The 69,082-nt window shown below is 38.8% G+C and overlaps 11 protein-coding genes across 12 annotated transcripts; 6 read left to right on the top strand and 5 right to left on the bottom strand.

Moving 5' to 3' along the window:
- Positions 1-16,697: 16,697 nt before the first annotated feature.
- LOC121746632 (pectinesterase-like) lies at positions 16,698-20,300 on the top strand. Its single transcript, XM_042140537.1, has 2 exons — positions 16,698-17,740; positions 19,489-20,300. The coding sequence occupies exons 1-2, from the start codon at positions 16,738-16,740 to the stop codon at positions 20,190-20,192; spliced, it is 1,707 nt and encodes a 568-aa protein (XP_041996471.1). The 5' UTR covers positions 16,698-16,737; the 3' UTR covers positions 20,193-20,300.
- Positions 20,301-20,718: 418 nt separating this feature from the next.
- LOC121748810 (sucrose synthase 4-like) lies at positions 20,719-26,275 on the bottom strand. The gene is made up of 15 exons (XM_042143342.1): positions 25,918-26,275; positions 25,216-25,345; positions 24,814-24,965; positions 24,525-24,717; positions 24,205-24,323; positions 23,901-24,117; positions 23,505-23,600; positions 23,245-23,418; positions 23,030-23,146; positions 22,781-22,947; positions 22,167-22,391; positions 21,660-21,981; positions 21,330-21,574; positions 21,108-21,246; positions 20,719-21,005 (listed from the first exon to the last, which is right to left on the bottom strand). The coding sequence occupies exons 1-15, from the start codon at positions 26,013-26,015 to the stop codon at positions 20,967-20,969; spliced, it is 2,433 nt and encodes an 810-aa protein (XP_041999276.1). The 5' UTR covers positions 26,016-26,275; the 3' UTR covers positions 20,719-20,966.
- Positions 26,276-28,738: 2,463 nt separating this feature from the next.
- LOC121747591 (exopolygalacturonase clone GBGE184-like) lies at positions 28,739-30,995 on the top strand. The gene is made up of 5 exons (XM_042141662.1): positions 28,739-28,896; positions 29,073-29,375; positions 29,675-29,964; positions 30,058-30,277; positions 30,658-30,995. Exons 1-5 carry the CDS (start codon positions 28,747-28,749, stop codon positions 30,898-30,900), a joined length of 1,206 nt encoding a protein of 401 aa, XP_041997596.1. The 5' UTR covers positions 28,739-28,746; the 3' UTR covers positions 30,901-30,995.
- Positions 30,996-32,893: 1,898 nt separating this feature from the next.
- LOC121749064 (exopolygalacturonase clone GBGE184-like) lies at positions 32,894-35,792 on the top strand. Its single transcript, XM_042143680.1, has 6 exons — positions 32,894-32,901; positions 34,292-34,418; positions 34,498-34,797; positions 34,920-35,209; positions 35,278-35,497; positions 35,562-35,792. The coding sequence occupies exons 1-6, from the start codon at positions 32,894-32,896 to the stop codon at positions 35,790-35,792; spliced, it is 1,176 nt and encodes a 391-aa protein (XP_041999614.1).
- Positions 35,793-36,118: 326 nt separating this feature from the next.
- On the bottom strand, positions 36,119-38,117 carry LOC121749537. Of its 2 annotated transcripts, none has more exons than XM_042144104.1 (3): positions 37,536-38,117; positions 37,417-37,450; positions 36,119-37,239 (listed from the first exon to the last, which is right to left on the bottom strand). In XM_042144104.1, exons 1-3 carry the CDS (start codon positions 37,769-37,771, stop codon positions 36,229-36,231), a joined length of 1,281 nt encoding a protein of 426 aa, XP_042000038.1. In that variant the 5' UTR covers positions 37,772-38,117; the 3' UTR covers positions 36,119-36,228. The 2 variants fall into 2 exon arrangements, with proteins under 2 accessions (XP_042000038.1, XP_042000037.1); XM_042144103.1 differs by having other exon boundaries at positions 37,393-37,450; positions 37,536-38,113.
- Positions 38,118-39,728: 1,611 nt separating this feature from the next.
- Positions 39,729-40,830, bottom strand: LOC121749063 (protein SEED AND ROOT HAIR PROTECTIVE PROTEIN-like). The gene is made up of 2 exons (XM_042143679.1): positions 40,629-40,830; positions 39,729-40,069 (listed from the first exon to the last, which is right to left on the bottom strand). The coding sequence occupies exons 1-2, from the start codon at positions 40,828-40,830 to the stop codon at positions 39,729-39,731; spliced, it is 543 nt and encodes a 180-aa protein (XP_041999613.1).
- A 5,218-nt stretch (positions 40,831-46,048) lies between these two features.
- Positions 46,049-47,190, top strand: LOC121746794 (ethylene-responsive transcription factor ERF071-like). Its single transcript, XM_042140726.1, has 2 exons — positions 46,049-46,322; positions 46,427-47,190. Exons 1-2 carry the CDS (start codon positions 46,166-46,168, stop codon positions 47,035-47,037), a joined length of 768 nt encoding a protein of 255 aa, XP_041996660.1. The 5' UTR covers positions 46,049-46,165; the 3' UTR covers positions 47,038-47,190.
- A 4,763-nt stretch (positions 47,191-51,953) lies between these two features.
- On the top strand, positions 51,954-54,335 carry LOC121749062 (subtilisin-like protease SBT1.5). The gene has a single exon (XM_042143678.1). It carries the CDS (start codon positions 51,954-51,956, stop codon positions 54,333-54,335), a length of 2,382 nt encoding a protein of 793 aa, XP_041999612.1.
- Positions 54,336-54,841: 506 nt separating this feature from the next.
- On the bottom strand, positions 54,842-56,565 carry LOC121747034 (60S ribosomal protein L44). Its single transcript, XM_042141014.1, has 4 exons — positions 56,424-56,565; positions 55,395-55,574; positions 55,196-55,270; positions 54,842-55,117 (listed from the first exon to the last, which is right to left on the bottom strand). Exons 1-4 carry the CDS (start codon positions 56,424-56,426, stop codon positions 55,058-55,060), a joined length of 318 nt encoding a protein of 105 aa, XP_041996948.1. The 5' UTR covers positions 56,427-56,565; the 3' UTR covers positions 54,842-55,057.
- A 1,630-nt stretch (positions 56,566-58,195) lies between these two features.
- LOC121748126 (60S ribosomal protein L19-1-like) lies at positions 58,196-59,957 on the top strand. Its single transcript, XM_042142344.1, has 5 exons — positions 58,196-58,386; positions 58,991-59,113; positions 59,208-59,521; positions 59,603-59,667; positions 59,750-59,957. The coding sequence occupies exons 1-5, from the start codon at positions 58,275-58,277 to the stop codon at positions 59,772-59,774; spliced, it is 639 nt and encodes a 212-aa protein (XP_041998278.1). The 5' UTR covers positions 58,196-58,274; the 3' UTR covers positions 59,775-59,957.
- A 3,140-nt stretch (positions 59,958-63,097) lies between these two features.
- On the bottom strand, positions 63,098-68,617 carry LOC121748125 (fumarate hydratase 1, mitochondrial-like). The gene is made up of 17 exons (XM_042142343.1): positions 68,378-68,617; positions 67,754-67,871; positions 67,385-67,534; positions 66,706-66,816; positions 66,538-66,621; positions 65,823-65,921; positions 65,653-65,703; positions 65,517-65,566; positions 65,297-65,378; positions 65,003-65,097; positions 64,844-64,910; positions 64,697-64,747; positions 64,522-64,617; positions 64,030-64,128; positions 63,904-63,933; positions 63,731-63,796; positions 63,098-63,557 (listed from the first exon to the last, which is right to left on the bottom strand). Exons 1-17 carry the CDS (start codon positions 68,506-68,508, stop codon positions 63,471-63,473), a joined length of 1,467 nt encoding a protein of 488 aa, XP_041998277.1. The 5' UTR covers positions 68,509-68,617; the 3' UTR covers positions 63,098-63,470.
- Positions 68,618-69,082: the final 465 nt, after the last annotated feature.

The following is a 69,082-nucleotide window of genomic DNA, read 5'->3' as shown; positions in this document are numbered from 1 at the left end:
GAAGAGAATTCACACCTCGGCGAAGTCCGTGGGCCATAAAAACGGCTCACAGATATGTTCCGAAGGAGGCTCCAAGACCACGTCTTTCTCTGGCGCTCTCTCGGGGGCTTCTGGGCTTCCCCCTCCCCTTTGCCGAAGTTGACCCGGCTTCTTCGGATCCGAAGAGGTTTTTTGCCTTTTCGGAGTCCTCTCGCATCAGACGCCGAGCTGGTGGTTTTCGGCCTCTCCGGCTCCTTGGACTCCGAAGATTTTCGGGTAGCCTTGTTCAGCATGTACACTGCCAAAAAGCAAGAAAGCAAGGTTAGTTTTCTTCGTTAAAGCAGTAGAACATAAAGGTAAACAGAAATCCTCACCCTCGGCCTCTTCGTCCGAAGACGAGATGTCGAACACGACGTCGCCCTTGACGAGCTCAGACTCCGTGTATTGTTTCCTAACTATGGGAATCTTGTTGAGCTCGCCATCGAGCTCGTCCAACGGTTCAGGCCGAGGGTGACGGATAACGGACCTCCGGCCCTCTCCAGGGAAAACTAGGAGCCGCGGTCCTATCATAGTAGAAGAAGCGATTTTGCCACTTCGGCCACTTCGTTTTACAAAAGGCTCTAAAGGGCTGTAAAGGGATCAAGTAAAACCAAGACCCCTTCCTCTTAAATTGAAAGAATTTAAGGATCGCCTTCAAAGACAAATCCCTTCCTAACCTACGGAGTTCGGCAGCGAAGGCCGACAAGTGCCTCCAAAGTTCGGAGTCACTTGGCCTAAAGGAAGCTGAAAAAAATCTAGTAAATCTATAAAGGCAGAAGGGAGGGGGAAACGAAGCCCGCATTCTAAGCAGGCCTCGTACACGGTGGCGTACCCCTCCGGCGGGGAGTCAGCCCTATGATCACCGTCAGGTACCACCGCCTTCCCCCCAGGAAAAGAGTATTTTTCGTAAAGGGATATCACAGTATCCTTACTCAAGATACTGTGAAAATACTCTACGGTCTTCTCCCGGATTCTTTCCGGCTAGAAGACCCCTTACCCCCTTTTCTACCGCTACCAGACTCAGACGAAGAAGAAGCAGACATGGTTCTTACTCTTTGAAAGTTTGAAGAAATCCTGAGGAAATTTTTGAAAGCGGAAGGAAATTTTTCACGCAAAAGATAGAGAGTGCAGAAGAAGCCAATAGCAAAGGTGTTCAAATGATGAAGAAAGGCGGTATTATCAGATTTGGAAAGATTTCAATCATCGCACCGTTTCATATTCCACCCTTTTCAGGATTCGACGGCCGGATTTTACTGTCGCATTTAATGCCGCATTTAATGCAGTCACGCGCAGGGCACGTCCCCTGACTTCAGCCTCCCCCGTACCCTTTTCCAGAATGCCGAAGTGACTCGCTTCGCCGAAGTGATTCACTTCGCTTTTCGGGGGGGGTAGTGATGGGGTGCGTACTAAACAAGCCCAACAGCAATGACGGCCCATCAGCCCAAAGCCCAAGGAAGAGTATGAGTTCGGCATTACCAAAGAGTTCGGCCTCAGCCTACAGCTCGGTAAAAGCCATCCAATCAAGCTCTGCTCTCAGGTCGGCATCAAGCTCTACTCTCAGATCGGCAACCAAAGCAGTTCGGTCTCAGTATTCGACCGAACAAGGAGTTAGTGGACCCATACAGGATGTCCAACACACCCACTACCACGTGGTGTCAACTCAGGCCACGATCGTAGGCCATGACCTACGCTACATCCACGATCTTAGGCCATGACCTACACGACATCCACGACTTAGGGTGGTGATGCAAGCCACGATCTTAGTTCAAGATATAAATAGAACTTAGATCAGATAGAAGAGGGTTAAGCTCTCTAGAGATAAAACACCATATAGCAAATAGCAAGTTTGTATTTGTAAGCTGTAGAAAACAGATCAAGCAATACAACTCTGCCCCCTTTTCTTCCCGTGGACGTAGATTTACCTCAGTAAATCGAACCACGTAAATTCTGTGTGTTGTAGTTTTCATTCTCTACCAGTTTTTACTAACATCAGAAATTCGCGGATCCATCAAATTGTATTATAATTTTCTTTATTAAATCTGTCCAATTGGTTTTCCAAAAGTGATTGGGATCTCTTTGTGATTTATAGGTTATTGTACATGTATTTGGAGCATGAATTTATCTATAGACATTTAATTGCGACCTGCACTATTAATAAATGAAAATGGTGGAAACTATAAAATATTATTTATAATGCGAAAATCCAAAAAAAGGTAGCACCAGTAGAAAAAATGTATTTTATCAAAGGTTCATTTTTTATTTGGAAATCGACCAATGGGCTGAAATGGTCTGTAAATTGGTCAATGTACCATTGTTCGAGGCCCATTTATTTTAACAAACATTTGTATTTTTTTTTTGTGATAAGGAGATAGTTTACATAAATCTCATAAATCATTTGAATTTATATTCCATAATTATGAATGTCAAAATACTGGATAATTTGGGTTTTGCATGAAAAATTCAAGAAAGTGTTCAGGCAGTATGGCAATATTTCATGTGAGGACGCGAAATATATTTCAAAACTTCCACAACCACTAACTAGCCTTTTTTACATAATTATTGATTTGATTTGAGCATATATATCTAGCACACCAACAATTATTTAAAAAAGGCACTTATATAATAAACTTAATATTTTGAGGCGAACCTGTTTTGAAGGAAAACAATCTGTTTAAGCAAATTCCTGCTTTTCATTTTCGTGGTTGAACGGTAGAAAAAGGGGGGGAAATATTATACAAAGAGGAGTGATGGAGTACGTACTAAACAAGCCCATCAGCCTAAAGCCCAAGAAAGAGTATCAGTTCGGCACGACCAAAGAGTTCGGCCCCAGCCTACAGCTCGGTAAAAGCCAACCAATCAAACTCTGCTCTCAGGTCGGCATCAAGCTCTACTCTCAGATCGGCAAAAGCTACTCGGCAATAATTCAGCAGTTCGGTTTCAGTATTCGACCGAACTGGGAGATAGCGGACTCATGCATGACATCCACGACATCCACGACATAATTGCTGATGATGTAAGCCACTGCCTAGTTAGTGGCCACGCAGGATCTCATGACCTCCACGACATCCACGACATAATTACTGATGATGTAAGCCACTGCCTAGTTAGTGGCCACGCAGGATCTCATGACCTCCATGACCTCCACGACTTAGGGTGGTGATGCAAGCCACAATCTCAGTTCAATATATAAATAGAACTTAGATCTGACGGAAATGACACTCACTCTTTCGTTCTCTAGAGACAGAATAGATTATATAGCAAGTGTGTATTGTAAGCTGTAATCCCAGATCAAGCAATACAACTCTGCCCTCTTTTCTTCCCGTGGACGTAGATTTACTTCAGTAAATCGAACCACGTAAATTCATTGTGTCGTGATCTTTATTCTCTACCAGCATTTACAAACATCAGAAATTCGCGGATCCATCACTGGCGCCGTCTGTGGGAAACAGAGAACCAAATCTGTGATAAAGCGAATTTTTGACCCTTTTTCCACCAAAAAAAAAAAAAAAAATGCATGCCAGATCACATAACTCCCGTGCCTCCGTCCGTGATGACCATGAGGAAGCTAATCCAGCAGCCCATAGGCCTGGAAAGCAGCCTCGTGAGAAGTCTGTCTCCAGTTCTCACGGTGAAGGAACAAGCCGCTCAAAAGGTCCACACACCGAGTCTTCCCAGCAGCCTGATTTGAACGGGGCTGTCAAGCTGTTCTTGGCTGAGAAGCAGGAGGAGTTCTTAGCCTTCCTGCAAAAGAGCCAACAGCCGAAGACGAAAACGGTAGATTCTCCTTCCTCATCCAGACATGAAAGTCACTACCGCAGTAGTGCCGTGTCCTCCAGGAAGAAGAATCCTCAATCCCGACATGTTCCTGTTTCTCCTCGGCACCGGAATCACAGGAGAACTCTTTCTCCTCCGTACCGAAGAGATGTCGGGTTCGCCATGTACGGAGCATTAAAGACTCCGTTCTCGGACGATATCATCCGAACTCCTTTGCCGCGGAACTACCGGACACCGTCAATGACTTATGACGGGCTAGTGGATCCTCATGACTTCTTGGGATGCTATCAATATAATATGGCGAACCAGGGTCTCAATGAGGTCCATATGTGCAAGCTGTTCCCCGAGCTGCTCATCGGGAACGCCAGAAGGTGGTTCGACAGCCTTCCTCAAGACAGCATTCGATCCTACCGAGATCTAATGGATGCTTTCCATAGGAGGTTCTTTCAGAAAGCGGAAGCCCGAATTACCTCGGCTCAGCTGCTTTCTATACGTCAAGGTCGCGACGAAAAGATCAGCGACTTCCTGACGAGATTCCATAAGGAATGCCTACAAGTAGATAATCTCAATGATCTACTTGTCATTTCGGCATTCCAAAATGGAATCCTGCCCGGAGCTCTCTACAGAAAGCTCGTGGAGTGCGGCCCGCAAACAGCTCAAGAAATGTGGGACATTGCGGACCAGTTTTCCCGTGCGGATGAGGCAGACCGTCGAAAACGGTCTTTAGACAGCTCATCCCGAGAAGAGAAAAAGAAGCCCGATCAAAGTGGCCAGGTGCTTCCTCGCCGAACTCCTTTTGAAAGAATTCAAAGGGCACCGGTACAAGGCAGATTGGGGCCACGTCTCAATCCTGAGAAGCCGCCCGCTCAGTTCGTACCATTAAACAAGTCAAGAACGGAAATTTTCGAACTACATTCCGATATGTTCGAAAAACCCAAGCGGATGACGAAATCAGCCGCGCGGCGACCTCAGGATCAATATTGTTCCTTCCATCAAGCCCACGGTCACGATACCGAGGAGTGCCGAAATTTGGCTGCAGGTATTGATGTTCTTGTGAAAACAGGAACGTTAAAAAAATACCAAAGCAAGCAGCCGAAAAAGAACAAAAAGCAGAGAGGTGCGAACTGCAATCCTCAGGATCCGAAAAGGCATGAAGATCCCGAAGACGACGACGAGCCGCAATATGATGGAGTAATCCAGACTATTGATGCTCTCCCTGCCGGGAAGACTAAGTCGTCCCTAAAAGCAGAACGCAGAGGTTCCAATCAAGAGGAGCCGACACATAAAAGGCTGAAGAAAGACGAAGTGATTACATTTTCAGATGCCGATCCCGTCCCAGCCATCTCTCCTCACCAAGACGCTATTGTCATTCAAGCCGGAGTGGCAAACAAACTGATCCACAGAGTATTTGTGGATACAGGAGCGTCAGTCAGCGTTCTTTTTAAAGAATGTTTCGATAAAATGGAAGTGGATCCAGCTCGGCTCAGTCCGGCTCCACTTCCTCTGAAAAGTTTCGCCCAGGAGGACACCCGCCCTGAAGGTATTATCAGCCTTCCGATCACGGTGGGAAAAGCGCCTACAAGCTCCAATACGATGATCGAGTTCTTTGTGGTGAAAGCTCGGTCCCCGTACAACATCATCCTGGGGAGAGACTGGCTCAACACAGTTCGGGCCGTTTGCTCTACTTATCACCTCACCATCAAGATCCCCACTAAAGGTGGGATAGCGGTCATCCGAGGTGATCAAAAGAGAGCAAGAGAATGTCTGCAGATTGCGCTTAAAAGTGCCGAGCAATCAGTTCGGCACCATCAAGCATAGCAATCACAGCGACCGGAGTCGGAGGCAAGCGAGATGACCGAGGTCACTTCAGAGCCGAACTCAATGACCGTTCAGTTATACAAAGATGATCCATCCAGAACGGTCAAGATCGGCTTCACAGGAACGCCTCTACTCCGGGAAAAGACCATTCAGCTCCTCAAGGAGTACAAAGATGTCTTTGCATGGTCTTCGTTGGACATGACCGGAGTGCCCCCCGAGGTAATCACTCATCGGTTAAATATTGATCCTTCAATCCGGCCAGTAAAACAGAAGCAAAGACTCTTTGCGGCAGAAAGAAGCCAAGTCATCCATGACGAAGTCCGCCAATTACTAAAAGCGGATGTACTATTCGAGGTGAAATATCCTTCTTGGGTGGCCAATCCTGTGATGATCAAGAAAAAAGGAGGAGGATGGCGGATGTGCATAGATTTTACCGATCTAAACAAGCACTGTCCTAAAGATTGCTATCCCCTTCCGAATATAGATAAAAAAGTAGAAGCTTTGATCGGCTTCGAAATTTTCTGTTTTCTTGATTTATACAAAGGATATCACCAAGTGTTGATGGATGAGAGTGACGCTCCGAAAACAGCTTTCATTACCGATTTCGGCATTTTCGCTTATAAGAAGATGCCATTCGGTTTAAAGAATGCCGGAGCCACTTATCAAAGAATGGTAGACAAGCTTTTCCGGCACCTAATCGGAAAACAGGTTGAAGTGTATGTCGACGACATAGTTGTCAAAAGCAAAAGCACTTCGGAGTACGAAGACAACCTCAAATCCACTCTCGACGTGCTCCGAAAAGCCAACCTCAAACTCAACCCCCAAAAATGTACCTTTTTGGTAGATTCGGGAAAATTTCTGGGTTGTTGGGTTTCAAAGGACGGACTCAAGGCAAATCCCTCAAAAGTTCAGGTTATTCAGAACATGGCGATGCCGAAGTCCGTACACGATGTGCAAAGACTAACTGGATGTCTAGCCGCATTGAGCAGATTCCTTTCCCAAGCAGCCGAAAAGCAACTGCCATTCTTCAAAGTGTTAAAAAAGGCACCAAAGTTTGAGTGGGGAGCCGAGCAGAAAAAGGCTTTTGACGAGCTCAAAAGTTATTTAGCCGAGCTTCCAATTCTCTCTGCTCCAACAGATGCCGAAGTAATTTTCTTATACTTAGCGGCATCCGATCAAACCATTAGCGCGGTGCTTGTACGAGGAGAAGGCCTAAAGCAGTTTCCCATCTACTTTACAAGCCGAGCATTAAGAGGTCCAGAAACAAGGTATCAACCTCTGGAAAAAATTGCTCTGGCGTTAGTAAATGCAGCAAGGAGACTGCGGCCATACTTCTATGCTCACAGGGTATGCGTCTTAACCGATCTGCCTCTTCGGCAAGTTTTGACCAAGCCAGAAGCATCAGGCAGAATCGCCAAATGGGCCATAGAGCTGGGAGAACACTCAATCGAGTACCTACCTCGGAAAGCCATCAAGGGACAAGCCTTGGCAGATTTTCTTGCAGAGGCCAAGTTCGATCAAGCAATCCCTGTCATTGCCGAACAGAAAAATTCTGCCAATGCCGAACTAGCACAGCCCTTGGAATCCGAAGAAGAGCCGCCGGACTGCTGGAGCGGATTCGTAGATGGAGCTTCAAACAAGATGGGAAGTGGAGCTGGTATTTTACTTGTCGCTCCCGACGGACACGAGGTAACCTACTCACTTCGGTTCCTATTCCCCACTACTAATAATGAAGCCGAGTACGAAGCCCTCCTGGCCGGACTCCAGTTAGCGCAAAGTCTGCTTGTCAAATCTCTCAAAGTCCATTGTGATTCACAAGTCCTAGTAAATCACATGTTGGGTACAAGTGAAGCTCGTGACGAGAGAATGAAGAAGTATTTGGACAAAGCGCAAAGCATCAGCCGAAGTTTCTCCTATTTTCGGATAATCCGCATTCCCAGAGCGGAAAATAGCCGAGCAGATACCTTAAGTAAGTTGGCCTCAGATCCGAGCTCAAAGGCGGAAGAATTAATGCATCGAAGCATTGATGAAGCCGAGGTACATTCAGTATCCAGCTCGCCGAACTGGATGACGCCGATCTGGCAGTATCTGGATCGAGGACAATTGCCCGAGGATAAGAGAGAAGCTCGGAAGATCACGTGCCGAGCACTTCGGTACGAACTTCATGAAGGAGTCCTCTTTAGAAAGTCTTACCTCCAGCCGTTATTGCGGTGCGTAGGACCAGAAGAGACGGACTACATCCTCAGAGAAGTTCATGAAGGATCGTGCGGCAGCCACATCGGAGCTAGAGCCTTAGCTAAAAAAGTTCTAAGATGGGGATATTATTGGCCAACCTTGGTACAAGAAGCAGGGCAGCTCGTCAAGACCTGCCCGAAGTGCCAAATCCATGCAAATATCCCAAGGATGCCGCAGACCGATCTATCCACTATGCAGAGCCCTTGGCCTTTTATGCAATGGGGCATAGACATAGTGGGACCACTTCCTCAAGCTCCTCGGCAAATGAAATTCCTAATCGTTGCCGTGGACTACTTTACGAAGTGGGTGGAAGCTGAACCATTAGCTACGATAACGAGCTCGAAGGCATTGGATTTCGTCTGGAAGAACATAGTGTGCCGATTTGGCATACCCCACATCCTCATCTCGGATAACGGGACTCAGTTCACCGACAAGACGTTCAAGAATTGGTGCCAAGAGCTGAATATTCAACAGCGGTTCACTTCGGTCTCTCATCCACAAGCAAACGGACAAACGGAGGTAACAAATCGTATCCTGGTGAAAGGGTTAAAAGCTCGGTTAGAACAAGCCAAAGGACAATGGGTAGAAAATCTCCCTCAAGTCCTATGGTCCTACCGAACTACACCCACAACCTCCAACGGTGAAACTCCGTACAGTCTGGTGTACGGCACTGAAGCCGTAATTCCGGTGGAGATCGGCGTACCCAGTCCCCGAACTCTAAATTTCTCCTCAGAAATGAATGACGACGGACTGAGAGCCGAGCTAGATCTTGCCGAAGAAAGAAGAGAATTGGCATGTATAAAAGCAGCCAAGTACAAGGAGCAAGTAGCCCGGTATTACAACCAAAGGGTGAAGAAGCTGCAATTTCAAGTGGGAGATCTCGTCTTGAGAAACAACGAAGTAAGCCGAGCAGAAAAGCTGGGCAAGCTCGAACCCACATGGGAAGGTCCGTATCGGGTGTCAAAAGTCCTCGGCAAAGGGTCTTACAAATTGGCTCACATGTCAGGAGAACAGGTACCCCGAACATGGCACATTTCCAACCTCAAAAAGTTCCATTTGTAAGAGACAGTCCGGTCAGTCAGTCTTGAGTCCTGTCCAGTCAATGTGCTTTGTTTGGTTTGCTTGGCCTTTGTTTCTCTATGTGCTTTTTATGTCTATATGCGTTTTGTCTGTCTATGTGCGTGTCGTCTCTTATAAATGTTACTGAGGTATCTTGTTCTTCGAAGGCTGATCCCCTTCTTAGAACATATACAAGCCAACGATTGTGAGTCAAAGCTTCTAAAGAGGATACAAGACCACAATTCAGCTTAAACAAGCAGTTCGTCTGAAACGAGCTGCAACAAGCCAACGATTGTGAGTCAAAGCTTCTAAAGAGGATACAAGACCACAATTCAGCTTAAGAATCAAGCACTTCGTCTGAAACGAACTGCAACAAAAGTCCGATTCACGCGATAAAACTTGCCTGAATTAGGACAAGGGAAAGTCCGATCCCCAAATTAGGACAACGGAAAGTCCGATCCGAGCGATAAAACTCGCCAAATTAGGACACAAACCAAGTCCGGTCAAAGAAGAGTTCACTTCATAAGACCGAGGACAAACATCAACTTACCCCGTACCTTTATCCAGAATGCCGAAGTGATTCACTTCGCTTTTCGGGGGGGGTAGTGATGGAGTACGTACTAAACAAGCCCATCAGCCTAAAGCCCAAGAAAGAGTATCAGTTCGGCACGACCAAAGAGTTCGGCCCCAGCCTACAGCTCGGTAAAAGCCAACCAATCAAACTCTGCTCTCAGGTCGGCATCAAGCTCTACTCTCAGATCGGCAAAAGCTACTCGGCAATAATTCAGCAGTTCGGTTTCAGTATTCGACCGAACTGGGAGATAGCGGACTCATGCATGACATCCACGACATCCACGACATAATTGCTGATGATGTAAGCCACTGCCTAGTTAGTGGCCACGCAGGATCTCATGACCTCCACGACATCCACGACATAATTACTGATGATGTAAGCCACTGCCTAGTTAGTGGCCACGCAGGATCTCATGACCTCCATGACCTCCACGACTTAGGGTGGTGATGCAAGCCACAATCTCAGTTCAATATATAAATAGAACTTAGATCTGACGGAAATGACACTCACTCTTTCGTTCTCTAGAGACAGAATAGATTATATAGCAAGTGTGTATTGTAAGCTGTAATCCCAGATCAAGCAATACAACTCTGCCCTCTTTTCTTCCCGTGGACGTAGATTTACTTCAGTAAATCGAACCACGTAAATTCATTGTGTCGTGATCTTTATTCTCTACCAGCATTTACAAACATCAGAAATTCGCGGATCCATCAAGGAGTAAAATCAATCAAAACTCATAAGCAATTTTTTACAAAATGTTGCGCAAATCGTTTTTTGCTATTGGCACTCCTCTTGGGCCTCGTCGGCGCCGCGCGGCTCCATATCCGCCACGGCCAAAAAATATAAAAAAATTCATCAAGGCTGCTCTCTCCGGTGCTGAACTCTGCAGTTCTCAGCTCAAAAACAGCAATTTCGAGGAGAAAAAAGATTGCGAAGACGCAGAACATGTTGAGATGGCAAGAGATCTTACCAAATACGTTGTTCTGCACAAGCAAGTGCTGTCTGCCGCTCTGTTACGATCCCCCTATATCTTAGGATTCCCCAAATATTTAGTTATCTTTTTATTCCCCATATCTTTTGATTCATAGTATATTTTCATATCTTGTTTTCTTGTTCCCTAAGCTAGTATTCTAATATTATAAATAGGGCTAGGTTGTTATCTTTTTATTCATTGAATGAAGAAATAATTTGCCCACATTACTTGTGCAATACTCCTTATCAAACCTTGAAGACTGCCGACTGAGGAAGTTCTCCGCGCCAGCCACGAATTGAGCCGCCGACCCCAACGTTCGGGGCGCCGGATTGGTGTGTTGCGAGTGTAATCGCAGGATTTCTTCGTTAAGAGAATTGTACTCTTAACAACTGGTGCTTTCATCGGTTCTCACCCTCCGCATCCATTCACCCTAATTAGAGACTTTGAGATGCCAAATTTGGAAGACTCTTATACAACCAAGTTGTTTGATCGCATACATGCTGCGATTGACAAACTGGAGACCCGGTTGGACGCAGCCAATCGACGCTTTGGCAAACTTCGTGCGCCTCCCCTGCCGGAGCCACCGCCTCATCAGACTCCAGACCCGATGTACTCGCAGCGAACCCGCCGCTATCCACCCCACAGTCAGTCGCGGCCTAGAACACCTCCATACACCTCTAGGCCTTCATCATATTTCAGCCCAGATACGTACGGCCCGCAGCCGTATTCGTGTTCAGACTGGGAACAACCTGGAGTGCTCAGCGACTACTACGAGCCGCCGCACGCACGCTCTATTTCCAGCTGGTATTCCGCCCGACAGAATGTCTACCGGCCTCCGCGCAACGCCTTCACCTCTGGGGATCAGTTCGCGGAGCAGGAACGGCCACTCCGACAGCCGCATTGCGCTCGCCAAAGCCCGAACTCGGGTTGGTCTTCGTCAGAATCGCACCAGCAGCCGTTTCTGCATGTGAAAAACCAGACTTGCTGGGATCTGCCCTCCCAAACGTCCGATCGCCGTGTTGGAAAGATTCGCGCTCCCCCGTTGCCAGAACATCAGCCACAGCTGACTCCGTCAGATCATCAGCTACAGCAGCCAAGTACAACATCGACTATTGAGCTTCCTCCCTACGTCGCACCGAGCCCTTGCCAGCCCTTGCTATCGATGTCCGTGAAAGCTCCATTATGCGCCTTTCCTCGTCAACCGCAAGCGGGTGTCTCAAGCTCAAGGAAAAAGGAGTGGAAAATTGATTCGCACGATGATGAAGAGAAGAGGGAAGAGAAGTTGATAGTACTTAGTAATGTGTGGAATCAAAAAGAGATAAGGAAAGAGAATGACTCTATTACCAAAAGAGAAGATGAGGTTAACAACACTTTTCTGAGGGTGATCGAGAAAGAGATGAAACCTGAAGCTCTTGATTCTAGTTTGGAGTCGAAAGAAAAGACTTTAGGTATGCATCCTGAAAAGCAGAGCAAAATCGAGAGGATGGAGAGTCTAAGCCTTGTTGAGGAGGACAAGGCTGCTTTTGAGATACAAAAGTACAACCTTGAAGAGGAAATGGAAGAGAAGAGAATGTTATTTGAGGATGAGATTAGAGTCAAGACTGTAAAATTGGTTACGAAGAAGACCGCAATCAGCAACACAAAGAAAATATTGAAAAAGAGAGGGCAGTCTTGTGCGTTTGATCCCGGAGGGACTCTTCGTGGTGTCGTGGTTTCCACCTTGAGGACAAGGTGGATTTTAACCGTGGGGGAGTTGTTACGATCCCCCTATATCTTAGGATTCCCCAAATATTTAGTTATCTTTTTATTCCCCATATCTTTTGATTCATAGTATATTTTCATATCTTGTTTTCTTGTTCCCTAAGCTAGTATTCTAGTATTATAAATAGGGCTAGGTTGTTATCTTTTTATTCATTGAATGAAGAAATAATTTGCCCACATTACTTGTGCAATACTCCTTATCAAACCTTGAAGACTGCCGACTGAGGAAGTTCTCCGCGCCAGCCACGAATTGAGCCGCCGACCCCAACGTTCGGGGCGCCGGATTGGTGTGTTGCGAGTGTAATCGCAGGATTTCTTCGTTAAGAGAATTGTACTCTTAACACGCTCTCAACATTCTTACAATTGATTGAATTAATGCAAGGTGCTGTGAGTGATTAGTTGTGTTTATTTTGTTATGTTTATGTTATGCCTTATGTATTTATAGATAGGCAAATGTAATATTTAAACCGAGAGCATGATAATGTGGTCTTGGAATAAAATTTCAGAGACTTGCCATTGTGTCCAACCAATTATAATTTCAAAAAAAGCAATTGACTTGGGCTTGCCCTAACATTTATTATAAGAGGCTAATATAGAATATGAAAAATTGCATTTTCACATCCATATATCGTATGTATATATTGATGTAGGCTCATTTTGGGCTTGTGGTGAAATCTCGCAGTATACAAAATCCATCAAAGCTAGTACTACAACTTATCTATTTATGTATGCACATAGCCACATAGGGGTGATCAAATAAGATACTCTTTCAGCAGGATCTAAAAACATTAAGATGCTCAACATGAAAATCAATCATATATAGCCATCCATTTAATCAAGATTCGTGTAGAACAAATTGGTTTGTAGTTCTTAAACTAACAATTATTCCTACTAGAACCACCTCCATACATATGCGAATTTCGAGTACTACTTTCAAGAAAAATCAATGTTACAATAATTTTTTTTTCGTAATTTAGCTTTAATGTATAGGCTGCATTGCATGTCTATATAATATGGGTGGACACATTTTTTTTGGGTGAGAATTATGTGTTGAATTGAATTGGGTTAAAATTATTATTCATTGATATTGTGAATACACGGTAGTCTCCAACTCTCCATTCTTTATAGGAGAGTGATACTCCTAAAATAACATATACTCCATATTCTGTAAGGTAAAACAATCTTTATGATCTTATATGATATTCTCCATTTTGAGTAAGGAATAGTATTTGTTTAACACTGTATGGTGGCGTTCAGTTGCCATGACTAATATCATGAGACTATCCATTTAGGATTAAGTTGTGAGATTATTTTAGTTAGAGGGGGAGGCTATGACTAATTATCATGAGACTATCAATCTAGAATTAAGTTGAAGGGTTCAATCTTATAAACCAAACATGATACATATTTAATCATGAGATTTAATCTTGACAACCGGACTCCCCTATATGTATTGTGTATAGATTTTAAGTTTCATATAACCACTAAAAAATTGTGCATCGGTATCAGTAATTATTCAGAGTTTAACGTTGCTAACTTGTAGGTAGGCCTGTGGCCAAGAGTCCAGATCATATTCAAAGAACATAACATATGACTTTAATTTTTTTTAACAAAAGTCAAAAGTTATGGACTACAAAATGTGTTTCCAGCTAGTTACACATTAATATAGGGGCAATGTTTTTTTAAGATGATATATCTATCATATACTCCACAAATTGATATTTCACTCCTATTTATGCATATATTTTAGAACCAACATATAGCCGTTTCACTTACCAAAATGTTACTCCACTACATTTTGGCTAAAATTTATAAATTCTTACCAAAATACCCTTAGTAATTTGCAATGTAAAATTAATTCAAGTAGAGGGTAGGGTAAAATTGTACTCCATGAAAACTGAAAGTTCACATGTAATCGTTCAATTTGAAATACCGTGCGACCCTTTCATATATCGGTGAAAATAATCTATTTACCTAAAAAGAACTAGAGGGAACATCATTTTTGGTCCACGAACTTTGGCAAAGTATCATTTTAGGTCCGTGAACTTTGAAAATATCATTTTAGGTCCGTGAACTTTGAGTTAGTATCATTTGAGGTACTTTTTACTATTTCCAAATTTTTTTGGACAAAAATACCCTCAATACCTTAAAGTGTATATATTTTTAATAAATTTATCATATACTCATAATTTTTTATAAATATCTTTATAATATATTTTTGACAAATTTTCTAAATATAATTTGACCTTAAATATTATCACTTAATTTTGTGACATGCAAGTAAAATTGCTTCTTCAATTTTTTATATTAATTTTTTAATAAAGAACTTTCTTTAATAATAAAAAATTGAATAAAGATCTTTTTATAAATATCTTTACAATATATTTTTGATAAATTTTCTAAATATAATTTGACCTAAAATATTATCACTTAATTTTGTGACATGCAAGTAAAATTGCTTCTTCAATTTTTTATATTAATTTTTTTAAAAAAATTGAATAAAGAACTTTCTTTAATAATAAAAAAATGAATAAAGATCTTTTTATAAATATCTTTACAATATATTTTTGACAAATTTTCTAAATATAATTTGACCTTCAATATTATCATTTAATTTTGTGACATGCAAGAAAAGATCTTTATTCAATTTTTTATTATTAAAGAAAAGTTCTTTATTCAATTTTAAAAAAATTAATATAAAAAATTGAAGTAGCAATTTTACTTTCATGTCACAAAATTAAGTGATAATATTTAAGGTCAAATTATATTTAGAAAATTTGTCAAAAATATATTGTAAAGATATTTATAAAAAATTATGAGTATATGATAAATTTATTAAAAATATATACACTTTAATGTATTGAGGGTATTTTCGTCCAAACAAACTTGAAAATAGTAAAAAGTACCTCAAATGATACTAACTCAAAGTTCACGGACCTAAAATGATACTTTGACAAAGTTCGTGGACCAAAAATGATGTTCCCTCAAAGAACTATGGGTTAAATATTTAAAACGTTGAGGACTACTCCCTCCGTCCACCAATATAAGGCCAATTTTAATAGGATATGAGTTTTAAGAAATGTAGTAGAAAAAGTGAGGGGAAAATGTTAGTGGAATGTAAGTCCTATTTTTATATACTTATATTAAAATGCGAGTAAAATAAAGTTACTGAAATGTGGGATTCATTACTAAAAGTAGTAAAAAAAAACAAATAACACATTTATTGGTGGACAGACGAAAATGATAAAACGAGACACTTATTGTTGAACGAAGACAATATATATGTAGTAGTAATATGGAGTACTTACTCAGCAAAATAATTATTTTTCACTATTGCTATCAATTAACTAGACTTATTTTAAAAACATTGAAATTTTGAATCTGCTCAACATATGAAACCGAGCTATAAACTTGAAGGCGGTGAATAGGAAATGAAAAAAAATGTGAGAGACAAGGAAACCTCATTTGTCTGAAGAAAACACGTTTTTACAGATATTATACAAATAAATTGAGACGCTCCAGAAAAACAAGGCAACCAATTCAACGGCGAAAGTGTCGTGGTTTATTATTTAATTTTAAAAAATTAATTATATTCCTCAACGACTAATTAAGTTGTGTGTATATATGAAAATAAATTTGTGTTGTGTTGTGTTGTTCTATGATTATTTGTACTATCTTTTAATAAAATAAATGTTTGTCTAATGTGCAATTTCTTGGGTTCACGTCCTATGAAATTGGTCTGCGACCACCATAAAACTTTGCAACGTTAAACTCTGACAAATTTCTGAATTTCTATGCATAAATTTAGTGCCTGAAATTTCGATCTATGATTACATCTCAAATTTATTAATTAATTAATCACCACCTCCCATGCAAGAGCAAAATAATCATTTAATTCCCATCAAGGTCAGCACCGGCACTCTGAGATGCACTATTATTGACATCTTATTTTTTCAGTTCCAAGAAATTTGACTAATATATTATTGTCGTCTAAGACAAACACGAATAAAATTGAAACTTTTCTGTTTGATCAGTTCATTTCAAGCAACTCCACCCCCTCAAATATGACTCCCACAGTTAAAAAAAAATAAAAAATATAACTCCCACAGTTAGTTTTAGTTGACATAGTTTTCATCATAACTAATCATCAGCTACATTTTTCACATGCATTAGCAGTCCACATCTTTTACACAACTTCTTATACAAAACTATATTCTGCTTTCAAAATATCCAGGTTATAGTAATATTTTTTTTCTAAATTTGCAAAGGTAGGCAATTAATGCTGGTGACACAATTATGATAAATATATACAGATCTTAGTATTGGATAAAAGTTCATAATTATATAACGTGCCACCTGGCCCAGCCACGTTGGTATTCACTGTCTTTCCCTCAGTTCTATGCCGTATTAAATTGCAACCATCAAATTTCAATATTTAATTATTTGATCAATTTGACCATTCAATTATATATCCAGCAATACCAATTGAATCTTCTCAACCCTCAACCTTTCCCTTTTCCACAAAATGTCCAAACTCGCTCTCTCAATCTTCTCTCTTGCCTCTCTCATCCTCACACTCACACTCACACTCTTCTCTCTAAATTTCAACCCCAAATTCCTCCAAAATGCCCCTAGAAAAATCCATATTCACAAACACGTCCAACTACTCGCCGCCTCGTCGGCCTGCGACGGCGCAATGTACCAGGACCTCTGCGTCTCCACCGTCGCCGCCCTGCCGGAGCTGCGGCGGAAGACGCTGCCGGAGGTGATATCGCACACGATCAACGTGACGATGAAGGAGGTCCGCGACTCCGCCTCCAACTGCAGCAGCCTCCGCCGCAAGCTGCTGAAGAGGCTGGAGCCGCTCGAGCTCCACGCCCTCGAGGACTGCCTCGAGCTCTTCGCCGACACCGTCGCCGAGCTCGGAAAAGTCCTCTCCGACCTCTCCTCCTCCGGCGACGCATTGCCGGAGAAGCACTACGCCGATCTGCAGACGCTCCTCAGCGGCGCGATGACGAATCAGAACACCTGCCTCGACGGATTTGCGTACGGAAAGAACAACACGCGCCGCTTCATCGAGGGGCGCCTCCGCCGCATCTCGCGCCATTTCAGCAATTCGCTGGCGATGGTGCAGAAGCTGAAGAAGAAAAAAGGCAGGAAATTGGTGAATTCGGAGGAGGAGCATTTCGCCGAGTACGGGAGAATGCGGGGCGGATTTCCGGCGTGGCTGAGTAGATCGGATCGGAGGCTGCTGCAGGCGGCGGCGAACGAGACGAGGTTCGATGTGGTGGTGGCGAAGGACGGAAGCGGCAATTTCACCACCGTGAATGAAGCGGTGGCGGCGGCGCCGAACAATAGCGACACGAGATTTGTGATTTACATCAAAGCGGGGGCGTATTTCGAGTATGTGGAGCTGGAGAGGAGGAAGATGAACATCATGTTTTTGGGGGATGGAATTGGGAAAACGTGGATCAAAGGGAACCGGAGCGTTGTCGACGGATGGACGACTTTCCGATCGTCTACAGTTGGTGAGTAGTACTCTACTACTTCAGTTAATCAATTGCTTCTGTGCGGTTTCTGCACTTACTGTTTATTTAATTTACTAATTAGATTCGAATCTGCATGTATGCGGTGTGGGCCCCCTCTTTGCATGCATTAGCTTAATCTTTGGAAACCATTGCAGTAAAATTTGTCTTAACTAGTAACTTTAATGAAGGACTACCAAGATAGCAGTAAGTAAATAATTCTACAACTCTTTTTAAAGATAATTGAGTGAAGTAGGTGAAATGGGGGTCCAAGATTACTGAATCGAATAATCTCTAGGGTTTTTGTCTGATTTAGGTAATTATTACACATATTAATATTTAACATGATTAAAAAGTGGAGTACTTATGATTTATCACGGGTTGAGATATGAGCTAGCGAAATTGGAATGTTGGAATGTCACATTGGTCATTAATGATTAAATTTATCCATGCCGTTTGTCGTGAATAGAGGATTTTGGTTGGTTGGTGATTTATGTATAAAAATCTAAATGTGAGGAGGACATTTATGAATAATTTTCAAAAATATGTGGATTCAATAATTTGGTTCCGAGACGATTAACAATAACCTAACAAAATAATTTGGTGTCAACAATAATTAAATTCATCAAGGGAAATCACCCATGTAAATTTGAAATCTAGGTCTAGGTAATGTACTCATAAATTAATTAATTTGAATGTGGTTCGTTTTTTGTCACACTCCCTTGAAATTCTTCAATAATCCATTGTTAATTAGTCCCATGATAACCAATTTTAATGATGATTTTATTTGATAAATAACCAGATTAATTTCGATATAACTTTGTCTTGGTTTAATTATGTCTAGGTAGAAAATTAATGATGTAAATTTATTTTGATTATCTAAAAACACGTCTTCTTCAAAATAGGGTCCCAAGAAAACATGATTGAAAATATAGTGTGATGCAATTATCACATAATGCCACATCCGCCGTCGGTGGTCTAAATAAATAGTGATTGGACATAGCCTGAAATGAAAAAGGGAGAATGTATTTTAATAATTTAAGTTGTTCGATTTGTAGAGACAGCTCATGTAGAAAAGCCAACCATATTTTCTTCGTTTCACTAAATGCTATGTACACCTAATATTTACTTAGTTCTTTTTATTTAGCTATTAATCTTAGTAGTACTTAATAGTTACACCATGCACCGACGTTCCAAGACGATAGTATAAAGTAGTGCATTACACTTGGAAATTTTTTAAAGTGCATGGACCATTATCCATTGTTGGTCTTCTTTTTCTCCAATATTAGCAGTGGTGAACCCAACATTTTCCCCTTTTTCCTCTTTGTTGGTCTATATTGACAACGATGGAAACTTTAATATTTATAATATACACAAATATCTATATATGAAAGTAGTAAGAGTGTAGGAAACCTTTTAAAAGTCATGGGCTGCGTGGGACAATTTAGCTTCGTGAATAGCACAACTATTAACATATTCTATTTTATTTCAAATTTCTTTTTTTCAATTTCAATTTTATGTCTTGTAATTTAACTGTGGTTTATTCCACCCAGTCAGAATATAAAATAATGTTTTACTACTATCATTTAATTTCATTTTTTGTTAGGTAATATGAATAATTCACTACTAGGGTTAGAAAGAGTTTAGTGCTAGTACAAAATTATTTGCTTGTAGATACAGTTAAGTAGTAGGAGTCTATAGTTATTTGTCACGAAAACTCAATCATGAATTCGAATTCGAATGTTGGACAGCCGTGGTGGGCAACGGGTTCATCGCGAAGGGCATCAGCTTCGAGAACTACGCGGGCCCCAGCAAGCACCAAGCCGTGGCCCTCCGCAGCGGGGCCGACTTCTCGGCCTTCTACCAATGCAGCTTCATCGCGTACCAAGACACCCTCTACGTCCATTCCCTCCGCCAGTTCTACCGCGACTGCGACGTCTACGGCACCGTCGACTTCATCTTCGGCAACGCCGCCGTCGTCCTCCAGAACTGCAACCTCTACGCCCGCCGCCCCGACCCGAACCAGCGCAACATCTTCACCGCCCAGGGCCGCGAGGATCCCAACCAGAATACCGGCATTTCCGTGCTCAACTCGAAGGCCGCCGCCGCCGCCGACCTCCTCCCCGTTTTGGGCAACTTCACGACCTACCTCGGGCGGCCGTGGAAGCAGTATTCGAGGACGGTTTTCATGTATTGTAACATGGAGAGTGTGGTGAACCGGCGAGGGTGGCTCGAGTGGGATGGGGATTTCGCGCTTGGTACGCTTTATTATGGGGAGTATATGAACCGGGGCCCCGGCTCGAATACCACGGACCGGGTCACGTGGGCGGGTTACCGGGTTATTAATAGCTCTGCTGAGGCGGCACAGTTTACGGTCGCCAATTTTATTCAGGGGAGTCAGTGGCTGCCGGCGACGGGGGTGCCGTTTTTTCCGAATTTGACGGCTACGACTTGACTCTGAGGGGGTTTTGTGGGTAGGATTAGATTGATTTGTTGTATTATTAATATTGTTATTATTCAAACGATTATTATGAAATACTATCTTTCCAATTGTTTTAAATAATTACTCACCCTTACATGACGTAGTAGTAATAAATTATTGGACTGATGAAGCCTACAAAATAGAGATTAAAAGTTGTATGAAATTATGTGCCACGTGAATTAGTCATCTTCTTTGACACCGAGGAAGTAGTATTTTCACTTAAATCTTTTACACCTACACAAGATAGTAGTTTATATCCATTAGAAGTACTTCTTTTACTCACAAAAATTAAAAAATAATTTATATTTAATTTAATTAAAACCCAAAATCCTAAAATAAGATTAGTGTTAATATACCATTGGACCAAATTAACTACTCCATTATAGATTATAGAACACCATTTTAGATTATAGACCACCACAGAAGATGTTCTAAATATCTCCACAATATACACTGATTTCAATTAGACAACATAAGATAGTAACCTTCCCATAAAAAATTAAAAGGCAGTCGAAGAAATAAAATGTTATTGCACACGATATTAGTAGTTTTGAAAGTATTTGTATTTACACAGTTGAAACTCACTTATTTATTGGAGTATAACTTAATTTACATTAGATGCCAACAACACTTTCTACAGAGCAACATTAGGTCAGCAATGGCCATTCTCTTCGATCACAGTAGAGGAAAACAATACATACATAGCTGCTTATTCTTGCACAACCTTAGCTTTACTTTCAATAGATCTCAAGATGAACCGTCCACAGCCAAAGGAACCGATTTTACCTATGGATGAACACATCATCTCACATGTCAGGTAAAAACATAGGCACGCGACGAGCAACAAAAACAGTGTACACTGCGTAGTGTAAAGGAAGAGGATCTCACCAGCGGGCGGAATTTGAGGATGTAGAACATCTCAAGGTACCGGCGAGTTTCAAGCCTCTCAAGTTTCGAGACGTATTTCCAGAAACCGTACACACCAGCTAAGGTCATCAGCCTCTCAGAGTAGATCTTCCACGTATACCTTCATAAAACAGGAGTGTGATTTTGAATGCTCGTATTTGAATTCCACTGGATGCTGAAAGTGCAGAATTTCACAATCCATACCTTTCCATAATCCTGCGAAGACCTCCTTCTGATATAGTCACCCAGTAGTTAGGATCTTCTTTGCATTTTTGGAAGAAATCTGCCATCAGGGCTCCAGCTTTATCTGGATGGTACGGATCTATATGAAATCCAGATATACCATCTTCGATGATTTCCAATGGACCGCCATGGGAAGTAGCAAAAGTCGGGAGGGCACAACCCATAGCCTCGACCACTGTTAGCCCAAATGCTTCATAGAATGCAGGCTGAAGCAAGAAACAAAAGAGTACATATTTTAACCAAGAATGAAGTGCAAGTAATAGCAGATGAGTTAGTTGCAAACGTGTTTACCTGAACAAAAATCCCTCTCTTGTCAGCTATGTAGCGGTAGAGCTCCCCATTACGGGCTCTATTTGTCTGTGATGATATCCACCTTATATGGCCATCCAAGTTGTATTCCTTAATGAGGGCGTGCATCTTCTCAATTTCTGCTATTTCTTCTCTATCATTTGATTTCTTTACATCATTGTAACCAGCCACCACCACAAGATTAGCCAACTCCATAAGCTTCGGATTTTTACCATACATTTCCACTAGTCCTGTGATGTTTTTCACTCGATCGAGCCTTGCCATTGAAAATATTATGGGCTTTGATGGATCTTTCAGTGTACCACTGGCTCATAGAGAATGAGAGTAAAAAGTCAAAAATTCTTGTTTACACAATACACTTATATATATGGTAGATTATGCCTACCATGTGTACAAGTAGATTACCTCCTAAACAATGTATTCATCGTAAATACAATAATCTAACAAGAGATCTGAAGTGGGAATTGCAATCATGTAAATTCCACTTACATGTGCTCATCAGTTTGTTCAGGATCATATATTAGCTTTTCAAGGGATTCATGGAAAGAAGTGAGTCGTTTTGCCTCCTCGGTGTAGGGGAAGTATATGCTCTCATCAGCTCCCGGAGAAACTATATTGAACTTAGGATCAAAAACATCGATTCCGTGTACAACACGATACAGATCAGGGAGAGTGAAAGCTGTATGACTCTCATATTGACCAACAGAGTTCTTCCTGGAACCAAAGCAGCTGTCAGTCATGATTACTTGAGATGCAAACTAGTTGCTCTTCTGTGCTTAAACAGCTTAAAGATGCTATTAGTAAGTAGTATAGTTTCTAGACCTACCAAAGTTCAGGTTGTATGATAATTATTTAGTTGGCTTGCAGCATCTACAAGGACATATGGGTAATATAATATTTTAAAAATCTGAAAACAGAGTATATGGCACAAAGACCTCAAGGTATGCATTTGCTCAAGGCCTGTGGCAGTTTCACAAAGACATGAGACCATAAAAGGAACAAGAATTGAGTAAAAGCATCAAAATGCCCACAAAACAGAACCATAATGCAAGTTAAAGTTCAGTGCAAATATTGACATCAATAAGCAAAATTATGTTACTTACGTTCCAGCAATTTCTTGGTATGTACTGGTGATAATAAAATCAGAATGATTCATGGCTAGTAAATCAGCAGTGAACTGACATGAGAAGTGATATTTGTCCTCGTACTTTTTCCAATATATGTCAGAATCTGGATATTTAGTTTTCTCCAAGGCATGTGCAATGGTACACTGGATACAGAACCAAGAACAACAGTTATATACAGCAACCAACTCTGTTTAAGTAAAGAAATATGCAAGCATCAGTTTTCACCTCTGTGACTCCCATCTTATGGGATAATAACGAAGCTACAAGATTTCCATCACTATAGTTGCCAATAATTAGATCTGGTACACCTTGCAGTTCAGCAGCAATTTCACCTGCAGCATCCTAACAGCAGAAAAAGACAATTTTTAGCAATTCAGTCATGCCACCATGAAGCACAACAGCCATTTTCAAGACGTGATTTAGAAATAAATGTCATCCACCTCTGCAAACTTCTCGAGATAAGGCCAGACATCGAATCTCGAAATCCATTGGCGAAGTATCCCATTCTCTGTTCTAAAAGGAACACGTAGAATATGAGAGTACTCACAACCACTTATCTTCTCCAATCTCTGGTTGCACGAGGTGCCTTTTGCATCGGGAATTAATCGAGTAACCTGGAAAAAGAAAAGGTAGGTAAAGATAGAAAAACATAAGCATCACATAAACGAGCAGAAAAAGCAATGTTATTACTTGAACTTACAATTAGAATTCGAGGTATAATATTCAGTCCTTGCTTCTTAATCCTTTGGATCATCTCAGTTTCCAAGGCCCGCACTTGATCTAGTATATACACAATCTGCAGAACAATAAAATAAGAATACAGGTACAAAGTAATAACCAAACAGTCAAACACCCACCCACACCAACACTAGAAAACTTGAATACATTTTGGGTTCGCTTTCTTTCTAGATACCATCTCAACAGTATGTATTTTTTTCCATTTTACTCTTTTAACAATCAATTAAGGTTACACTTTCATTTGCATTAATCCCAGATAATGCCACGAAACATTGTCTCTGAGAGCCTCTTCATATAGCTGATGTATTATATTAAACTCATCAGTTATTAACCCAATAACATATTCAGAGATTATTACCTGACCACCTGTGTCAGGCAGACCTAGGACATTTGCTTGGCCAAAATATCCATGTATCGATAAAATGACAACATTGAACACCATGGGTATTCTGCCGAGAAAATTTTCCAGAGTCGAAGGATCAGGAGCCTGAAGGATATCAGAGAGAAGATGCATCATCTCAACAACCAGTTCAGCAGTATCTCCCCAACCTCTCTCGAAACCTAATCCTTGCAATCTGCACAAGGGAACAAAAATGCATGAAATAACATTAATCTAACTTCTCAAAGGCAGGTCCCTGCTTGAAATTGTAAACAAAACTCACGCGAATTCAAACTCCGAATAAGGTGTTTCTGGTGGTAGTTTGTTAACATAATCCTCAGCCTTCGCCAAAGCAGACTCAAGCTGGGAGATCCTCCCTATCCGATCATTCAACATCAAAACCTATGCAGATAGCATTATTTTGATTCACTTAGGCAGTTACGAACTTTTGTAAACCAATCCACTCTTTTGATAGGCATAAATATGCAATTGATATACAATCCCCAAGAAAGAATCAGGATTTATTGGCTAAACATAATATCCCACAAGCTGATACAAGCTGAAACAGAGAGGTGGTATAAGTGCAAGACAGTGAGAACTTACATGGCCTTTATGCTTGTGTACCCTTAGGAAATCAAGTAATGGCTCGAGAGAGTCTTTGTTCCGAAACATGATTGAAGAAAGATGGCGATTGAGGAATTGAACCCCGTTGCCAATTGATGAAGATCGAGTAGGACGAGGAAATGATGCATTAAACGGCTCAAAGTCCAGTTCAAGAAAATAGGGATCATCCTTCCTAAAGAACATTGCAAGTGAAGAAAATGAATATCACAGAATCAATCTAGCAACTGAAAACGACGAACATTAAGCAGCAAATATAAATGTCACTCACTCCCCATCAACTAGTTCTTCTTTAAAACGTAGATATTCAGAAACCTTCAACTCCTCGACACTGAGTTCATACACATTGACCCGCACAAACTCCCAAACACCGGGCCTCGGCCGAATAGCTATAGCAACGAAAGGTGGTAAAACAATAGCTTCCTGACATCAAAATAAAGATTTCCCTTTAACTAAAACATAGAAACCGCCACCACATAATGAATTTGTCAAAAACACACTCAATATCTGCACTATGCGGTCACAAGCAAATCATCAAATAAGCACTTAACAATATGAAGAAACTAGGGCGTTCTCGGCTAGAACCTTCCCCATTATAATATTCCTCTAGAGAAAAATAAATGAATGAAGCTAGTAGTCATGGAAAATATTTAAAAATTTGAAATATAATTACTTGAGCAGACTTCAAAACTTCGCTGAAAGGGCCGTCACTTAGAGTTTCCTTTGCAGAATCAACGCAGATGTTTTCTAGCTCGTCTATCAGGTGATGGGGCTGAAGTATACTCTTCCCCTGCGCCACATATCTTCACACACAGTAGAAAATCAGGATCACGGCATAGTCATCAGTGAAATACTCTTCAGATTTTAATCCAAATCAAATACTAGTATCAAACTAAACTTAAAAAGATAAACTAAAGTAAATAACATGATCTCCAGTTCTCCACTTTGAAGAAACTTTAAAAGGGCTTACTAAACATTAGTTCTTAACACACAGTAGGAAATCAGCACCTCAAATATAGTAATTAGTGAAATACACATCAGATTAAAAACCAAACAGAAATATCAAACCAAAATAATTAAATAATAGTACTATGATCTCCAGTTTGAAGAAACCTAACAAGGGCGTATCAAACACTAGTTCTGTTCTTCACATAGAGTAGAAATTCAGTAACGCGGCGTATAGTAATCAGCGAAATTACTCTCCGGTTTAAACCCTAACCGATCTAATTAACAGCTGAAAAATAATATGATCTGCACTTTGAAGAAATCGCTGCTTATCACACACTAGTTTATTGCGTGGGAATTAAAAGGTTGAGATATTAATGGAATTTTCAGAGAATTTAAGAGAGAGAGAGAGAGAGAGAGAGAGAGAGACCGGGAAAGGAGAGCGACGAGTTCGTTTCTGTGAGCGGAAAGAGTATCTTCAACCCTTTCTCTCATGCTGGGTAATTTCTGTAATCTTGGTTTCCCCATTGAGATCTAAAGTGGCGTAAAACAAATAATTACAAATTCCTGACCTATAATTCTCCGATTTCTGGGGATTAGAACTTGAAATGAAAATCAGACGCGAGAGAATCGGAGTGATGCTGATTCAATTTGTACACGAATGGAGTGGAGAGAGAGAGAGAGAGAGAGAGAGAGAGAGAGCTGTGAGGCTGAGAGAGGAGTGAGAGAGAAAAGGTGGCGGTTGAGAGTTACATTAACGGGAGATAAGATTTCAAGTTATTGGTCAAGATAAGATTTTGAGAGTTACTTCCAATATAATTATAACAATTTGTTTGATATAAAATGAAAATTTTGTAAATCAAAACAAACGAAAAAATACTCTCTATGCACCCAGTTTCATAAAATCTATGCAATTTCCCCTTTACAGTCTAGAGACACGTTGAACCCATGACCTATCATCTTAAGCATTTATTATCGGTATGAAAAATAATCCTCCATCCATTCCATAAAAATATGCATTCTTTCCTTTTTTTTATCCGTCCAACAAGAATATACACTTTCAAATTTTTGAAACTGTTTTCACTATAATGAAGTGAGACTCATTCTCCTCTAACAATATTTTATTTACTTTTATATCTACCTCTCTCTTACTTTACCAATTTTGTATTAAAATTCGTGCGAACCTAAAGTGCATATTCTTTGGGAACATAGAGAGTACTATATAATCCATCAAACATGATATTGTTATACAACTATATAACATACTAAAAGACATTTCAATAAATATCTCACGCTTCTTCTAACTTCTTTGGTAGAATAGTTTCAGGGACGGATTTCAATAAATAAAAATATCATTTTTTGCATAGAATTTCATCTCTAAATGAATTATCTATCCTACCAAACATGTTTATGTGCATTTCAATTTTATGTAAAAAATGAAATGAGATATTGAGATGCACATATAAATATTTTTATTTATAGAAATCCATCCCTAGATAAGTTATATTATCCTACCAAACATGCCGTGTGTATTTTGATTTTGTGCAAAAAAGTGAGATGAGTTATTGAGATGCAACATATAAATTAGAGATAAACAAATACTTGTACTAAATACTACTAGTATAATGCATACATAAACTCAAATAAATGTGACTGGGCATGTCTTACCTTATTTGGTTATCTCGAATTCATAATTTGTAGTAGTATATTGTTATATACAAATATTTTTATAGCTTACGTAAAATCGTGACCTTGTCGAATAAATGTGGCACATTTAATGGTTTCCCAAAAGTAGGAAAATTTGAATGGCATATTAAGAACTTCTAGAATGTATAATTGAGATAGATAATGCATCGCATTAGCTTTAATAGTCAAGCATTATAAAGAAAAGTGAAACTTTTGATAAAAATATTTTGGATAAGAAGTGAAATAATTTAATAAAGAATTGGATAAAAAAGTGGGGGCCCATAGTTGAAAATGCACATTAGGATTGTATTCGTGTCCGGTTTATAGTGAAGTATGTGCGTCGACATTGTTTTTCTACAATTTCCAAAACAAAATAGAGTAGGTGTAAAATTGCTCCACGCCTCTTTAATATATATGAGTGTAACAAGGTGGTCATTAATATTGAAAGAGGGTACAATTGTAATTTCGCATGGGATCGGTCGACCCGGTCCCGACCCATCTGAATCCGCCAATTATTACTGACAAAACTATTACACATGTAAAAGTGAAATACTGGCAAATTGTATAAATCATTTTTCAATAACTCTAATCTTACAAATTATGTGATATTTTTCAGTGTACAATGCCATGCATGGAATTTTATTGAAGAATAAATTTGGAATAAAAGTTAAGTTGCATAACATTGATCAAATAAAAGTGTAAAAACTCATAGCTAATTAGTGGAAACCTTCACGAAAAAATATATGGATACTTTAACGAGCTAACTAACAATGATCATTAGATTAGTATTTTTGGTTATTCTATCAGTATACATTTGTATGTTGTGTTTGGTGTTGAGCATTTTTGCATTCATAAAAAAACAATGATTGTTATATAAAAAATGTGTTAGATCTTTTGATCATTTCCTCCAAATGACACTTAACAATTGTAATTTTTAAATTAAATTTTCCTTAGCTATTATCCAATATATTTAGTATATTAACCCTAAATCAAACATGAAGAAAAATAAAGGCACACAAAACATCCACGAGTGGCGATATCTTTCCTACTACAAAACGAACTCATATATTAATTGAATCGGTATGATATTTGTTTTAATAACATAAACGAGCACATAAATTTAAATTATTATAAGATGTTTTCTTTAAAATTTCTATGTTCTTACAATTATATACTTGGAGAAGGCATCCGATTTTTAAAAAAAATACTTCAAATTAGTAAATATTTTAAGACTATTTTAATTAAAACTATCAATGTACATTACACAGAAACAAAACTATTAGCAATCTAAGATCCACTTATTTCTACATTAATATTAGCATCTCCATGACCTATTTTAGTATGTGGCTTAACAAGTAGCAATCTCAAATGAACAGCTGAGAGAAATTTTAGGATTTGTACGTCTCTATTAGTCACAAAAATCAATGAACTAATACTCAGATTGATTTTCCTTCACACAAAAAAAGATACTAATAATAGAAATTTTTAGGCTGAAGCAATCACACACACACATATAAATATAAACCCTAGCTTTTACTTAGATAGTGTAGTTAACAAGAAAAACATTGCAAATATGATCAAGACATGTTTTCTCTGTTTATTGGTTAGCCATGTTATGCTGGGAATTGATGGTGCCCCCAAAGGCCGCATTCTGCAGGGCGAGGCCGTTTTCGATATCACAAACTACGGAGCTAAGGGCGATGGCACAACAGATGATGCAATGGTGGAGAAATTAAACTTTCATATTAATCAAAAGTGTTAATTCAGTATCACTGAAATGCATGCATCTATATTAGGAGTATAAGAAAACATAGTACTACTAGTTGAATTAATAGTGCAATTTTAATTAATTACTAAGTAAAACACAATATTCTAATATAGTCCATGTATCTTTGTTAGGCATTGATTCAGGCATGGAGGGCGGGATGCGATGGTACTGGGGCAGCTAGGATTCTAGTCCCGGCCGGGAAATCGTTCATGATGGGAGAGGTGATCTTGAGTGGGCCATGCAAGGCGGTGAAGCCGATTGTCCTCGACATCCAGGGCACCCTCAACGCCAATCCGGACCCCAGCTCCTATTCCAACATGATGTGGATCTTGATAGAACATGTCGACGGCATGATTGTCACTGGTGGAGGCACCATCCACGGGCAAGGACAAAATGTTTGGAAGTATGCTGACGAGGGGAACCGTATGCCCGTTGTATGTATTACTATTCATTCTTACTTTCCAAAAAGTGTCATTTGTGAAGTATGTAAAGTAACCGTACACCTTATACTACATACTTCACACATGACACTTTTTGAAAAAAAAAATTGTCTTATGTATGCATTTTTTAAGTATCACTATTCCCTCCATCCACCTAACTTTTGAAACAGTAATTTATTAAGATGTTGGAGGTAATTTTAAAGGTTAGAATTAAGTGAATTGTGTGAATAGAATGGGACAATAGGTTATGACAATAGTAAATTTACTACTAATTGATATTGTTATTTTGGCAGAGTTTTACATTCCAATCATCCCAAAACGGAGACATAAACAACCTAAATTTCGTGGATGCAATGGGATTCCATACCAAATTGATCGACAGCATCGACTTGAAGGTGAGCAAGTTGAAGATCACCGCTCCCGACGAGAGCCCCAACACCGACGGAATGCACTTTAGCAATGCCACGAACGTCGACATGTCCGATTGCGTCATTGGGACCGGGGACGACTGCATCTCCATCGGGACTGGTAGCAAGAACATGTTGTTCCAGCGAATCCAATGCGGCCCCGGACACGGACTCTCGTACATACATACCACATTTTAATTCAACATACAATATGAAGCTACATACCTAAATCATATGCAAAACTCATTTTATTAAATTAATCTCTTTAGTGTGGGGAGCTTGGGCAAGCGGCCTGACGAATTGCCCGTCGGGAACATCACCTTCCTCAACTGCAGCCTGACGGGGACCACAAACGGCGCGAGGATCAAGAGCTACCACGACTCGCCCGAGCTCACCGCTGACCATATCATATACAAAGACATCATAATGGATAACGTCAAGAACCCCATCCTCATCGATCAACATTACGACTCCAAGACCAAGAAAGAGGTACGCTAGTAAACTCGAATTACACATGCATAAAGCACATACTACCTCTGTCATTTAAAAATAGAAACTTTCTATTTTAGAAAAAAAAATTATACTCTAATAAGGTAAGACATTCTTCACTAATAATACTTCAATAACTTTTTTCTTTCTATCACTCTTATTTTACCAATTGTGTATTAAAACGCATACTGTTTCAAAAGTTTCTACTGCTATTTTAAAGGATGGAGGTAGTAAATTTATGAACACAAGATAAACAAATAAATGTAAACACCTGAGAATGTTCATCTAATCCATTCTCAATTTAGAATTGAAGTAAAAACGTGAAAACCGATTGCATTGAACGCTCATTCACGTGCTTTTGGTCTTCGTCTTCTCTCCAGCAATCGAACGTGAAGATCACTGACGTCCACTTCATAAACATAAAGGGCACGACCATCTCGAAAGTTCCAATTCTATTGAACTGCAGCTCAAAGTATCCATGCGACAACATTGAATTGGCCGACATTGACTTGAAACCGGTGCCTCCGTTGACCGAGAGCTCGTCGGAGTGCGTCAGCACTACCAACTTGAAAGTCACCGGCACCATAATCCCGCCAGCTCCGACTGCTTGTACTGTCCCTTAGAACATATTTAAGCATGCATATCAGTTCAAGAAATTTCTTTAAATAAGTGTGCATTGTGATTCAATAAAAACAATAATTTTGTTGTTTGAACTTAATCTCGTGTTTAACAATGTGTATATTTTAATTAATTCATGATTGTTTTGCTAATGTAAAGAAAAAATAGACACAAAGTAAGAAAATAGTTATTTTTATACGTAATTATAAAAATCAAAATAATATAATGAATAATATTGTTCACTTTGAAGCATTAAACTTGAAAAGATATACAATTACAAATCTATCAACCATTAGACGTATAGATGTACCTCTACTTCGATCTTAATCAATTGTTTGGTGAACAAAATGTGCTTTCTAGTTCATTAATTTACTCGTATTTTTGTAATGTACAGGAAAAGGGATGTTATATTAAAATCATAACCAAATCCTATTAGATAAGAAATGGAGTACTTAACAAATCAATAAATTGGAATATCTAATAAATATGGAGTAATTAATTATAAGACATGTGGCAAGTATTAATTAAATTGAAAGCATATATAATTGTAGAGTGATAATTAATTAATGTCTCGGATTCAAATCCACTATTATGCAGCCTTTAAATTTTTGTTCATTTGCTAATTAAAAACCAATATAAAAGTGTAAATATGTAGTGTCGCTCAATTTTTTCAATTATGATCTAACTATATCTTCGTCCAGTTAGATTAGATTAACATAGTTAACGTGAATATATTTTTATCTTTGATTTCATGCGATGTTCGTCAATTTTCATCACAGTGTTAACTACTTGTCATCATAATGTTACAAAATCTTTATTACACTAGTAGTAATATTCATTATGATTTATGAGATATAGTATAGTTACATTTGATCTAGTTAATTTATCATTTATATTTGCCATCACAGTGATCATGATAGTTTATTATTATATGTTAAACATGTTGTCAATATGAAAATTATCTCATGCCTATGTAATAAGACAATTTTCCTTTCAATCTCGTACCGTGTGTATGGTGAAGTTTTGGTTGCCTAAAATTTCGATCGTTCCTAAAATAAATCAACTGAAAATCACACTATATATTGGAGATTTTAGCCTCATAACAAAATTTTGATACCGATGTAATGAATCGTATTTTCTTAAATCTCATTCGTCTATGTCTTGATGTAAGTTGTAATATGTGTACTTAGACATTAGTTATGCCTAAGGGGTTAGTCATGGATGAAAATTTTGAACACGAGTACACGACTCGCACATGACAGAACGTTGATGACATGATTTTATTTTGTTGACACGACACGATAACAATGCAATATATAAGGGCATGAACCCGACGTACAACACGACAATGGCACAAACTCGACATGACAACTTCACGATAATTATGCGAAATGATTCATGCGCGTTGCGAATGAGATATGAACTGACGACGACGTGGTAATGATATTCGTGGCGGTGAAGATAGATAATGGAATGGTGGCAACATATGTAAAGTGAGGATATGAAACTCAAATTTCTAATTCTAATAAAAATTAAGAATAATGATGTTAATTATTAACAGGTTATACGAATCCGACCTGAATCGAACTCAGAGCCCTAACTCAATCTGAACTGTTTGTAATTTGTATTACATCGAGCCGACAAAAAATGAATACGATAAAGTTTGACATAATCAATGGCTTAAGCCCCCTACCATATATGTTAATCGTTTTTTATTTATATGTATAATATCATTGAATTTACTTTATTTTGTGTGAATCATTGTACAAAAGCTCTTACCATCTCAACTTATATTCTCAAAAGTTACAGACTCTGATTTTAGAATATATAGTTCCTAGCGAAACAAATTTTTGCGTCCACTAATTTATTTTATACACATTATGTGGATTAATATGTTAAATTTCTATTGTGTAATGTTCGCGTGATTAACTCAAGCTAACTCATAACATAATACGCACGTATCAATGAGTTTGGATTTGTTTTTTTATCATTGATAAAATGTTGAGGTAATTAAATACCCCGAGTAATGAAGTACCATGATAAACTGAACCTGAATATAAATAGTAAATAGAAAAAAATATATTAATATTGACAATACTTAATGACTAAAGTCTCAATTTGGTCTTTAACATATTGCGTTTTTTTAATTTTGGTCCAAAACATTATCTTTTGAATTATTCGGTCCCTCACATTTGGTCCATTTTGGGCGGTTCCGTCAAATTTTTTACGGTTTTAATTACCGGGTCACAAATCCGTCACTAACTGGGAGAAACTAATCCGTCACTAATCCGTCACAAATTCATCACTAATCAGTCACTAATCCGTCACTACGTACACATGCATAAAATTAATATTTGTAAAGTATATAAATATAGGTATTTACTTTATTAGACTTTATAATTAAATGAAAGTGTATGTAATTGTGTACTTATAGAAAAAGAGCCAAATTTTATTAGGCTACATATAGAAACATGTAAATACGTGTCCGTCGATTTTCAACAATAAAATATAGAAGTACCACTTTTTGGTACCACTTAATATTCTATATTTTAGTTAGTTAATATATTATCATTATTCTAATAATAGTACTTTCATGCCTCAATTTCCTCCTTATTTATGTAACTTACACGTAAATGACTACGTAAATGACTAAAATGATAATTAGTGACAAATTTGTGACGGATTAGTGACAGCTTTGTGACCCGGTAATTAAAACTGTTAAAAATTTGAAGGAGCCGTCCAAAATGGACCAAATGTGATCCGATTTCAAATGTGAGGGACCGAATAATTCAAAAGATAATGTTTTGGACAAAAAAAAACGCAATACGTTAAAGGACCAAATTGAGACTTTAGTTATACTTAATTAGAGTGTTCCTGAAGTCCTACTTATACCGTACAAAACTTAAATTAATGCAAAATTAACCAAGTGTTTTCCCACTATGTATCACTGTAATTACACAAGTTCAGTTAATTAATTACTTGATTCTGATAATTTAATCTTATTGAATCTAATTTCTTTTCCTATTAGAAGCACATATTATAATCCTTTTAATATTTTTGCTTAATTAAATCTAGTCTTGTTCGTAACAATTTGCTATGAATAATTCAAGATCCACATATTTCTACATCACCTCACAAATTTTTTCATATTCTGTCTGTGGCTCAATTCAAATTAATGAACAGCTGGAAGAAATTATCGATTTGAACTTAATTTTTTTTTGCCAAAAGTAGGATTAAGAAGTTTGAATTTTTCGCAGACGATCGCATATATAATGCGTGGGCAACACATATTAATGAGAAAGAGTAAAATAAACTTGATAAGAAATAAAATGAAATAATATTGGTGAATAATATATATGGCTAGTTCTTCTCATATGATGGGCTCCTTGGCCTTAGGCATAAGTTGTTTGATATTATCAATGCCATCGCGGTTGCCGGCGAACAACGCCGCCTCCTGGCTGAGACGGTCTACGACATCACCAAATACGGCGCCAAGGGCGATGGCAAAACCGACGACGCAATGGTTTGAAATCATACAGAGTAATTATTTAAATTTATATTGTAGTGATTTAATAAAGTTGTTTTACACATGTGGCATGCAGTCATTTATTCAGGCATTTAGGGCAGGATGCGAAGGCAAAACACCGGCGAAGATTGTGGTGCCACCAGGGAAATTCATGATGGGGGAGGTGATCCTAAGCGGTAAGTGCGACGCGCCCCCGCCACTGATCATCGACATTCAAGGTACCATCTTGGCCAATCCCGACCCGAGCGCCTACTCCAATAAGATGTGGATATTGCTCGAGCACATCGACAACGTCAAGATCAGCGGAGGAGGCACCCTCAATGGCCAAGGGGCCAACGCATGGAAGTATGCCGGAGAAGCCAACAGAATGCCTGTCGTAAGTTTACCATTATATATATATACAACACATGCCATAATTGTCAGTTTAAATACTCCATAATTTTGAAATTAAACTATAAAACTTATTTATTGTACTATATTTTTCTGAATTCATGACAGAGCTTCACGTTCCAATCGTCATCAAATGGAGACATTAGCAACCTCAATTTCGTGGACGCAATGGGGTTCCATAGCAAGTTGATCGACAGCATCAACATCAAGTTGTCAAAAATGACTATCACCGCCCCCGACGAGAGCCCCAACACGGACGGAATCCATCTCAGCAACGCCACCAACGTCGAGATCATCGACTCCGTCATTGGAACCGGAGACGACTGCATCTCCATCGGCACCGGCAGCAAAAACATCTTAGTCAAAAATCTCAAATGTGGCCCTGGACACGGACTCGCGTGAGCACCTAATATATTATATTTCGACGATACAATTTTTATAATTAATTAAAACACTCCCCGGGCAGAGTGGGGAGTTTAGGGAAGCGGCCCGACGAATTGAGCGTGGGGAACATCACCTTCTCGAGCTGCACTCTGACGGGCACAACCAACGGGGCCAGGGTCAAGAGCTACCACAAGTCGCCGGTGCTCACCGCCACCAACATCGTCTTCGAAGATTTGACTATGAATAATGTCAAGAACCCCATCATCATCGATCAACATTACTTCTCCAAGACTCAGCCCGAGGTATACATATCATTTTTCAAAACTGAGCACTGCTGTACTGAAACGTGATATTTTTTGGTGGTAGCAATCAAGCGTAAAGATTAGCGACGTTCACTTCAGAAGAATCAAGGGCACGACCATCTCAGAGATTGCGGTGTTGTTGAACTGCAGCAAAAAGGTGCCATGCTCAAACATCGAATTGGCAGACATAGACTTGAAACCGACTGGGGAAGCCAAGACCGTCTCGTCTGCATGTGAGAGCGCCGTCGGAATCAAAGGTTCCGGCGTCCTCAACCCTCCTGTTCCCAAATGCTAGGCTTTTACTTTTTCTCATTATAATTATTTATTTATTTGCATATTCGCGAATTGTATCGCCCACAAATTCCATCTACTGTACAATTCTTGTGAATAAAACAGGCAATAGCACTTCATTTTGTTAAACATGTGCCCACATATTGCTAATACAGTAGTACTACTATTTTTTTTATGATGAGGGAAGTATGATCAAACAATCTGATATTTAAAACATTGATTTTCTCATCCTTCTTTTGTTTTTGTTTTACGCCACATCTTAGTCAAAGGACTCAAAACCAAACGACGATATACTATCACACTGTGTGTACTGTGTTTTTCATGCCAAGATTCAAAGCTGATAAAGAATTATTACGGCATGCCAAATTGCCAATACATTATTTCAGTGACAAACACCTCCAATCTTAGGACAACTCTAACATCTGCTATACTAAATATCATCACATATTACCCAATTTCTCTGTTTCCCCTTTTGCAGCCTGCTGGCGATTAATCAGCAAATAGCCGTAGATTTCCAGCAGGAACGCGGTGAGGAACACGACGAGGCAGAGCTTAGCAAACGACATGTCGAAGAACCAGGAGCACCAGAGCGAAGATAGCACAGACAGCGCCCAGACCATCATTTTCACCCTAGTCGAACTCGCTGGATCCTCCTTCACCATCCCCATCTCCATCGTGTACTTATTGATCACTGCCTCAGAATCTTCCCGAACTTTCCCTCCCACTTCGTAGCTCACGAGCTTGACTCTCTGAGACACCAAAGACGACCTCTTTGGCCATTCTGCTTGCCATAGCGCCTCCCACTTCGAAGAATCTCCTCTTCTATCAACACCATAATCCATAACCACACCATCTTCACTATCAACTTCCCCATTTGCAACTTTACTTATTGTAGCTTCACCATCTCCGTTATCAATCAAATGATCTTCGACTTCCTCTTCATTCGCCCTCTTTGCATCATCCTCGTCTGGCTGAGAATTGGGTTGCTGCAACATATCCCCATTCTCATTCAGCTCCACATTTTGGGGGGCTTCCTCACTTTTACCATTTTTCGTGGTTCCCTCCACCTCTTCTGTTGGAATCGGCTCTTCCTTATCGACGTTGAGAATGATTGCTGGTGATGGATGAAGTACAGATTTCTCCTCATTAATTTCTCCTTTACCACTGCAAAAAAACACAAATTCTTTTTCTTTCACTTCCATTTCTAAATGTTTATCATCAATTTCATCTCCTTCAACACCATTATCCTCTTCTCTCTCAGATGCCTCAGTAATTTCACCATCGTCATCACTTTCTCCCTCTGCGCTATCGTCCTCAATGTAGATTTGCTCATATTTTGAGTGATCATCCGAAACAACTTTGTCCAATTCCCCTTTCTTCAACAAAGGAATTTCTGATGAAGGCTTGACGATTACGAAGCCATCATCAGAAATTGCATCTGCCTCTACATCCTGAAGAAATTCGTAAATTGAAATTTTCAGTATCTGAATTGATCAAATTCAATTCAAAATTATCATATAACACGCCCGTAAATCATATGTATTCTTGACAGACTTGTTTGTTGCATAACCAAATTAAAATAACAGAGAGAAAAACAGAGTTACCACTTTCAAGGTGTGAGCAGAAACCTTTTCTAACTGAACCTCTTCTTTTCCCCCTTTCCTGCACAAAATCAATCTCCGATTTACACAAAAATCCACCATAAACACAAACAACTCTTCGAAATCATATAAGAAATCACACAGACCTTATGCGTTCATGCTCTTTCTCTCTCTTCTCGTCAATCTCAGGTGATGAATTCCGGTGGCGGTTATCCTTGCCGGAGCTCCACCTCTTTTGGCCGAACACAAAGGCTGCGGTAGCCAACGCGCCGCCTAACAGAACAACAACTCCAACAGCGCCGCCGCCGCTTCCACCACCGAGTTTTATGTCCAATTTGTTGCTCCCTCGTTGATCATCTCGAGATTTCTCGGTTTCCGCCATGTTCAATATGAATATGATGTTCCTTTCTTTGTGATCAAGCCAAAAAACAGTATTAGTTGTGTGTGTGTGCGCGACTTTTTTTGTTGTAATTAATGCCTAGTTTTTTCATTGATTCATAATATACGCTTTCGGAGTTTGAAGCGGACGTCGCATTCCATTTTACGGAGTATATAATTTTTTGTTACTTATTGGTGAAAAAACATGTCAAATTGACGTAAAAGTTAAAACTCATAAATTAGATTAAATATTGGCGAGTTCCGATTTGGAAAATTCACGGAATAAATTGTGAGGATAGAAATTTATGGGATAAGAAACATGGTGTTGATAATCGTTGGTGTAAATGGATGAAAGATGAATAAATGGGAGGAATAGTAATGGCTCGGCTGGTGCGATTGTATTGCATTGAGATTGACGACTATTGATGCCCACCAAATTCATGTGAATTATTGGCTCGCCTGGTGTGTATTGATGTCCACCTAATTCATGTAAATCCATCTAATTTTGGGGACCATTGTCAACAATTTTAATTTATTTAATATTACCTGTCTATTCACTATATAGTCAAATATCAGGTACCTAAATTTATTAATTTGTTTGCCACCGCTATCATTGTTTAACAAATTTGAGTGTACTCAGACATTTCATCTTTGACTAATGGCAATCATAATTTATATAGAAAATAAATTACAAATATCCGTTCTATTAGTATTCAAACAAAAATTATGACATGACGATGTCGCGTGGCATTAATTAAAATAAAAAATAAGATGGTAACATAAATGGTGATTTGTGGGACTCAGTCACAAACAATTATTATTACTATTAGTATCCACTATCAAATGTTTGATATGATTATAAAACCCTTTACAATAATAGCCCGAGTTCAATAGTTATTGAACGTATTTTTATTTTTATTTTGATTGGCTACTGAACGTATTTTTAATTTAGAATGAATATCGTCATCAAGAATTACTTAAATCAAGGTGCTATACTTATTTGTCTGGTGATTAGTGAAACTATTTTTTTGAGACACTTGCATGAGTGCATCCATTAGTAAGGATTAAATGCTAAATTAAGACAAACAAAAACAGTCTGTTCAAGATCAATTTATGTCATCGACGCATTATATTTCGAATTTTATCAATTTCCTATAAGTTTCGTTTATATTGCAGCCTAAATGTTCAATGTAATTTACAAATTTTTCTTAAAATTAAATTTCCTAATTTACCCTTGTGATCGATATAACTCGAACCTTTGACAATTGATATATTGGTTCGAGAGGAAATATTTTACCAACTAAGTTGTGATTCACCTATAATCTTTAAAAAAAAGTAATCGACCATTCCATAACCCCACTTAGCTAAAGTTTTGGAGCCCAGGCAATTTAAAAGAAAGAAAATATGTCCAGCCCAAAACATGTCGGGCTAGACCCAACAGTTATACGCTTATAATTGGATTTGTCGCAAGCTTATATTGGGCCAGCAAATAATTACCTTTTTTAAATGGGGATTTTCTTCAAATGCAAATTACTACTAGTATCTTTACATTTTTATCCTTATTCATTCCAAAAATATTACTCCCTTTGTCGGACATTAGGAGTCACTTTGAATTTTCTGTATTCGTTTTATAAAAATATTAATAAATAATTAAAGTGGAGAAATGGTAAAATAAAAGAGATAATAATATAGATCCGTCCACATTAGGAGTCACTTTGACTTTCTTGTACTCGTTTTATAAAAATGATAATATATTATAGTTAAAGTAGATAAATGGTAAAGTAAAAGAGAGAATAATATAGAGACAGGAAAAAATAATAAAATCTAAAATAACAAATTTAAAATTTAATCCATAGTCATAGATTAAAAGAGCCAAAATAATAAAATTTAAAATAACAAATTAAAAATGTAAGGTACAACATGAAGTTTCTTTAGGATTATCTTACCGTAAACAGCCTTCTTCAATAGTGCGAAGGTGTCTTTTGTTGAGGGGTAGAATCGTAAACAAAAGGGCCGACGGAGTACAACCTCAGTTTGCTGGAGCCGAGCGTCCGATAAGCCGATAGAGGCGCGCCGCTCAAGCCACTGCCGATGTTGGTGGCGTAAGGGCAAGCCTTGAGCTTTGAGCTGTGGAGGAAGGTTTTGCACTGCGTAATTTTGAAGCCGTCGGCTTCAAGCAGCTCGGTTGAAAGCTTGGCTAGGAAGTAGCCGTTGGCGTCGGTTGGCCGGCTCAAAACCGAGAATGGAGCCGTTTCATAGCCGTCTTTATCAAGCCCTACGCATGTAATTCTTACTACACTTCCTATATTCAATTTATGAAAAGAGAGAATAATATGAGTTTATTACAAAGATATTTTTGTTGAATAAATTAATTTAATTGGTAAAACTCTTTTCAGCTAGTAATTTGAAAATTGGAGTTATAAGGTGTGCATGATAATATGATATGTTGTTGTATGTCAGTATGTGCCAATAAGAGTATAAAAAGTATGTATATATTTTTTTAAAAATACTCCTACTTTTATCCACCTCTGATTATTTCATTGCTCAATAGTCAAATTAATGTGGGATATTAAATATGAAACCTTTAAATTGCGAAGCCCTCGTTGGAGCATTTTAAAGTGATGATAAAATTGTGAGATTGATGATAAATATTAGTATTTGACACATAATTCTTCTATAATTAAGATGCAAACAATTCATGCACATTTATAGCAACAACAAGAGTTAAATCTTATTTTGAGTTTATAATTTTGAAAAATCACAAAAAAAATAACTAAAATTTAATTTTTTCATATTAAAACATTCTTCAGCTAATGAAAATATAATTTATATAAATAAAAAAAACGACATAAAATGTTGACCTTTGTGCGGGATGACTCCGGAGGCAGATTTGCAGTAAACGACTCCTTGCACGCTGAAAACTTCTGGAAAAAACTTATTGTTGGAATCATATGAATTCGGATTCGGGCCATACCCGTAACCGGTTGCCGAAGCTCGGACAATCACAGTCAACGGAAACAGATACAACGTTAGCAACAACGAACAGCGGTTTCCCATAGCCATGTCGTTCGATTCTTAATTCAACTCCGTTTGTTTCTTTTGATTCAAATCCAATGCTTTTTTATGCCCATATATGTTGTTTATGTATAGGCATTAATATGTCTGATGTTACGCACGATTATGTAATTTGCCTTACTTGCCAGCACGATATTTTCTTTTTTTTATGCTCTAATTAGTTATAAGAGGTTTGGGTTTTTTTTATTGCAATAATATTATTTTGTACATTTTAATCAGTATATATCATAGAGTCAGTAGGTACTGGTTACAATTAACTTATATTACTCGCGTACATGGCGCACAAGCCTTTTAGTCTCATGAGATTGATGTGGCGAATTTTCCCAATCCTCGGATTTTCACATAATATTAGTAGTAGAGATATATTTTTCAAAATTCATTCATTGTAAAATTTATTTGCATATGGATATTATTTAAAACCAAAATTTTGGTTCTTGATATCTAACGTTAGTTATACTGAAGATGTGCAATCACATAGAGGTGAGAAGGTAGCACGTCCTTTGCTCCGGCCTATTGAAACTTCCTAAATTAATTATTACTATAGTATTATCCAATTGAAATCAATATTTAATTCGGATTACTTGTCTGTAATTGTGAAATCAATAATCAAAACAAACATACAGACGTTTGAATATAGTAGTAATACACAATCCGCGACCTACAATTCTACAAATGAATTTTAAATTGCACCTTTTGTGTACCATACTTCAAGTAAATTTTAAATTATATGTATATATTTAATTAAAAATTTATTGATACTATTGTAGGAGTACTACTAATTATATGTTACACGCATACACTAACAGACAAACAAAAAAGTTTTAACAAGGTTCAATAGTAGAATAAAATGAAATTTTAGACAGCTGACTAGATAATGATTGAAATAAATAATTTTTCTCTTCGAGTTGTTGAATCTCGTAAATTAAAATATTCACTTGCTTTAGAAATGGGATTAGAGATACAACGTGCTTCCGAGGTTTTGTGTTTTTTTTTGCTTTCCATTTTGGGGATTGTTGTCAAACAAATCTTGCCTTAGATCAGCTTTGAACGAATCACCTATTTTTAATTAAATATTTACATATTCATTTAATTTGGCTTATAAGATGTCAGAATTTATTTTAAAACTAAGTTGTGGAAAATGGTTTATAAAACGATATTGATTCACATCTACCTATGTGATCGTCATGACTCAAATTTCAATCTAAATTGTAGGATACAATTTAAACACTGACTATTTTTTGTTCCTCGGATGTTCTAAAAGAGGTTATCATTAAATATATAAATAATTGATAATCTCTGTCAATTTTTTTAAAATTGAGTAATAAGTTGATATTTTTATCTTATGTAAAAAATAAGTATATAATCTAAGCAAAATAATAGTATTTGTTAAGTACATACATTTGTAATGATAATTAGTAGTAGTAAATTACTTTTTCTATTATATATAGTTCTCGTAGTACTATTTTTTATTATGGCTTAGCTGATATCAGCCATTATTTTATTTTATTTGATTTGAACTACTACTTAAGAGCATCCGCAGCGGTGGCGGTAGGCGCCACCGCCGTCCGTGCCAGCGGCAAGGCGAAGGACCGCCACCGCTGCAACCGCGCCGCTGGCACGGCGCTGCTCGATGTATCGAGCACGTCCGTGCCAGCGGACGCACACGTGGCGGTCTCCCATTCGCCAACGGCATAGCCGTTGGTTTCAAACATTTTTTTATTTTTATTTTTTAAAAAATCGGATTTTATTAAAAAAATCGATAAAAAATAAAAAAAAAATTTCACTTCCCCAAAAAATTATATCCGTTTATAACCGTTTTTCCCCACTTTTTAATTTTTTTTTATTTTTTTTACCCCAAAAATACACACTTTCATCTATAAATACCCCCAATTTCACTCCAAAAAATTCACACTTTCACTACACAATTCTCATCATCAATCTCTCATATCCATTTTCATCTTCCTCTCACACCCTACAACACCACTATGTCCGGTAACGACGACAACCCAAGCGGCTCTCACGGTTGGAACCCCGAATGGTTCGGTTCGCAACCGTTTCATAGTCCGGAAACGGAATATTCGGCCCCTCCTCTCACCCAAGATTCGGGCGTTCCGAGTGGCTACCGGCCATACCCAATCGACGATCAAGGTGCCTCCGATGGGCGCTACGGGTGGACACCGGAGCCTAGGCCTCGCGCCCCTTCCCAAATGCCGAATCCTCCATCTCGCGCCAGTGTCAGCACACCGTACTCACCAGCGGAGATGGAAAGATTGTTCAAGGCGTACTTGGAAATCTCCGAAGATGCGGTGGTTGGAACGAACCAATCCGGCGATCACTTTTGGTGGCGCGTCTCTAGCCGGTACAATGCACACCGGCCGCCGGGAACGATCGAGCGCAACGAGAGTATGGTGCGCAACTGCATCGGCCGAGCCAACGAAGAAATTGGCAAGTTCAACGGCTATTTCATCCAGGAGTCCCGGAATGCCGGGAGCGGCCGAAGCGAGGTCGACATCATCACCGCCTCGCTGAGCACCTACCAATCCATGAACGGTAAGTCGTTCATATATCTTAACGTTTGGCAGGAGACGCGGACGCACCCGAAGTATAAGGGAGGCATAACATCCTCCTCTAGCGGCTCCTCCAAACGCTCACGGTCGGCATCCCTATCCGACGCCGGCGAAGAAGTGGCTAGCCAACTCGCCGAAGCTAACTTGGGTAGCCCCGATGCCCAACCAAGCGGTTCCCGACGCCGACCGCAAGGTAGGAAGAAGGCGGCGGCCGAACGACGTCGCGCCGCGACTCCATCTGCCCCTGCTCCCGAACCCGCACCCTATGTTCCACCTCCACCCCCGAACAACTCGTTGTGGGCCCTTTTGGCCCAACTCAATATGGACGATAGGTCAACTATGACCCCCACGCAACTTCAAACGCACGAGTCCATGATATTGGGTCTCCAAAAACAATTGGGGTTGGTGCCGCCGGATGCGTAGTCTTCCTCGGGTTATATTAGCCAATAATTATGTAATTTTTAATTTTTAGGAGTTTAATTATGTAATTTTTAATTTTTAGTATTTTAATTATGTAATTTTTAATTTTTAGGATTTTAATTATGTCTTTTTATTTTATTTGTAATTTGTTATTTTTATTGTGGTTTTTTTAATGAATTTTAGTATTATGAAAATGTTTTTGTGTAATTGAATTTTATATTAATTGTGCTCGTCCTTGCGGAAGAGCACAGTTGTGGGTGTTGTGCTCTTGCCAGAGAGCAGGCATGAATAGTACCGCCCGGGCCCACAACCGTGCCGCTGGCAAGAGCACGGTTGTGGATGCTCGAAGAATCCAATTCGAATTTGGCGGTCCAAGAAAATGCAACCAGTCTTCTAAGGTCCAACCCAGTATCAGGATTTTACAGCTAATCTAGAGGATTTAAAGCATGGAAAAAAAACTATAAAGTCAGTGGAAAAAATATTTAGTGGACCTTCCACACTAAAGTGTTACAATGAAATGGTGTACTCAACCATTTAATTTTTGACAAATGAAAAAATAAATAGCTCACATCCAACTAGACATGCCAACTAATAGAGTTATTTTTGGATGATATTCATTAAACCACTTTTATAGAAGATATGCATTAAATCACTTTTATAGAATAATGCATAATTTTTGATATTGAAATTATCAAAAAAAAAAATTACCTCCTACGTATACACTACATACTTATATATATAATATAATAACAATAACATCTTATATGTACTCATCATCTTTTGGCATCAATAAAAAAATAAGTATAATCACGAAGTACAAACACTTTGTTAGTATTATTTAAATTTTATAATTATAATTTTTTTCTTATATATTTATACATAAAAATATATATGTAAGTGAAAATGCACACAAACAAAAAGTATGATCATAATTTAATTTTTCTATTTTTAGTGCATTTAAAGAGTTCTACAGTATGTACTTAGTAACTTAATATGAAATTTAAAAATAAATTATAACTATTTAAGTACGTAAATATATTTATATGTAGGAGGAAAAATTATTACTAGCAATTTTTATATTTTAAGATTATACAATATTCCTTTAATAAATTTTTTTAAGATTTTAATGCATTAAATAGGTTATATATTTACTTAGTAACTTAATATGAAAATAAAAACTAAATTATTACTATATAAGTGTGTCAATATATTTATAAATAGGAAGAAAAAATATTGTCAATTTTCATATTTTAAGAATTAAGATTATGCAATATTCTATAAAAGTGGTTTAATAAATATCTTCTAAAAATACCTTACATTTGTTGGCATATCTAATCATTTATGTTTCCATTTGTAAAATATTATATGGTTTAGTACACCACCTTATAATGACATTTTGGCATGAGAAGTCCACTGAATATTTTTTCACAAAGTCAGTTGTTTATTTTCATAATTAATTCATATGTATATAAATAACGGCACTGTACTATAAATATAAAATAATATTCCAATACTCTTCGTTTACGACTAAAAATCAGTTATTAAATACTATCAAATTTTGTTTTTATTTAATTATAGTTGTAGTTGTTATTTTTATGATGCATATTTCCTCTGCAAAATAAAACACAACTTTTCTATTTATTTCGGTTAAGACTTAAGACACACTGCATTTCCATTAAAATATTTCGTGTATTCTCAATTATAAAATTACTATACACAGAGAATGGAAAATAGTAAACATTTTACTAGTATTAATTTAGTTGTGTTTCATCATCTTGTGGATTCGTGAATGTGTTATTAGGTTGGCTTAATACTTTTAGGGGTGTTCGGTTTGCAAGATTGTATTCATGATTAAATTTGTAGTGTGTTTGGTCCATGAGATTCAACCCCACAACTCAATCCTAGATGGATAATCATGGAATAATTAGTTATAGCTAACCCCCCTATGACTAAAATAATCTCACAACTCAATTCTAAATTGTATCTTGGTATTATTTTATCTTGCAAACCGAACATCACCTTAGCAAATCTTCATTTGTATACAATTAGTTAAATTAAAAAACGTTTTGGAATGGGGAGATTACAATTTATTGTATAAATTTTGATAAAATATAATTATTCCAGTATGTATCAGTGCTACAGTATTAGGCTATTGGGTAGAGCACCGCGAAACAGATGTATCGGTGCTATCTATATATAACGATGAAACTTCGTCTGTTTCACTCATAATTTGAAATCGCCAACTCGCAAGCTTAAAGTCTTAAACAACCATCTTCTTCTCACTTTTCTCTCCAAAGTAATTTTTTCCTACTGATTTCGGAGTCATTTCACCTAAAATGTGTGGCGGTTCAATCCTTGCCGGACTTATTCCCAGCCGCCGCGTCTCCTGCGCCGGCGTCCTCCCTTCCGCCTCCGACTTCTGGCCCGCTGCTTTCACCTATTCTGACCACAACGATACTCCTCTTCTCAAAAGATCCAGATCCTCTGCAGCAGGTAATCTGACTCGATGGATTTACTCCATTATTTATCGATCTCCGAATTCCTAATTCATTTTCATCGATTCAATTTCTGATTTCCGGAGATTTAAATCTACATAGGCGATGATCGCGTCGCGAGCTGTGCTCCGGAGAAGAACAGGAAGCAGAGGAAAAATCTGTACAGAGGAATACGGCAGCGGCCATGGGGGAAATGGGCGGCGGAGATTCGCGATCCGCGGAAAGGCGTCCGCGTTTGGCTGGGGACGTATAACACTGCTGAAGAAGCTGCCCGCGCTTACGACAGAGAAGCGCGCAAAATCAGAGGCAAAAAGGCCAAAGTCAATTTCCCAAACGAGGACGATCATTATAGCTGCAACTACAATCGTAACCCTAGAAAACTTATCGATTTCGAGCATCACGCCGAATTCAATCAAATTGGATTGGGGGATTGCGACGATGTGGAATTATTCTACGCCGTGAATAATTCCGCCGAATCGAAGCCTGAGGTGGACGGGATTGGCAGCAAAAATGCGGCGATTGAACTTGCGGAGGAGGAGACGGAGGATGAAGTGCAGAAGCTGTCGGAGGAGCTGATGGCGTACGAGAACTACATGAAGTTCTATCAGATTCCGTATTACGACGGCCAGTCGGCGCCGCCGCCACCTCCTAGAAATCCGCCGCCGGATACGGTGGAGCTGTGGAGCTTCGATGAAGTTTCCGGTGAACTCTAGCGGATACGATGAGTGTTAGTAGTTTGTGTTAATTGTGTAATGTTGTTGTTAATTACTGATTAATCATGGATTATTCGTTGTAATTGCAAATTTTGTTATTTTTGTAGTACAATTTTTTATTATATTTTGAATAAATTTTTCGAATGCGTATTACTCAAAGGTCCAAAGTAGAATCGAATGCCAAGGAGTTTGATAATTTTAATCTTAGATAGATTTATTGATTAATCATTTAGCGATAATGCCTTTTGAAAATTTATACAAATGTTTTAGTAAATGGAAACTTCGAATAGACTATGAAGATAATTTTATTTTTTTTCGTGGTACCACTAAAAAAAGATTGGCGGCTTTGAAAACACTAGGACTTATAATAATCTTGTTTTTTTAATTAAGATATTGAGATGAGTATGATTCCTTCACTATCATATAAGTCTATAACTCAAGCAATTCTTGATTAAAATAATAGAGTAACTTTATAATGGCTGGAAACTTTATATTTTTCTTTTGAATCCTCCAAATATATAAGCATGTTTTATGGAGTACATGTTATATTTAATTAACACATAACACTAATGATAGTCAAAATTAATACTTCCTCTTTCGTTTCATATTAATTGAGTCATTTTTCTATTTTTGGATATTCCAATATAAGTGAGTCATTTCTATTTTTAGCAAAAAGTTATCATTTCACTTAATTTATATTGTCTTACTTTATTCACCATCTAATTAACACACTATTCTTAAACTTTATGCTAGAAAAAAATATCTCTACTAACAAAGAACGAATGGAATGGAGTATAACCATTTAGGGTACTATTAGTTTAATTCCTAAAATTACAAATTTTGACTGGAACTCGATCATTTTTTAGTCCAATATATAAAATGGTGTCGATTACATCCAAAAAAATGATTGTATCATATTCCCTTTCTTCTTAATATGAAAACTCCAATTAACTTTAAAATATTGTTGTACTAATAACTAATCATTTATGAATAGTTAAGTGTGTGCGTAAAACTCGTGAGGCTGATACCACTTACCAGTGGGCGCTGACTGCTTTATCAAAATGCGGCGGCCGCCCACTGCTTTGCCACCCACCCTCAAAAACTATGGAAAACAGTAGTAATAGTACTACTACTAGTAAGTAGTATTGTTTAATTTTAGACTGCTCTTATTTATTTACAGTAACTTTTTTTTGTAGTACTATAACAAAAGCTGTTCGAGTTCTTTAATTTAACTTTTCGCTTCTACTTATACTAAAATTAACACAATAAAAAAGCACATAATTAGTAACCAAATGAATCAGATTTATGGAGTAGTAGTACTACTCTACTTTATCTGAGATGTGTAATAGCAGTACGGATTATTGATTTATTCATTATGGATTCAGATTGTTTCACCGACAACCTTTTATTATGCATTACGCGTATGTACGTAATTATTGTCACATTTCCCAAATACTTAGAGCATCTCTAGTGGGCGGATGTACCACTCAGACATTCACTAGGACTTCCCAAAAACACCTCCTGCCACGTCACTAGGACTTCCCATCCCACTGCCACGTCACTAGGACATCCCCTTCACAATCCGCTCTTCCCATCGCTCTTCCCACTAGGATTTCCCGCAATAAAAAAAATCACAAATTCACAAATATACGTAACGGAATTATAATTTTGACATGGAATACGGGAAAATTGCAAATGCTACATTAAAAAAATTACATAAAAAAAAAGAAAAAAATTACTTAATAAAAAAGAAAAAATTACATAATAAAATTTTTGACTCGACTCACTCCTCGTCGTCCGTGCCACCCTCGCCGTCGCCCGTGCCGCCCCCGTCGTCCCCGCCGCTAATCTCGGCGCCATCATCTCCAATGGGTGGCATGCCCAAATCGCGCCATCCATCGATGACATCCTTCAACATCCTTTTGTACACAGGATCTGTCGTGCTATGCCACCTATGCATGGTCCGGACCAAGCTAGTCGTTATCTGCGCGCGGTCGTACTCTTCTGGGGGAGCAGGGGCCTCCGATTGGACCTCGAACGACCCGCTGCTGCTTCCCCTAGCCTTCCGCTGCGCAGCCTTTTGCCCAATCGGGCGACGACGCCGGCGGGAGTCTGATTGAGGTAGCGGGGACACTTCCTCGGCTTCTGGGAGCTCGTGCAAACCAGCACTGCTGCTGTATTCACCGAAAGCGTTGATCTTCGTCCGCTTCTGCCAGCCCGATTCGACACCCCCACAAAACTTTTGGGAATCCTTCACCACGAGATAGGACTCCCACTGGTCGAAATCTTTGAACTTCAAAGATCTGTCGGGGTACTGCGCCAGGGCACTGTTCTTCACATCCTCCTCGGACATACCGCTGGTTGCCTGGCGGGGATTGTTTTGGTAGAGGCCGGCAAATCGACTAAGCTTAGGCCTCAACCGCTCCCACTGTTTCCGGCATTGTTCGGGAACGCGACTCTTCGCCCCAGCCGGTTTGTGTGTGAGGTAGGCTTCAGCGACGCGATGCCACAGTCTGTCAATATGCTGGTTAGCACTCACATAGGGATCCTCGACTATTGAAACCCAAGCCTTCGAAAGCGCGACGTTTTCCCACACGCTCCAGACCGTCCGCTTTCCCGTCTCCTCATCATCCTCCTCCTCAGCCACCGTTCGCGAGGAAGAGCCCGTGGCTTTTCCCTTGCATCATCCCCAACATCATCCCCGGCATCATCCCACCCCATCCCCATCATATTTGGGGTCATGCCCCCCATCACCGCTGCCCTGGGCATCATACCACCCATCCCACCCATCCAATTGTACATACCGAAGTAAGGGGACATCATACCACCCATCCTACGCATTCCACCCATCCCCGACATTGCCGGAAGCATTGTCGCATTTCCGCTAGAGTTTCCCTCTAGTTCGGCGGGAAACGTCGGAGTCAGCGACTCGCTCGTGCCGTGGGAGGTTCTGTCATTCTCCATTAAGTAGAAATGAAATTTGTAGTAAAAGAAGAGAGAAACTTGTTAACACAAGTGGTGTGAATGAAATGAAGTGCAACGAGCCGTATATATAGAGTTTTTTTTAAAAAAAAATTAATACCGGACGTCCGACCCACACCACAATGGCGGACGTCCGCCCGCCCGTCGCCCGCACGTTCGAGGACATCCGACGTCCTTACGAGACGTCCGTATCCTACCTTCCACGCCACAATGGCGGACATCCCGGTCGCCCGTCGCGGATGTCTGACCGGACGTCCGCCATTGGAGATGCTCTTACGTAATTGCATTTCATAAAATTATACTACTCCGTACTATGTACTTAGTTGCATTTCGACCATAACCACATTTCATAAAATTATACTACTCCGTACTATGTACTTAGTTGCATTTCGACCATAACCAATCCAAATCATCTCAGATTTTCCCTACGTTTGGCTTATTATCACTTGCATTGTTCTAGTACTATAAACTTAAAACTAATTTCGTTTTATAGTTGAGGGTTAATATTTGCTTACAAAAATCGCAAATAGCATTGGGCTTATTGATCTCCAACTGAGGTTAAGGTTTATTAATTCCTAATAACAGTTTGGTGACCTCCAATTAAATTTATTAAGCCCTAATTAGTTGAACAATAATTACTAATTAATTAATTTTATAATTATTTGAGTGGTCCTCACTCCTCAATGAGAAGTATTTAAATTTTTTCCTTTGATGTACTCTTATCTTAACAGATTCTTTATTGTGACAATTAATGAGAATTAATTGAATTTTCTCCTTTTCTATTTACTATCATAACTGAATTTGATTTTAATCGTTTTTGAGAAAATAATATCTTAACAGATTTGATATGGAGCAAGATGTCAACATTATTTTAATTTTAAGATGGCAAGTGAGACTAATGAGGGTTGCGTGATCTGTTAACGTAGTGTAGCTGCATCTACACTCTTACTAGTATACGTGTATCCATATCTATTTGCTTCACAATTTACATACACATAGCAAACCGCCATAAATGATCAAATTAATTGGATCTTTTTTGCGTAATATAATGTTTTCTACGAATAATACATTCATAAATGACGAACACGCTATCGTACAAAAATGACAGTATCAGTCTCATATCAAAGTCGAGCTATAAACTAACCCAAAATTAAAAAAATATATATATATCATTATTGATGTTATAAGTTTAAGAATTACATAAAATGAAAGTTTAATCTGTATATATTTTGCTAACTTTAAATAAATGAATAAAAAGAACTAATCAAGTTTGATATTTTATGTAAATTGTAAAATTAATGACAGTAATTTACTCTCTCCGTTCCATAGTAATGAAAACGTTTCTTTTCGGTACGGAGATTAAGAAAATTGTGTTAGGTGAGTTAAGTAAAGGGAGAATAAAGTGGAAAATAAAAAAGGTAGAGAGATGAAGAGAGTAAAAAGTAAGAGAGAGTAAAGTAGGTGTGGAAAAATGTGTTGACTTTTACTAAAAAATGAAATGACTCTATTACTATGGAACGGGGGAGTATAAGTTATTAAAATTAAAAAAATATTTCTAGATGTAAATTAAACAGGCTAATGTTCCAAACTGAAGCTCGCATGGAATTAACACTTCCATATATGTTAAAAATAGTACTAGTACTAAAAGATTGCATGAGTTGTGCATTTGCATCACTTTCCCTACTCGAAAAAGGAAATAACAGTCGAGTTTCGCCACCTTCGCATGGCGTAAAATAGGCATCGCATGCAATTCTCGCACTTCTATTTTTAGCCATTTTCTGGGATTTTCAACGTTTCATACACCTCTTTAACAACTTCGTTTCACCATTTTTGTCTCTACTCTGATAATTTCCTTATAAATACGGTGTTGCAAATCGATGACTCATCCAATTAAATTTGTCCTTTTAATTCCGACGAACTCTCACTGAATCCAAATGCGTCGTTTTTGGTGTCTCCTCTTCCTATCCCCTCTCCTATTTGCCGCCGTTTCCGCTGAATTCGATGATGATGAAGGCGAAGTCGCGCAAACATTCATCGTTAGAGTCGAGAATGAGTTGAAACCCTCAGCTTTCTCCGATGTAGAACGTTGGTACAAATCCACTCTTCGTAACCTAGATTCAAACCCTATCTCCGATTCTGAAGGAATCGGAGAATCTAGTGAATTTCTTCATATTTACCAAACTGTTTTCCATGGATTCTCCGTGAAATTAACTCCAAAATTAGCTCAACGGCTTCAAAAACGGCAGGAAATCGTCGCGATCTTCCCCGATCGCGTGCGGCAGCTGCAAACGACGCGCTCGCCGCGATTCTTAGGCCTATCCAACACCAATCCCGGCGGTTTGCTCACGGAATCCGACTCCGGCGCCAATGTTGTTATCGGAGTCCTCGACACCGGAATTTGGCCGGAGCACCGTAGCTTCCACGACGAAGGCCTCGGCCCGATACCTTCCAATTGGCGAGGCGAGTGCGTCGAAGGAGACAATTTCACAAAAAATCACTGCAACCGGAAGATCATCGGCGCTCGGTACTTCTCAGACGGCTACGAGGCGCGGAGGGGGAAGATTAATTCATCGGAAGAATTGAAATCGGCTAGGGATACGAACGGCCACGGCACGCACACGGCATCGACCGCCGCCGGAAGAGCCGTTGGAAACGCCTCTCTCTTCGGCTACGCCGCCGGCGTCGCCGTCGGGATGGCGCCAAAGGCGCGGATCGCGGTGTATAAGATCTGCTGGCAGTACGGATGCATGGATTCGGATATCCTCGCCGCGTTCGACCAGGCTGCGAGGGACGGCGTGAATGTGATCTCCATCTCCGTCGGTGGCGGCGTAGTGCCCTACTACCTCGATCCGATGGCGATCGGCGCGTTTGGAGCTATGGAGAAGGGGATTTTGGTCTCCGCCGCCGCGGGTAACGACGGCCCTACTAAACTCACCGTCAGTAACGTTTCCCCGTGGATGATGACTGTTGGTGCTAGCACAATCGATAGGACATTCCCCGCTGATCTCGTGCTCGGGAATGGGCGGGTGATCACAGGCGTGTCACTCTATAGTGGCCCACCCCTCCCCAAAAAGACCTTTTTGCCCTTGATTTACGCCGGAAATGCTTCAATCGGCGGAGACGCCACAAAACGCGCCGGGAGTTTCTCCTCTGACACCTGCCTTGACGGATCCCTCGACGAGAACGCCGTGCGCGGGAAGATCGTGGTGTGCGATCGCGGCGGCAATTCTCGGGTGGCGAAGGGCGCCGTCGTGAGAAAAGCCGGCGGTGTTGGTGTGGTGGTGGCAAATGTTGCGCCGATCGGGGAAGGCCTCATCGCCGACCCGCTCGTGTTGCCCGGCCTCGCCGTTACGGAATCCGCGGGAAAATCAATCCGCGATTACATAAACTCGAGCCCTAACCCTAGGGCGACGATAGCGTTTCGCGGCACTAAATTGGGGGTGAAGCCGGCGCCGGTGGTGGCGTCGTTCTCAGCTAGGGGTCCGAACATCGATTCACCGTACATTCTCAAACCAGACGTGATCGCGCCGGGAGTCAACATCCTGGCGGCGTGGCCGGCCGGATCATCGCCGAGCGAGCTCGCCGACGATCCGCGGCGGACCGAATTCAACGTGGCGTCGGGGACGTCGATGTCCTGCCCGCACGCCTCCGGCGTGGCGGCGCTGCTCAAAGGTGCACACGCCGACTGGTCGCCGGCCATGATCCGGTCGGCGATGATGACGACGGCGTACAGCCGGTACAGAGACGGCAAGCCGCTGCTGGATGAGCAATCGTATAATATCTCCACTGTGTGGGATATCGGCGCCGGACACGTGGACCCACAGAGAGCCGTTGATCCCGGCCTCGTGTATGATCTGACGGTTGCTGATTATTTGAACTTTCTATGTGCGTCGAATTTCAGTGGTGATGAAATAAGGCGCATTTATCGAAAGAGATATAGCTGTGGTAGAAAACAGCTGAAGCCGTGGGATGTAAATTATCCGGCAATTGTGGTTCAGTTTGAGGCGGCGGCGGGCGGTGATCTTGAGGTTGTAGTTACTAGAACGGTGACGTATGTTGGTGACCGCGCGGCGAGGTTTGTGGCTGCGGTGACGAGTCCGAGAGGGGTGAGTGTGACAGTGACGCCAGCGGTGATGAGGTTTAGGGCGAAGGGTGAGAAGAGGAGTTATAGGGTGAGGATAAAGGCCGAGAAGATGGCGTTGAGGCCGGGGACTGCTTTGTGGGAGCAGGGGAAGGTGGTGTGGTCGGACGGGAGGAGGCAGGTGTCGTCGCCGCTGGTGGTGATGTGGAGTCGTTTGTTTGACCGCGGTGGATGAATCGTGCGATGCAGTTTCTTCAAGTTGACTGGTGACTTGTGTGTTACTGTTAACTTTATGATAGTACTATAATATTTTTATTAAAAGTTAATAAAGATGATTCAAAGTGAGTGATTGAAATATGCACTTAATTTGGAATTGAGTAAATGTCATCTAGTTAACGACCAAATGAGAATTGTTATGAACTTAAAACCTAGTATAACCTCTTTACGAGAAATGGATTACATTGTTTGCATTTTAGCAAACACCGAACAGGCCCTAATATTTATGTTGATAAAGTTAGTTTAACCAAATTTAACATGCTTCATGAAAAATATTGAATAACATTTCAAGCGTGAGGAAATGGATAATTAGATAGGTAGGAGTAGTATTTATTTATTATTCGTACCATGAGGTTTTCATGCAAGCATAATTGGGTTATTGGCGAGCGAATTAGTTCAAGTTTAATCAATTGATAAATAAAAGAAAGTTCTGAATTTCGAGTGAAATAGAACAACAAAAGCAAATTACACAAAATTCGTTTATTATTTAACTGACCAATGACCAAGTAGTAACTAGCGAAAACTGCTTTAATTATGCATAACAATAGTGTTCGAAACAAAACTTACAACCAAGTCTCATATAAGCAAATGCTTAACTAAATCCAAAATATACTTAGAAAAGTGAGGTTCCTTACCAAAAAGGAACCCAATAGAAAAAAAAGGCAGCAAGCAATAATATACTTAGAAAAGTGAGGTTCCTTTGCCCTTCTTATCTCCTCCTATTTCAAAGTGTTTGCACCTCTGCAACAAACGGGAAAAAGTTTTAAGCGTAGATATGTGAGAGCAGGTATTGAGAAAATGTAAGAACAAGACACCAACCTTAATAGGGTGCTGGGAAACATGTTTACAGCCCTGGCATTGCAATCTTAGCACAATCTTCTTCGTTGTTTTTGCCTAAACAGAATTGAAGATTGACTTTTGAATTAGTTTGTATGAAAAATGTAACAGTGCAAGCTCCAATGACAATCATGAATCCATAGCAAAGTTGGCAATTGCCAACTCAGTACATTGTCCTTACCTTCTTGTGGAAAACGGGTTTTGTCTGTCCACCATAGCCAGACTGCTTGCGGTCGTAACGACGCTTACCCTGAGCAGCTAAACTATCCTTCCCCTTCTTGTACTGGGTAACCTTGTGCAAGGTGTGCTTCTTGCACTCCTTTGATTTGCAGTAAGTCTTCTTTGTCTTTGGAACATTCACCTGCCAACATGAACCAAGAAATTAATTTTGAATCTAGAAGTAGAAAAACTGCAGCCAAGATCCATGTTACAAATTTCATTATTTTACCTAATACTCCAAACTGATTTCCAACCCCCAAAATAAGATCAATACCACGAAACACACCCTCCGTAAATCAGGCATACTAACCAAATTTCCAAAAAAAAATTGCTTCATATCCACTTGGAGAACTCACTGCATTGTAATTAACCAATGATTCTAACTTGTTTTAAATACAATTTTCTACGCAAAATCGATATCCCGCTCCCACCCAACAAATTATTCCAATACATGACAATCAAATACCAGTTCGTTTGAGTAATAGCCAACATTTCAAGAATTGTAAATATCCACATATAGAACTCACCATACTGTAATTACCTTCAAATCTAACTCGTTGAAACATAAATTTTTGGTCATTAGAGTAAAACACTATTGGTTCAAGCAAAAACACATGCTACCAGGGTGAAAACAGATATAGCAACTGAAATTGCACTATCATCACAGTTTCAACTGTCATTACAAACAAGTTCTCAGTAGATTGCTTTAGTTTATCGGATACAACCAGATTGGGAAAATCTACCTGATTTAAAGTTTAAACAGATCTAAAATTATTTACTTAGAACAAATATGGATTCGTGTATCAGAAAAAATAAGCATATATCAATCCACACAGCTCAATTTTCGGTTCAGATTTCCTGCCTTAACTCTAAACAACAGTAAAACTCGACTTCTAAGGAGTCGACCAAATGCACCTCACTTTAAATTCAAAATTTGACAATTTGTAACACTGAACACGAAGAATTACGGAGAATTGGAGAGAGATAATACCATTGCAAGTCGAGGCGGGTAGATATACTGGAAATTGGAATCGGTTTTCTGCAAAAATTGCGTAGTGAAACCCTAATTATCGCAATATGCCGGAGGGATAGGTTTTGCAGATGCAGGTGGAAGCCTAACTGGGCCGACATTTTGAAATTGGGCCCTATATACGGGCCAGAGGGCTGAGCCTCGTCTTATTGTTCAATCAATTTCTGAATTAGAGAAAATGTGTTATATTTATGAAGAGAGTATAAAGATGTGTGATTGATTCCTATAAATATTTATATCTAAGTATTAGGAACACATCACGCGACTTTAAATTCTCTTTGTTCCTAAACAATAATCTCATTTTTGTTTATCTTAGTATGTGTCACAAAATTTTCGTACTTTTATTTTTAAGAAGTTTCTTTCTCTTACAATGTATATCTCTTTAGTCACCAACAATACTTTAATTTTTTTAAATCTCTCTCGTATTTTTATTGATTTTGTACTAAAACTCGTGTCATCTCAAAAAGGCTATATTTTTAGCTTTCGGAGTGAATATTATTAAGTTGTCGGGCATGAGCATGGGTTTTTAATATTTCAAAGTATTGTATAGTATAAAATTTTTGATATGTTATGTAAATATAAATTATCATATGTTTTTATTGATCATATTCGTATATTACGTAAAATTATTTGCTAGTAACATAGAGAGCAAGATTACAAACACTAACTTATTTTGTCATAATAACTCAGTCTGATAAAACAATGTTCACCCACACATTATCGTTTTTTTTAATCAACTTTTTACCTTTTTTAAAGTATGAGTCCTAAAGAGTGGTATGCAAGTATAGTGAATTTATACATGATATAGTACTATAGAAAGTTTATGCTATAAAAATAAAATTTAGAAACTCATAATCTCTATTTTAAAGGTTCAAATTTATGTTGAATGCCCATTATCAATTCACCATATACCAAGTAAGTATATTGTGGTGGCTTTCATGGACCAATGGTACCCCATCTGACTCGACATGGGTCCATCTATACATTTGTGGAGAAAGAATAATCAAATTTGTAGACTTAAAATATTCTTTAACGGTGAAGGATATTGTATCTAAAAAATATATAATAAAATTAAAATTTCAGAATTATGTAAAATGCAGTCTATATTTTTTTTGTTTTCTCCATAAAAGTGATAAAACCATAAATGTGCACATTTAGAAATTCATGGATTATTTATGGAGTATATATCAAAATATATACTACCTCCGCCCCAGAAAGATTGTCCCAGTTCATTTTTTGCACTCGTTTTGCAAAAATAATAATAAATAGGTAAAGTTGAACGAGAGTAAAATAAGAGAAAGAATAATGTAGATAAGACTATTATCTACATTATTCTCTCAGTTTACTTTACTCTCTTTCTACTTTAACTATTTATTATTATTTTTGTAGAACGAATGTGAAAAATGAAATGAGACAATCTTTCTGGGACGAAGGGAGTAAGATACAAGTAACATTTGTTTAATGTGCATTTTTCAAAATATAAAATATAGAAGTAATGAAGTACTGGTAGATGTATACAAAATAGTACTACTAATTTCAAAATCACAACTGAAACCACAATTGCATATGATATGATTAGTTCTAACATCTTTCAAAATCAATTACTTGGATTCCAAGTATGATAAAAATAAAAAGTCCATAGTATAATATAGAAATCCTTGGGCTCCAAGTATATTTAAAAGTCCATATAAGAAAGAGATATGGATTGGTAAGCCCATGTAAAACCCTAGGGCAACAAGCGTATAAAATCTTATCATCAGCGCCCCTTGTTTCATTTGCCATCTCCACACACATCACCGGCGAAACAGAGAGATGGTGACGCTAAAGCTGCAGAAGCGGCTCGCCTCCAGCGTATTGAAGTGCGGCAAGGGCAAGGTTTGGCTCGATCCTAATGAAGTCAACGAAATCTCCATGGCCAACTCCCGTACGTTTTTACCTTTTTCAGACCTATGTTATCGTTCTAGAGTTTTACGGAGTCGTACTCTGAGATCTGATTTATTTTGATTCTGCTTCAATTATTCGTTGTGTTACGTTAGCTTTTCTTCCTTCGTTGTTGAGCGTTTTGATTGAGATGAGTTTGTGAGTGCTAGTTTGTGTTTGTGATTGACTATGAGATGCATCTGAGCTTAGGGAGATTACTTGTTGATTGTTTTAGCATTTGGTTGTAATTTAGGTGACAAATTATTCCGGAATTAATGAATGGAACATAAATTGCAGTTATATTGTAACCAAGTTTATAGTGGTAGCTTAGATGATAATTTTTTAATAGAGGTTCGGCTTGACTGTTCAATTTGCACGATTTTGAATATCTAACACATTCTTAAAGCTGTTTAAGTAGTATTATACTATTGTTAATAAAACCAGTGCAAAGAATGCTTATTGTAAAATGGAGCTGTGGAATAGATAAATTAAACTCAAATTAAACTGATAGTTTTTGAAGTAGTTTGAGTAGTGGAGTGATTGTTCTTTATTTTGTTTGGGAATATACCATTGTTGCATTTATAGTATGGATTCTCCCTTGACTGCAGGACAAAATATCAGGAAGTTGGTCAAGGATGGTTTCATTATCAGGAAACCTACTAAGATCCACTCACGTTCCCGTGCCCGCCGCATGAAGGAGGCCAAGAGAAAGGGACGTCACTCTGGATATGGTATTGTTTTCTGATTATCTACGACTGATAGTTATGCTTCAACTTGCTCTCTTTATTTGTTTATTTACTATTTCTTATCTCTGAATTATTTCAGGTAAGCGTAAGGGTACCAGGGAAGCTAGGTTGCCCACTAAGATTCTGTGGATGAGGAGGATGAGAGTGTTGAGACGTCTTCTCCGCAAGTATCGCGAGGCGAAGAAGATTGACAAACACATGTACCATGACATGTACATGAGGGTCAAGGGTAATGTGTTCAAGAACAAGCGTGTGTTGATGGAGAGCATTCACAAGTCCAAGGCTGAGAAGGCTAGGGAGAAGACCCTGTCCGACCAGTTTGAGGCCAAGAGAGCAAAGAACAAGGCTAGCAGGGAAAGGAAGTTTGCTAGGAGAGAAGAACGACTTGCTCAGGTATATCTCCCGTTACAATTGACTGAAAATGATATGCTCTATTCTTGTTTACTTAATTTGATTATTTTGTAACCAACGTAGGGACCTGGAGAGAAGGTAGCGCCACCCGCAGCTGCTGCTCCTGCACCGACAGCTCAGCCAGCACAGTAAGTGGATTTCAATTGCTGCACAAATTGTGGGATTTGATTTTGAAACAGACTATCTGATATATGTTAAATATTGTTTCAGGGCTACTAAGAAAACAAAGAAGTGAAATCCTTGACGACTATCTTTCGTTACTGGCGCCTTGGCATTGTGTCTATGGTTTTGCTAGGATTTTACCCCCACTTTTTTGATCTCTTACTTTTGAGTTGTCTTTATCTTATAACTATGTTGTTTAGTGAAAGGAGTATTGACATATGTTTCCATAATTTGATTTATATTGGTTTTCTTTTTAGTTTGTGTGCCAATGTTATGTTTCCGTAAGTTGATTTATTATTGTTTTCTTATTAGTTCTTGTGCTTCTGATATATGTTGTCTTGATTTTGATTGTGTATTATGGATATGTTGGTGTATTATTCATATTTCCAATCTCGGTTGTATTTCAAACTTTTGTTAATTCTGAAAAAAACTATTGTTTCCAAAACAAACAAGGTAACTTCTTGCTGAATGTCCATAATAATATAATATACTCCCTCTATCTCAAGTTAAGAGTAAGATTTAGTTATGGCATGGGTTTTAGAGCATCCGCAGCTGTGCGTCTGTCTGTCCGTGCAAGCGGCACGACACTGCCTACTCAGCGTTGCACTCTTGCTGCTGGCGCGGCGGTACTCGATGCATAGAGCAAGTCTGCGCCAGCGAGTAGCACATGTGTCAATGCCTGATTGGCCAATGACAATGCCGTTGGAATTTCCTTTTTTTTTAAAAAAAATCGGATTTTAATTAAAAAAATCGATAAAAAATAAAAAATATATTTCCCCACTTCCTAAAAAATTATATCCGTTTTCTCTCCACTTTTAATTTATTTTTCAATTTTTTCCCTATAAATTCACATTTTCATCTATAAATACTTCCACTTTCACACAAAAAATTACACACCACACTACACAATTCTCATCTAAATTCTCTCATTTCCATTCTTACAATTCTCAATCTTTCTTTCACTCTTACAAAAAAAAAATGTCCGGCTCCGGTGATCACCCATCCGGCTCCCGCGGTTGGAACCACGAATGGTTCGGCTAGCAACCATTTCCTAGTCCGGAAACGGAATTTTCGGCCCCTCCTCAAACCCAAAGTTCGCAAGCTCCGGGTGGCTATCGACCTTACCCGGTGCACGACCAAGATGCTCCTGGTGGGCAATACGAGTGGGCACCCGAACCACCCGTAGCTAGAGCGGGAGAGAGCGGCAACTCTCAAACTCCTCATCTTCCTACTCGTGGTGTCCGCACCACGTACACTCTGAGGGAGATGGATCAATTATTCAAAGCGTTTTTGTCTATCTCCGGAGATCCGGAGATTGACGCGTCTGTCGCCGGTACAATCAAAACTGGCCGGCTAGAACAATCAAGCGCAACGAGAGTATGGTGCGCAATGCCATATACAGAGCCAACGAAGAAATCCAAAAGTTCCAAGGGTATTACCTCCAGGAAGAGCGGTCGGTGAGGAGCGGCAGAAGCGAGGTCGACATCATAAGTGCCCCGTTGGCAACCTACCAATCCCAACACTACAAACCGTTTAAGTACCTCAATTTTTGGCAGGAGGTGCGTGTGCATCCGAAGTATAGGGGAGGCGTATCATTCTCCTCTAGCTCCTCCAGCAAACGGTCGAGGTCGGTATCCCTATCCGACGCCGGCTCCGATGAGGTGTCCACCCAACTCGCCGGAGCTAATTTGGGTAGCCCCGACGCCGGCCCGAGTAGTTCCCAACGCCGCCGCAAGGAAGGAAGAAGTCGACGGCCAACAGCCGTCGCACCGCGACTCCATCCGCCCCCGATCACGCTCCCGCTCCCTTTGTGCCACCTCAACCCCCGCCAACTCGTTGTGGGGGGTTTTGTCCCAACTCAATTTGGCCGATAGGTCAACTATGACCCCCGAGCAACTTCGATCGCATGTGGCAATGATACGGGGTCTCCAAAGAACATTGGGGGTAGAGCTGAATGAATAATCTTCCACTGGGGTATTTTTAACTTTTAATTATGTAATTTTTATTTTTTAGGAGTTTAATTATGTAATTTTTATTTTTTAGGAGTTTAATTATGTAATTTGTAATATTTATGATTTTAATTACATAATTTTTAATTTTTAGAATTTTAATTATGTAATTTTTATTTTTTTATAATTTGTAATAGTATTCCGGGTAATTTTAATACTTTTTAATATTGTGAAAATGTTTTTATTTAAATTGAATAGTAGAATGATGGGAACCTTGAGCTTGCCCTTGCGGAAGAGCACAGATGTGTGTTGTGCTCTTACCTAAGAGCACGGAGTAAAAGTGGGTCCGGGCCCACATCCGTGCTCGTTGGCAAGGGCACGGATGGGGATGCTATTAAGAAATTGTGTGTAACAAATGAAGTTAGGTAGTGGTTGTTGGAGAGTGTGTAATAATTGAAGTGAGGTAGTGAAAATGGGATCTTTTAGACTTTTTGTATGTTTAGGATTTTGTTTTATTTTTATGAAAGTAATGACATTTGAGTGTAAATTTCATAAACTTTTTGTATATTTAGGATTTTGTTTTGTTTTATTTTTATGAAAGTAGTGGCATTTGAGTGTAAATTTCATTAACAATGAGGTTAAATTTTATGTCCAAATATGGCCAGTTCTAAATGAGACCCTTAAACTGGGACGAACGGAAATGGCAAAACATGACTCTTAAACTGGGATGGAGGGAGTAATTGAACTATCAGTTTATTAGTAAAGTAGCTATTTCCATTGGCTCTAGTATTTCTTAGATTTTTACATTTCTTTTTATTTTTTATATTCTAAAATGATTTACTATCATCACTCAACCTATAATGGAGATAGAATTCCTTTGTCATATTCTTTTCATTCTCTCTTTCATTTTATGTCATTAACATTCCAAGGGGAGTGGTCATACTACCTTCATTTTTGGAAAATAGAAACATTTTAAATGCTACAAGTTTTAAAGTATAATTGTTAAAATAAAAGAAAAAAAATGAATAAAATAAGAGAAATGGAGAGGCAAATGAGTAAAATATGAAAAATAGGAAAAGTAGTATTCACTCCGTCCCATAAAAATATGCACTATTTTCTTTTTTAGTCTGTCCCATAAGAATATGCACGGTCTATTTTTAGAAAGTCTTTTCTCTCTAATGAGGTGAGACTCATTTTCTAGTAAAAATACTTTAATTATTTTTCCTCTCTACTTCCCTTACTTTACCAATTTTACATTAAAACTCATGTCGAACTCAAAGTGTATATATTTTGGGGACGGAGGCAGTACAGATTAAGAGAAAAAATAGTGGAAATAGTATTAGTTCAATGTAAGTCTACTTCATAAAATAGAAAATTTAGAAAGACAAATTTTAAAAGACAAAAGAAATCATTTATATTTTTAAGGTACACAAAGGAGGTAGTATTATTTTACTGGAAAAAGAAACTTCAATCTTGTAGTGTAACAAAATTTACAAACTAAATAGATCCAAAGTGGCAAGAGTTATCAAGCGTTGGCGTAAATCACTATTGACTTGTCATTTATTCATCAGGAAAACAGCATCTGAAAACTTCTCAAACTGAAACTAAGCGTAGTTTTCACATTGTAGAATTGCAGTAGTACTTATTTTAGGCATCTCCGTCACAAATGAGGAGGCTTTCTCAACACGTAGGGTTCCAAAAATTCAAAGAGAACACAGGTTATGTGAACCCGTGAATTAGGAAAGACGAGAAAACCTCAAAAATATTAGTCGGATGATTATCGGGATCTCCTTCGGAGAATATCTGTGTTGCTCAATGATTTAGTCGGATGGGCCAATCATCTTCTCAGGAACCACTAGGGTATCAAATTCTTCCGAAGTAAGCACCCCGAGTTTCAATGCAGCTTCCTGTACAAGGGTAAATCTCGTTTTGAGCATATCATGGTTCTCGAATTTATGCTGTTAATAATGCCACACCAGAGCTCAGATTGAAAAAAGGGTCATAATATATCAAGATAACGTTGTCTCTCTTTTTTTTCATTTATTTGGGATAGATGATGCTAATAGTGAGAGTCTCTGACCTTTAAAGTACTTCCCTCTTTGTGAGCTGTCTTGGCAACCAATGCAGCATTATCGTAGCCAATTTTCTGGAATAAATAGCAGGATTCAGTAATGAGAAGAGTATTCCAGCAGTGGGTATACATGGATAACAGCTGAAATAGTTCAATCATAGTAACTCACAAGGAAAACTTACCGGATTCAAAGAAGTGACGAGCATGAGGGACTGCAATATCATAAAAACACCACATCGCGGTTAGACAAGGATGGTTCAAAATTTCAAATAGTATCAATAGTGTATTCAAACAAGATAGAGACTGACCTCATGCAACAACTTATGAATTCTGTCTGTATTGGCTTGGATTCCTCGGACACAGTTCTTTTCAAAAGAAGCAGAGGCATCCCCAAGCAATCTCACCGACTAACCAACAAATGAAAATATACAGATTATTCTCCCATAGCATCAATATTTTGGAGTACGTCTATTGTATTCACTATTCAGGTATCAAGACACCCATATAAACATTGCTGAAACTCTAACAAAAATTGGCAGCAAGTCGAAAAAGGTTGAGAATGGTTTTTAAGAAAAAATAGAGTGTAGGGCAACACGAAAAAATGTAATGGGCGATATGAAATTTTGGGAGTAAGCAATATGTTCCATTTGCTTGCGTAGTTGGGCTATTTATTATTACCATTAGCTAGGGAAAGAAAACTTAGGTTTGGAGCAACAAACATGTAGTTCCGCTAAACCTAAATGACAGGCTGAAGTATGTCCAAGATGTCTATGAATGACTGGATTGATAGTGAAACATACGTGCAACAAGTTGCTGGCCATGACAGGCTTAAATACGTTCAATTCGAAATGGCCATTGGATCCCCCCACTGTAATTGCCACATGATTGCCCATAACCTGGAAAAAGAAAAGGGAGCATTAGTAAAGCATCTTAGTGGAAAATTACTTCTACATCCTCATTGTAGATTATTATTACCTGAGCACAAACCATCGTAAGGGCCTCACACTGCGTAGGGTTCACCTTCCCCTGAAATGTAAGATGGTTTGAGTAGCACACGGTCAATGCTAGTGAAAAGATAATAAACCTTCATGTTTCCATAAATAAGACGAGGAAACACATTACCGGCATTATACTGCTGCCAGGTTCATTTTCAGGAAGTATGAGTTCTCCTAGACCACAACGTGGACCACTGCATGTATAATGCATAATGTAAGAACTGCACTTAAAACATAAAAGCAATAAACTAAAAGTATAGGATAAACATCCTGAGATCTCCATTACCTTCCTAAGAAACGTATGTCATTTGCTATCTTCATGAGAGAAGTAGCAACTGTATTTAGTGAACCACTTGATTCAACAAAAGCATCATGTGCAGCCTATCAAAATGAGCATGGAAAGGAAAATTTCTAGACTGATTAGTTCTTAGCAATGAAGCTATACTGAGACAATTAAACTCATGTACAGATACATTCAGTGAGAAAACTTCTCAGGGGACAGCTATAGAAGCCAAGCAGCTAGAGAAATAAGGTTCCACATCCACAATGACCACAAGGAAAACTTAAAAGAGAGATTTACCAGGGCCTCAAATTTGTTTTCAGCCGTCACAAATGGCAAATTGGTCTCCTCAGCTACTGCTTCAGCAATCTTTACATCGAACCTGACAACAAAAAGTTTCTTTTATTAAGTTGAAAAAATACTATCACAGCACAAAGATAAGAAAGAGCATTTGGTATTTGAGTCAGCACATAAGAGGATATAAACAACAATAATAAATTCTATCCTTCACTCTTCTTACCCTTTCTTGGTGTTCAACCCAGTTCCTACAGCAGTGCCCCCCTGTGCAAGCTGTACATATTTTCCAAACACTTAGGACCAGAGGATGAAGCTAGTTAACAAGCCATAATACAAGGCTATTGAAGTAATCAGTTAACCTGATAGATGCGAGGGAGGGTGCATAAGACTCTATCAATTCCATACTTCACCTGCAAACCACATTCGAAACGAATTATTTATCACTAATTTTGGCTGTCCTCACAATTCAATGGAAATAAATTCACTACACCGTGACAACTCACAAAAAGGTACTATTAAAATAGCTTACTTGTGTGGTGTAGCCACTAAACTCTTGTCCAAGTGTCAATGGGGTAGCATCCTGTGTGTGTGTACGGCCAATTTTAACAATGTCGTTGAACTCAAGAGACTGAAACACATTTGAAAGAATGAGTCAATATTTATTAACACATCGCAATTAAGTACAGAATGTGGAACATGACACCACAAAGAAAGCCAACACATCAGATTTATGTTAATTAACACAAAACCTCAAACCCATCATCAAAATGATGGACAAAAGGAACTTAACTGCTACTCTGGAAAACACTCACCCTGTTAATAAAAAAACAAAGCATGATAGTTATGTTTTTCTTTGAAGAGGGCCACATCATATTTGGTTTTGAGGTTCACTAGAAAATGAAAAATAAAGATAAAATTCGAAAGTAACCAAAGCATCCTGACACCCAGTTACAGAATATACAGAGGGGAAGCGGACAGTTGATAGGGTTTAGGGAGGGGGAAGAAAGACATGCGACCAGTGAACTCCTGCACTCTCAGATTAGTAGGCTGAGTTCAAGAAAGAGAAACACAGAGAGAGAGAGAGAGAGAGAGAGAGAGAGAGAATTGAGAAGCCAAGAGAAAGAGGGGAGAAAAGACTAGAGCCAGCCACTTTTTTCAGTAATCAAATCACACAGTTTAGGCAGTAACCAATGCCTACACCATAACTATCACAAAAAGGAGAGGGGGGCAGAAGGTAGCAAAACCTTTGCATTTAATGTTGTGTGTAGCTGTTTCAGTTTTGGTAACAATCTTGAATTGATCTCTGTTGCAGCAGCAATGTGCATTACCTATATGTAAGATGAGCCAAAATCAACATAACCTTCTGGTAACTCTGATATGAAAAAAGGATGGTGTTCTTGTTAGAAGCTTACAGTTGGAAATGTGTCATTAGAAGATTGCGACCTGTTTACATGGTCATTTGGATGTACAGCCTTTTCCCCACGCTTGTGGCCAAGAATCTCAGCTGCTCTGTTAGCAATAACCTGCAAAATAAAAATCTCATCATATAGAAACATTACCAGCAACTCTGCAATTCTGCATAGATCGTAGAGCCTGTTTATGTACATTTGGAAAAGCAACTTATGAAAGAAATGAACAGCTCTGTTACAATTTTAAAAACAAAAGCAATAACCTGAAAACAAAGGATGAGTCAAACTGACTTCAATAAATTGTAGTACTTAAGAACAAAAGGTTCAATTACAAGATCCTCCTCAGACCAAATCTCTACTCCAACACCACCCCCGGGAAAATGTTCAACAGATAAAAATATAACTTGCAAGAGAAGCTGCTTCCTTCTTGCCCTCATTTCCTACCAAAAAATAGGACAAAGGTTCGCAAATGACAGCCCACCACTTAATCCCTGAATAATTATATTTTGTTTTATTGAAACAATCAGCTTCCTAGAACTACCAAAACCTTAAATTTAGGATAAAATAAATACAGACTCTCAAAGACATATAGTCCCAAGTTCTGATGAAATTCAAGAAATTGAACAGAATTCAGCACCATCAAGCAGAACTAGAAACAGAAATTATGTAAAACAGTGAATACCTCATTGGCATTCATGTTACTCTGAGTACCACTGCCAGTTTGCCAAACAACCAAAGGAAAATGGTCATTCAATTTTCCCTCAGCCACTTCTTGTGCAGCTTGCATTATTGCATTCCCTATGGCAGGGTCAAGGCCATATCCTATGTTTACCTGCAAAGCAAAAAAATATATTTAGAAGCTTTCACCTTTAATGATTGATAGGATACAAGAACTTGAGTTAATCATTCCCTCTCGGTATGTTCGATCTTAGGGGGGTGATAAAGGAAAGTGGATCACATACGTCTACTATCTATAGACGCTAACAAAACCATTACAAAGTTACTATCGAGCCAGTACAGCTATCGAAGATAAGTATGCAGCACATTTCACCTTTGCGGCACATTTCTTAAGAACCCCAAATGCACGAATGATTGGTTCAGGCATCCTTTCCCTCTCACCACCAATCTCAAAGTTCTGCAACGACCTCTGAGTTTGGGCACCCCATAATCTGAATATAACCAGGAAGCAACAAGAAAATAAGCTACAAGCTTTCACAAAAACCATTACAAGGCACAATACTAGTTAGCTGACTATTTAAAAATATGATATACAACAAAATTTGTCACGCTAGTATTATGAATCTACAGATGCAAAATTTAGCAGACGCCAATACTGCTCGAGCCGGCTCTTCCTTCACCTTGCCAATTCTAATTTCTTCTCATCATTCAGAACATAAAATTGCTGGTTTTTTTAGTATCCAGCTAACTAATTCAGCTCATGAGATATCCATCACTCATATCGGACATGCTCGAATAAACATAGCAAATCAAATCAAACAAAAATCACACGCGCGCGAATTCATAAATATTAATAATAATCGGTGATCGCGACTTTAACTGCCAAATAAAAGCAACGATCCATTAAAAAAAACAAACTAAACGATTAAATAGTAGGCAAAAAATCATAACAATAGAAAAAAGCAAACGGCAAATAAACAGAAATGAGGTCGCGCACTTGTCCGACGGAACTTGAATGGGGCCGAAAGTGTCTCTCTCTTCTCTAAAGGCCGATGAATAGCATCTGAAGCTCGCTCTCAAGTACGACGCCTTGGACGATGCCCGACGGCTGGATGCCAGTATCGACATTGCCGGAGTCAAATTTCCGCTGCCGAGAAAAGTAGTTGCTCTCGCAGATCGCCGCCGCGACAAAAAATAGAAATTAGGTGAAAATTCAGAACGGAATTAATCGAGCGTAGTTTGATTTCCTGATTTCTTTACTGGTTCCCGGTTGGCACGCGCAGTCTACAGCCCATTTCTAACGGGCCCATCTCAAGAGTATAATTTGGGCCTTGTTTCGGGCCGAGTTCAAATAGTAAAAATGTGATTGTAATTGAGTCCAATTTTTTTATCTATTTAAAATGATACTCCTACTTCATAAAAACAGTGATATGTGTACTATTTTATTTATATAAGCCCAATCAAATTATTAAAAGGGATATTAGTCACTAAAATTATAAAATTTGGTAAAGTTATGGTATTTTTCATAAATTTTAAAATTGGTCTAAATTATTACCAACCTTTACATTCTGTTTGTTACTACTATTTTCCACGTTGGGTCAATCATCATTTCCGACTAACGTACGTGTTTTTTTATCCTACTTGCCACGAAATTAAAAAATATTTTAAAATTCATTAACGTTCATGGTTGCCCGTGTAGAAT

The sequence above is a fragment of the Salvia splendens genome, chromosome 9 (assembly GCF_004379255.2).
Source record: "Salvia splendens isolate huo1 chromosome 9, SspV2, whole genome shotgun sequence".
Taxonomy (NCBI): Eukaryota; Viridiplantae; Streptophyta; class Magnoliopsida; order Lamiales; family Lamiaceae; genus Salvia; species Salvia splendens.
This window is presented reverse-complemented; position numbering and strand designations above follow the sequence as displayed.

Bases quoted from the DNA above. Each gene is read 5' to 3' on its own strand.
- LOC121748810 (XM_042143342.1), bottom strand. From the start codon at position 26,015: ATGGGGAAACCAAGATTACAGAAATTACCCAGCATGAGAGAAAGGGTT. The intron at 24,324-24,524 runs GTAAGTTCTCAC...CTATCTGCATAG, and splicing joins TACACAAGCATAAAGGCCAT to GTTTTGATGTTGAATGATCG. The intron at 23,419-23,504 runs GTAAGTTCAAGT...TTCTTTTTCCAG, and splicing joins TTATACCTCGAATTCTAATT to GTTACTCGATTAATTCCCGA.
- LOC121746632 (XM_042140537.1), top strand. From the start codon at position 16,738: ATGTCCAAACTCGCTCTCTCAATCTTCTCTCTTGCCTCTCTCATCCTC. The intron at 17,741-19,488 runs GTGAGTAGTACT...AATGTTGGACAG, and splicing joins TTTCCGATCGTCTACAGTTG to CCGTGGTGGGCAACGGGTTC.
- LOC121746794 (XM_042140726.1), top strand. From the start codon at position 46,166: ATGTGTGGCGGTTCAATCCTTGCCGGACTTATTCCCAGCCGCCGCGTC. The intron at 46,323-46,426 runs GTAATCTGACTC...AAATCTACATAG, and splicing joins ATCCAGATCCTCTGCAGCAG to GCGATGATCGCGTCGCGAGC.
- LOC121749537 (XM_042144103.1), bottom strand. From the start codon at position 37,771: ATGGCGGAAACCGAGAAATCTCGAGATGATCAACGAGGGAGCAACAAA. The intron at 37,451-37,535 runs GTCTGTGTGATT...GATTTTGTGCAG, and splicing joins AAAGAGCATGAACGCATAAG to GAAAGGGGGAAAAGAAGAGG. The intron at 37,240-37,392 runs GTAACTCTGTTT...GAATTTCTTCAG, and splicing joins CTGCTCACACCTTGAAAGTG to GATGTAGAGGCAGATGCAAT.
- LOC121749064 (XM_042143680.1), top strand. The intron at 34,419-34,497 runs GTTTGAAATCAT...TGTGGCATGCAG, and splicing joins GCAAAACCGACGACGCAATG to TCATTTATTCAGGCATTTAG. The intron at 35,498-35,561 runs GTATACATATCA...TTTTGGTGGTAG, and splicing joins TCTCCAAGACTCAGCCCGAG to CAATCAAGCGTAAAGATTAG.
- LOC121749063 (XM_042143679.1), bottom strand. From the start codon at position 40,830: ATGGCTATGGGAAACCGCTGTTCGTTGTTGCTAACGTTGTATCTGTTT. The intron at 40,070-40,628 runs GTCAACATTTTA...AATTGAATATAG, and splicing joins CGGAGTCATCCCGCACAAAG to GAAGTGTAGTAAGAATTACA.
- LOC121747034 (XM_042141014.1), bottom strand. The intron at 55,271-55,394 runs GTAAGGACAATG...AATTCTGTTTAG, and splicing joins AACCCGTTTTCCACAAGAAG to GCAAAAACAACGAAGAAGAT. The intron at 55,118-55,195 runs GTTGGTGTCTTG...CGTTTGTTGCAG, and splicing joins TTTCCCAGCACCCTATTAAG to AGGTGCAAACACTTTGAAAT.
- LOC121748126 (XM_042142344.1), top strand. From the start codon at position 58,275: ATGGTGACGCTAAAGCTGCAGAAGCGGCTCGCCTCCAGCGTATTGAAG. The intron at 58,387-58,990 runs GTACGTTTTTAC...CCTTGACTGCAG, and splicing joins AATCTCCATGGCCAACTCCC to GACAAAATATCAGGAAGTTG. The intron at 59,668-59,749 runs GTAAGTGGATTT...ATATTGTTTCAG, and splicing joins CCGACAGCTCAGCCAGCACA to GGCTACTAAGAAAACAAAGA.
- LOC121747591 (XM_042141662.1), top strand. From the start codon at position 28,747: ATGATCAAGACATGTTTTCTCTGTTTATTGGTTAGCCATGTTATGCTG. The intron at 29,965-30,057 runs GTACATACATAC...TAATCTCTTTAG, and splicing joins GGCCCCGGACACGGACTCTC to TGTGGGGAGCTTGGGCAAGC. The intron at 30,278-30,657 runs GTACGCTAGTAA...TCTTCTCTCCAG, and splicing joins ACTCCAAGACCAAGAAAGAG to CAATCGAACGTGAAGATCAC.
- LOC121748125 (XM_042142343.1), bottom strand. From the start codon at position 68,508: ATGTCGATACTGGCATCCAGCCGTCGGGCATCGTCCAAGGCGTCGTAC. The intron at 66,622-66,705 runs GTAAGCTTCTAA...TCTTACATATAG, and splicing joins CTAATGACACATTTCCAACT to GTAATGCACATTGCTGCTGC. The intron at 65,922-66,537 runs GTTTTGCTACCT...AATGTGTTTCAG, and splicing joins ACACAACATTAAATGCAAAG to TCTCTTGAGTTCAACGACAT.
- LOC121749062 (XM_042143678.1), top strand. From the start codon at position 51,954: ATGCGTCGTTTTTGGTGTCTCCTCTTCCTATCCCCTCTCCTATTTGCC.